General features: G+C 40.3%; 5 protein-coding genes across 12 annotated transcripts in view; all 5 read left to right on the forward strand.

Moving 5' to 3' along the window:
• The first annotated feature begins 629 nt into the window (after window positions 1-629).
• On the forward strand, window positions 630-2,951 carry atp5mc3a (ATP synthase membrane subunit c locus 3a). 2 transcript variants are annotated; one of them, XM_071531923.1, is made up of 5 exons: window positions 630-677; window positions 878-973; window positions 1,793-1,864; window positions 2,004-2,194; window positions 2,371-2,951. In XM_071531923.1, the coding sequence occupies exons 2-5, from the start codon at window positions 935-937 to the stop codon at window positions 2,483-2,485; spliced, it is 417 nt and encodes a 138-aa protein (XP_071388024.1). In that variant the 5' UTR covers window positions 630-677; window positions 878-934; the 3' UTR covers window positions 2,486-2,951. The 2 variants fall into 2 exon arrangements, with proteins under 2 accessions (XP_071388024.1, XP_071388023.1); XM_071531922.1 differs by lacking the exons at window positions 630-677; window positions 878-973 and having other exon boundaries at window positions 1,661-1,864.
• A 702-nt stretch (window positions 2,952-3,653) lies between these two features.
• Window positions 3,654-18,728, forward strand: atf2 (activating transcription factor 2). 2 transcript variants are annotated; one of them, XM_071531942.1, is made up of 13 exons: window positions 3,654-3,686; window positions 4,441-4,513; window positions 4,602-4,698; window positions 4,788-4,906; window positions 5,016-5,141; window positions 5,701-5,876; window positions 6,379-6,493; window positions 7,726-7,812; window positions 9,830-9,884; window positions 10,005-10,099; window positions 10,993-11,199; window positions 14,137-14,242; window positions 16,708-18,728. In XM_071531942.1, the coding sequence occupies exons 2-13, from the start codon at window positions 4,466-4,468 to the stop codon at window positions 16,926-16,928; spliced, it is 1,452 nt and encodes a 483-aa protein (XP_071388043.1). In that variant the 5' UTR covers window positions 3,654-3,686; window positions 4,441-4,465; the 3' UTR covers window positions 16,929-18,728. The 2 variants fall into 2 exon arrangements, with proteins under 2 accessions (XP_071388043.1, XP_071388044.1); XM_071531943.1 differs by lacking the exons at window positions 3,654-3,686; window positions 4,602-4,698 and having other exon boundaries at window positions 4,489-4,513.
• Window positions 18,729-32,497: 13,769 nt separating this feature from the next.
• On the forward strand, window positions 32,498-49,744 carry chn1 (chimerin 1). 6 transcript variants are annotated; one of them, XM_071531946.1, is made up of 8 exons: window positions 32,498-32,534; window positions 40,993-41,207; window positions 42,831-42,915; window positions 46,234-46,407; window positions 47,620-47,697; window positions 48,458-48,595; window positions 49,227-49,332; window positions 49,419-49,744. In XM_071531946.1, exons 1-8 carry the CDS (start codon window positions 32,498-32,500, stop codon window positions 49,588-49,590), a joined length of 1,005 nt encoding a protein of 334 aa, XP_071388047.1. In that variant the 3' UTR covers window positions 49,591-49,744. The 6 variants fall into 6 exon arrangements, with proteins under 6 accessions (XP_071388047.1, XP_071388048.1, XP_071388049.1 ...); XM_071531947.1 differs by lacking the exon at window positions 48,458-48,595; XM_071531948.1 differs by lacking the exon at window positions 46,234-46,407.
• A 3,666-nt stretch (window positions 49,745-53,410) lies between these two features.
• Window positions 53,411-60,067, forward strand: LOC139654759 (acetylcholine receptor subunit alpha-like). The gene is made up of 9 exons (XM_071531915.1): window positions 53,411-53,453; window positions 54,522-54,664; window positions 54,752-54,796; window positions 56,091-56,200; window positions 56,624-56,819; window positions 57,392-57,629; window positions 59,125-59,348; window positions 59,604-59,843; window positions 59,939-60,067. Exons 1-9 carry the CDS (start codon window positions 53,411-53,413, stop codon window positions 60,065-60,067), a joined length of 1,368 nt encoding a protein of 455 aa, XP_071388016.1.
• A 2,244-nt stretch (window positions 60,068-62,311) lies between these two features.
• gpr155a (G protein-coupled receptor 155a) overlaps window positions 62,312-69,648 on the forward strand; it is an 8,998-nt gene continuing 1,661 nt past the window's right edge. Inside the window, exons 1-13 of the mRNA XM_071531932.1 lie at window positions 62,312-62,491; window positions 62,771-63,263; window positions 63,468-63,867; window positions 64,312-64,480; window positions 64,585-64,740; window positions 65,459-65,542; window positions 65,667-65,787; window positions 65,917-66,001; window positions 66,631-66,721; window positions 66,857-67,064; window positions 68,639-68,728; window positions 68,971-69,101; window positions 69,504-69,599. Of these exons, the coding sequence (XP_071388033.1) occupies window positions 62,837-63,263; window positions 63,468-63,867; window positions 64,312-64,480; window positions 64,585-64,740; window positions 65,459-65,542; window positions 65,667-65,787; window positions 65,917-66,001; window positions 66,631-66,721; window positions 66,857-67,064; window positions 68,639-68,728; window positions 68,971-69,101; window positions 69,504-69,599 (2,058 nt within the window). The 5' untranslated portion in view covers window positions 62,312-62,491; window positions 62,771-62,836. The remainder of the gene's footprint in view (window positions 62,492-62,770; window positions 63,264-63,467; window positions 63,868-64,311; window positions 64,481-64,584; window positions 64,741-65,458; window positions 65,543-65,666; window positions 65,788-65,916; window positions 66,002-66,630; window positions 66,722-66,856; window positions 67,065-68,638; window positions 68,729-68,970; window positions 69,102-69,503; window positions 69,600-69,648) is intronic.

The following is a 69,648-nucleotide window of genomic DNA, read 5'->3' on the forward strand; positions in this document are numbered from 1 at the left end:
CTGCACCTACTGCTCAAATCTAAAACTGCCTCATTAATGGTAAGATATTTTTCTCTTTAGACTAGGAGTATAATTAGTTTGCATCTCATTTTGCTGAAACATTTCCAGGTCAACATATGGTAGAGACAGCCTAGTAACCGAGTTTTATCTAATTTACTGAGCAATTTACAAACAACAAGGCATATTTGTGTTCGTCCAGTTCAAAACACCAAGCACACAATAAAAACTGATATGGGTTAAATTAAAGTGAGAAAGAGAGAGAGGGGGAAAATGATGCCTACATGGTATTATAATTAGGGGTCTTAAAAAAATGCTATATTCCATAGGCAGTTGTGTGGTTAAAAAGTTTGGATGACATAGCCAGTAAGGAATGCCAATTTCCACCTCTCTGTTAATTCATAGCCCATACAAATTGATGAAAATAAATGTTATATTCCTTTTCAGTAATCGTATTTAGACAAGAAAAGTACATTTTTCTTTAGACACAAAATGAAAGTATCCTAAAACATGACTAGCGGTTGTGAACATGGAGGTTTTATGTTGTGAATGAATATTGCCCCTGTGATCCTGTTTAATAAAGTTATTGTGAAATGACCTTCCATTGTCATCATCCGGGCGTCTATATACATCACGTCGCGCATGCGTACTCGTTCACTGTGGTTCGACCTCTGCAGTCGGTAAGTGTGCAATGGCAGTTTCTATGAGAAGCCGATCTTTGTAAATCCTTATTCATCCTCCTGCTTAACTTCATGTTGCACTGCACAAGTGAGGACAGCATGCAGAATGGATGTGAATGTGTATTCGAGTGTATTTATTTTCTCAGTGGAGCATTTTTACACCCATTTGACCTTACTTCTGTCTGGTCTTCTATTCGCAGAGAGACCCGGGCTTCAATCAGATTTGACCAAACCGGTTAAACTACCTAAATAACAAAATGTACGCCTGTGCAAAGTTCGTCTCTATGCCGGCTCTGGTAAGTGTATTTCTTCGGTTTGTTTCAGCCGCTGTGCATTTGATCCTGCTGTCTAATATCACGAGTAAATCCGTGAGGGCCTTCGGTTGAACTTGAGTGTAGCTGACTGGCAAGGGTATCTGCAGACTAGGCCAGCAGGCTAGCTTCCCTGCTAGCCAGCTAATGCTATGGCACAGGATGACATGCCCTGTGTGCGTGGCATTGTAGCAACAATAAGGTTGATGCATGCAATGCACATGTCAGATATTTGCAAGAATCCGTGAAAATGCTTAGCTTAAGCTCGTAGGTAACAAGTTAAGTGATTGTCGTCAGCTAAGGTCATCCACAAGTCCCTGTTAGCTACTAGTGCAAAGTTCATTTGTCAAACATACACTTAAGCCTACAGCTAACACACCAACTATCACTTATTTCATCAGGGAACTGTTGGTCTCCCTAAAGGTTTAATTTGGGCTGTGAGTCATCTTCCAAGGTCATGTTTCTGTTTCCAGCAGGTTAAGCTAGCTAACACATATTGTTTAAAATACAATAGAACTATGGTAAAGCTTACTATTAAAGTACACTGCACTTTTCAAGCATCGTGGCTCAAAAACGTGTACAGTACTTACAGCATTAACAGATCATTAATGTCACAGGGTGAACATGCACAACAGTGAATGACAGTTTCAACTGTCAAGTGACATTCAAGGTGCCTTCCACCTGCTCATGTGTTTGCTGTCGCTGACAAAGGAGAGCCAGCCAGTCTTTTTTTTTAGTCATAGTGGACTTGCATGTGCTATATGGCTAAATATCTGTGTTTTTGTATCTGTGCCCTTGTTGCAGGTCCGCGCTGGTCCCCGGGCTCTTTACAGACCCCTCTCTGCCTCTGTGCTGTCCAGGCCTGATGTAACAGAGGTAAGAAACGCTGCTACTACTACGTCTTTCTACTTAAGCTATATTCATCTTCATATCTGTGTATTTAACCAATATGATCGATGGGTATGTTTTAAGGCTGAAAGTTTACAGTCATGTCTGGTCTCTTTCCACCCCTCAGAGCAACGTCGCCCTGATGCCACAGAGCCCCCTCACTCAGGTCGCACTGAGAGGCTTCCAGACCAGCGCTGTGAGCAGGGACATCGACACCGCCGCCAAGTTCATTGGTGCCGGAGCTGCCACAGTCGGAGTAGCTGGATCTGGTGCTGGAATTGGGACAGTGTTCGGCAGTCTCATCATCGGCTATGCTAGGTTTGTTTCAGTCCTGCCACAAGACCTCAAAATTGCTTAGAAGCCAGATCCTTTCAGTCTCATGATTGGGAGTCATAATAATAATTCATAATTCACTAGGACTTCGATATGTTTCTGGTGTGTGTTTTGTTGTATTTCTGTCAGAGATGCCCTGACAATATCTTCTTCTTTTGCAGGAACCCATCTCTGAAGCAGCAGCTGTTCTCCTATGCCATCCTGGGATTTGCCCTGTCCGAAGCCATGGGTCTATTCTGTTTGATGGTTGCTTTCCTTATCCTGTTTGCTATGTAAAACTCTGCTGTCATAGAACACTTTAATTACAGATGTGACTACATATTTTATTGTGGCTACCAAAATTGTTCCGTGTTGGTGTCATGGAAATGTACATTTTCAAGTCTGTCAGATGCTGTCAAGATAAGCAAGACATGTATTGTAAAAATGTAAGAAATTACACAATTAAAATGCATGTATTTGACTATTTAACAATGGCAGTAAATTTTATGTCTGGAATATCATGCCAACGCAACTGAGAACAATCTGCTATCATGAATGTCACCTTATTCTGCGAAGCAGCTGTGTAGACTTGCTATGAATCAGCCTGGTGCATTTAATATTTTCTCAATGCATCACATACAAGCTTTTTGGGGTCCACATTAATGCATTCTTTGGTTCATCTGCAGGTCAATAGCAGTACTGTAAGTAGGTAGCAAGTAAGTGCTTGCTTTTGTAAATGGCATTAAATAAACCTAGACAACAATTTGATGGTGCTAAATAATGGTTTTGCGTTTTTTGGATGTGATGAATGAATGTTACCAGTACCTGCAGGGTTGTCTTTAAAACTAAATTATTGGAGTCCTCCGCTTATGTTTGGGTCATACACTGTGCACCGGTCCTATAACCTACTTGGATAACAGATTTACATTACTAATCAAACTAAATTGCATAATTTGGGGAAGAAAACTGAATGATAGCTGTGTCTGATAATTTTGTATAATTGAGACAACTTTGGGTTCCACATGAAGGGGAGGGCCTCATGGAGCCAAATGTTCCAAGTTGTCAACCCTGTGGTTAGTATCAAATATACGTTTGCCCTGCTATTATTTATTTTTCATATTTCCTTGTGGCCTTCTGAAAACAAAAACAACAATTTCATGTTTTCATGGCCCAGACCTGTAATTCTAATTTAAAAAAAAAAAAAAGTTTAATTACATGGTAGTGTATTAGCAGGGTAAAAAGGTTTGAATGGGATTCCAAAAAATAAGACGTCGGTCCTATAACTAGTAGTTACTAATAAATATACTGCCATGTAATTATTATTTTTTAAAATGTATCATTTAATTTCGTTAAGTACTACAACGAAAATAATAGTAAGGATACCAGAGTCTAACCTTGTATGACTGAATGTGACGTTTACGGAAGATCCCATGCTGTGCACTGCTCGCGAGATATTGGCACAAACGTGGGATTTCGAATCAAGGGTTGTGCCTGTGGGGTAAGTGTCCACATAAACTGATAGCGATTGAGTACAAAGCTGTTGTAAAATGTATCATTTCTTGGACTGCGAGGGACTTATGCATCAGTGCGCTGAAGTGGCCTTGAAATAAATGTTCACATTCCCTTTGTTTACAGTGATATTTAGATCTAATATGGCGACGGTGTTATCTTACCAGAGCTAGGGCTCTGACTATTCCCTGGAACCGACTGGAACAGATGGTCGCTCCTTCTTTACAAATAACTAGATGTGTTTTGCATGATGTCTTGCATGATCAGCTGTCATATTTACAACACACACAGCGATAAAGTGTTAGCGAAGTTATGCTCAGGATGTCATCCTCAATTGTTTATTTTGGCAAAAACTGTACAAAACGAATAGACCGAGAATTTAGCGTTGGGTAGACTGAGGTGTAAACAACCAAATCAAAGCAACCGCCCATCGCTATGCTTTGTCCTGTTCAAATTTCTAGCTGTACATTGATCCTGACCAGGAACCTCACACTTTCAATGCTATCATTCATCATCCTATCAGTTAGTCAAATTTCCTATCCTATCAGCTCTGTCTATTTACTGGTATTATTGTTATGACGGTACCATTGCTACATTTTTTAACTGTGATTCAAGAGCTGCTTTGTAAACACTTAACTCTTGACACACACACACACACGCGCGCGCGCATATAGGCACATAGTGAGGTCTTTGCGGTCTGACACTAAACTTCTGCATGAACTTTTCCCCGTTTTATTCCATAGGGTGACATAACAGGAATTCCTTAATATGAGTGATGATAAACCTTTCCTATGTACTGCTCCTGGGTGTGGTCAGGTAAGCAACTTCTCTGCCTTTATGAATGTTGTGATGTCCCGTTATTACAAGACAGGCTGTGTTAAGGACTTGCTCTGCCCCCATATAGCGATTTACAAATGAAGATCACTTGGCTGTCCACAAGCACAAACATGAGATGACACTGAAGTTTGGTCCAGCAAGGAACGACAGCGTCATTGTTGCTGGTGAGTGTTCTTGAAGTTTAGGGATTTTGCTTTATTAAATGCGTTTTAACCAATCTCCTTTTTAAGCTTGAGGTTTTCCTCCATTGCAGACCAAACGCCTACACCTACACGCTTTTTGAAGAACTGTGAGGAAGTTGGACTCTTCAATGAACTTGCAAGTCCATTTGATCATGACTTCAAAAAAGCTACTGAAGATGACATTAAAAAGGTTGTTGTCACTGCTACACTTTGCCAGCTGATCACTTAACATTTGTTTGTTCCATAATTAGCATCTCTGATCTGTTGTACTGAGATGATTTATTTTCTCTCTTGTGTAGTTACCGTTGGATTTGTCACCTCTTGCAACACCCATCATAAGGAACAAAATTGAGGAACACTCAGCTATGGAGGCGCATCGAGACAGCCCACTGCCTCATCCTGAATCTACTACAAATGACGACAAGGTAAAGGCTGTAAATGGGCTACTTCTGGTGGCAGATAGGTGAATGAAGAGTGGCCCACTGCTTCTGTGATTGGTAATTTACTGATTTTCCACATCCATTGGAATAATGGTATGCTTTTTCAGTTGATTTCACTTCAAAAGAATCTGTATTGTGCTTGACAATTTGACTGGGATTGTGAAGGAACTAATCCCTCTTGTATACCGTAATGATAAGACTTAGATCACATTCTGTGGTGGAAACACTGTGACTTTTATGTTTTAGCTTAATCATTCTCTGCCTGCCTTTAAATGGGAAAAAACACAATACTAACAGTACTGCACAAAATGATAATTCAAAAAAAGAAATCAGGTAGATCCATTTTTTTTTCTCCATTGGATATATTAAATGAATTTGAATTAATATGAATTTCTTTTCATGTGTTTTTCACTTTTTCACCTATTATTGGGGGAACAAAATAGGTGAAATATGGGCATCTTTTTATCACATGAAGTAATTTAAGTTAAGATTATGGTTTTCATTAAACACTTAATGCAGCTAAGGTCTTGTATGATGTTTTCAGGACTTATCTTTGCAGCCAACCTCACTGCCAACATCCACTATAGTCCGTCCTGCATCCCTCCAAGTTCCCAATGTACTTCTAGCAACCTCAGAGGCTAATGTAATACAGCAAGCTCTCCCATCGCCAACATCTAGCTCTGTTATTACCCAAGTCCCATCCACTAATAGGCCTATATTGTAAGTAACTCAAAGTGTTACTTTTTAAAAATCGTAGAACATTATCAACTCATCTTTTTTTTTGGTTTCTTTTTTACAATTATTTTTGTGCGGTTTTGTTTTGGTAAGTTCATATTTCATGAGGCATGTCCGTGTGTTGTTGATTTATTTGCACTCAGCAGCCATTTTTATTTATGTATTCATTACTTGGTTATTGTGACAGTGAAACAATTGTTCTTGTAGCAATATTGCATGAACATTTTGTGACAACACACAGTCTTTGTTTGTATTTACTTTGTCACTGAGTGAATGTGAATGTTGTTAAGTCTTATTCGATTGTTGGATTCTGCTTTAGTTCCAATTTAATTCTCCATCAGTTGTAGCTTTGTTATGCCATATTGTAGGGCTTTTATTAACCACCCTTGTCATCAGTCAATTTGCCATTGTTTTTGTTTTTTGTCTTTATCACAAAGTGGTTTGATTGGTATTTTTCTCACTGCTGATACTTTCTTTCCTCCTTCAGGCCAGTGTCTGGCACTTTCCCTGTGCTCTTACAGCTCCCTAACGGCCAGACCATGCCGGTTGCTATCCCAGCATCTATTACAAGCTCAACTGTACATATTCCAACTACAATCCCTGTGAGTGTTATGCAGTTAATATTCACTGTGCACTTCAGTGTATGTAAAATTTTAATGCAGTATATGCCCTGTGTGAAATTTATTTAAATTTATGTGAAGTTTATAAAATTGTTGTGTGATATTTTAGTGGTTATTTGATTAAAATCATCAGAGAAATCATCAAGACCGAGTAAGAAAGGCATGCAACCTTTAGTCTATGAAGTTATCCACTCAGTAAAACTGAAGTCACTCTCCAGTGTAATTCAGTCCCATTTACACTATTCTCACGTTCTAGTGATATATTAATGCCACTTATCTGTCTTGCTCTACTTGGACAGACTGAATATTTACAACTTTGGCACCACAGATTTTGGCATTCTATTCAAAGCAGGAGAGGCTGAGTGAACTAATGGACTTTCGAGTGCAGCTGTGTGTCACTGTGGCAAAGAGACAGGAGTTGGCTGAGGCATGGCAGGCTCCAGTCCAGGATACTTGACAGCTATTTGTCCTTGTACAATTTGAATCAACTCTCTTGATTTCTGGCAGAGCGGATAGATGATACGACTAATGTGTTTTGCAATCCAATTATAACTGCTGCCCCTGACAGTGTTTCATATAGGAAATATGCTGTAAATGAGGGTCTTCTCGATTGTTTTGTTTTTTTTTCTTCGCCCCCTATGTGGGAGCTTGTCTTGTTCACTATAGTCCTGATTGTCTGTGTGGAACACTGAGCAGCAGATGATTATCTCCTGATAGTGGCACAGCAGGGAAAAAACCTCTATCTTCCTAGTCTGTGGGGATTGGGAAAGCCGCTGACAAGTAAAGGAGGGCGAAAGGAGATGGAGAACATAAACCACCGCTGGGCCTCCCTTTCACTCGATCATCCCCCCCCCCCCCCCTCTCTGTCTCTCCCACCCCTCCCCACCTCCCTCTGTCTCATTGTCGGGCTGTGAGAGGAGGCCTGGCTCCGGCCTTCCGACTTGTGTCTCTCCATCCTCTCCGCAGCTTCTCTGTCCATATGCTCTCGCACAGGCAGGCAGAGGTTCATTAGCGTGCACACTGCATCTCCATGTGGCGCTGCCTCCACAAAATAACAGGCCATCCAACCTAATGAGGCTGAGATATGAGGAAACTCCGAGAGCCTGTGGTGTGTGTGTGTGTGTGTGTGTGTGTGTTGGGGGAGCGCTGCCTGCCTTTTACCGGGGAAGACTAATTTTCTGTGTGCTGGTCTGTCCCTGTGTCTCTGCTGTCAGCTTGTCAGACCTGTCACCGTAGTGCCTAACGTCCCCGGGATCCCAGGACCTCCCTCGCCACAGCCTGTCCAATCAGAAGCCAAGCTGGTAATATTTTCGTTTTTTTTCCTGTGAATTAAAATTTTTATTCCAAGCTCAGTATTTCATTTACCATCTAAGAGCGGTATTACGACAACCAAAATAATGAGAAAGCAAGACAAGAAGTAAGCTGTTGCTTGCTTTGACCAGATGAGGGAGCTAGTAACTTTCCTGCACATCTGGAATTTTTCATCTGGACTTTGTTTTTGAAATGGTTTTCAGTTTACTGATTCAGATGAATCCAGCTAGTAGAAGGCAGTATTTGATACCAGTGTGGTCAAAACATTTAAGAAATATTCCGAATATTCCTCAGTGGGGGCAGTGCAGTCAGGGGAGTCTCGTACCGAAGCCCTTCAGTATGAGAAGTGATAGTTGAAGGGCAGGGATATGAAGCGTTGTTAGGGAGATCAGTGGCAATGTGATGAAGCACGGATCACAGAACCTGTAAGTGTTCACAGCACGCTATGCCTGTGGAAATTAACAGATAAAACGTAGAGAGGAGGGGTCTGTGTCTGTGTGTGTGTGTGGGGGGGGGGCAGTGATTCTGATGGGAGGAGGGAAGGGGGAGGAGGGGGTTGTTGGGATCGCGGGGTACGGAGATGACAAACGCGGAGACAGCGTTGCGCTCAGCACGCTGTCACCGGGGCCAACCAGAGGGGGGCTTCCACCGAAAGCCAGCTGGGGGCATCCTGGCACCCGCTCGGCGAGGCACATTAAGTCAGCCTCACCCTGCATGGAACCTTTTGTTCAGCAGAATCCTGCCTGACCTGTACACACACACACACACACACACCACCCCACCCCCCTCCTTACTCCTGGTGCCTCCCACCACACTCAGCTCATCAGCAAACACCTAATGAGCCCACGTCAAGAAAACAGACCCCCGCTCAACCTGCCCGCTCCCCACCCCCACCCAGCTCTCAGGGGGCGCAGAGACGGCACTTTACAAGGACTGATGATGCTGCAAAGACCACAATAATGATAATTAACTTGCTGAATTTAGAAGATTATGCTGTTAATTAGTTGCAAAATAAAGATAAGTAATATAGTAGCAGATGGTTGAATAACACCCATGAGATGGAGGGTTATTACACTGATGAGGTTTCCATGGCAGAGATGAAATATGAATCTGACTGGCTTTTCCCTCCTTCTATGGGCCATTCCAGGAGAATAATATCTTGTTTCTGCCAGAAGAGCTTCTGGAAGGGTATTACACGATAAACTAATTTGGTAGATAGATTGGTCTGGCAAAGGTAGTTGTTAGAATAATGTGGTCCTCTGTTTTCCCATGTAAATGTATTCTACTCTCACTTTGTTATTGGTTGGAAAGGCTCATTCACTTTCACCTTGTTTACTCAATATTTGATGCTAGAGAATTTGGCCTGTGAATCATGGACAACAATCTGCAGAAATATAGTTTCTGTGAATGTGTTGTGTTAGTGTGTGTTGTATGTAATTAAAGTACTATTTAGCCTACAAGTCAAGTTTTTTTTTGCATTGGGGTTGTTTGGATTAGGATTCTCCAATGCATACTGTATGCTGTGAAAATATTAAAGTTCTATACCTCTGTTAGCTAGATAAGATGACAACGTAAACATAAACAAAATGGGTCTGTTAAGGAGCGTGTCTTGTGCATGCATGGGAAAGGGCCTTGTTTTGCCTTGTTTCTTTGTTGGGTAACTTCATGACTTTTCTGACACAAAAAGTAGGGGATTGCTAATCTTGCCCTGACAAGAAGGTAATCACAATTGGAAATCACAGTCATGCAAAGTAATGCACAAGCTCTGACAGCCAGTGGAAGTGAATTTGAAACCCTCGTTTAAAAGCCTAGCTTTTAAAGTCCCATTTTCAATTTCGCTGAACGACACAAGATAGAATAGCGTGGTAGTCTACTGTCAGTGTGACCTCTTCTTTATTTTCAACAATATTTCATTGCTTTATTGAATATAGTTTTGATCTTGTGTCAACCAGTAATTGTTGCATCAACATTCATGATTGTTTTTGCTGTGCTGAATTTTCTCCCCAGAAGCTGAAAGCAACGTTAAGCCAGCAGCTTCCTCAGGTAACCAATGGAGATGCTGGTGATGTCCAGAGCAGCGCTGTGACCCACACTGCTGCTCCAACTTCTCCTCCGGCCCCGACTCCAACCCCAACCCCGACCCCAACTCCAGTCCCTGTCCCAGTCCCAGTCCCAGTCCCAGTCCCAGCCCCAGCCCCGACTCCTCACCTGGCCACACCTGAGGAACCTTGTCCCCAGTCCCTTCAACAGCCAGCCACCTCCACCACAGAGACACCTGTGAGTATTAACACCTGCATTAAAGGCACAAGCTTCCACTCACTATGCGTACGAGTATTGCACCAGTGTTACATAGAAGAGACATTTATTAATTTGTTTAATAATCTAATCGAATAATAATCTAATCTTAGCCTGATTTGGGCAATCCTCCGACTATGTCATGTAAATGCCTTACTCTGTCATATAATAAGGTCATAATCGTTACAAGGATAACCTGGTTAGCGTACCTAGATTTCTGCACAATCTTTTGATTTACTTGGCCATGTAAACACCTTAGCCTGTTCATTCAGTTTTTTAAATGTGTGTCAAAAGACACAGACGAGAAGTTGACCCAGATGCTGATGCAATGTGTTTGTTTACATAAATGACAACATGAAGAAGAAACACGTGTTGCGGACTGCATGAGTACATAGCGGTGTCTTCTGTTTTCAGCTAACACTGAGAATGCGTCCTGCGTGCATTAAGGGTTTCTGGAAGCGCGTCAACACAATCTGACAATGTTCCGGTATTTTTCACATATCAAGATAGCGACAGACTGGATCTCATTGCATCGTGTCCTTCTCTGTGTAAACTAACCTGACTTAAATAATAATGTAAACCCGGATTATTTGGAGGAAAACATTTTACTGCGCGCCATGTAAACCATTTAATTGAACTCTCTCTATAGTGTTATTATTCACAGTAACTGTGTAGTTTTGAGTATTGTGTGCATGTAGCCATACACATTTAGTTATTCAGTGTTGAAATTACACTAACTGATACTGTTTGATTAGGTCACCATCAGAATACTGCTCAGCCACTTTCCTATGCGGCGTACTGCGTCGGTGTGACAGCAGTACATTTCAGATTGTGCTGGTTTAGTTCTGCTAGTTATTATCCTGTATCATGTACAGGCCTCCCCAGTGCCCCCTGCCCAACACACCCCAAGCACAGGAGGTCGGCGGCGCAGAGCCACAAGTGAAGACCCCGACGAGAAGCGGCGCAAGTTCTTGGAGCGCAACCGGGCCGCAGCTTCCCGCTGTAGGCAGAAGAGGAAGGTGTGGGTCCAGTCGCTGGAGAAGAAGGCCGAGGACCTCAACTCCATGAACGGACAACTGCAGGTACCCTTCACCTCTTCACTCAGCCCCGGGCAGGATAATAGCCACTACATCGCTCTTTGTTTTTGTGTTCATATGCGTGAATGTATCAGTTTGTGTGTGCATGCACGTGTGTTTATGTCTATTTATCATTGTGTGTGTGCATGTGCGTGCGTACACATGCTTTTCCCTTCTGTGGTGATGAAGTCATTAAAGCCGATTAAGAAGAGCTGCCGTGTGACAGCGGCAGTGTGTGAGCCCTTTACATCGATATGTCCCTGTCAATAAAGATGTATCCTCCAGATGTCAGCCGCACACAAGCGTGTCTTCGCTTCTGTCTCAGCAGTTTACTGAATGGCCTCAAAAATCTCCTAGGGAAAGGTGTCTTTTTGAACCTTCATTTCGCTGGAAGCAATTAGGATCTGATGCTGACAAGTTCGAAACAGTTCATGTAACTGCTGTCTCTGTTGATAAGTGTGAGCCGGGGGTGCGGCACATCGGTGTTCCAGACAATTAAATGAGATGTGGTGTTTATTTGCTCGCTGTCTTATTTGTCTGTGAAAGCAGAGAAAGGTGTGTGTGTGTGTGTGTGTGTGTGTGTGTGTGTGTGTGTGTGTGTGTGTGTGTGTGTGTGTGTGTGTGTGTGTGTGTGTGTGTGTGTGTGTGTGTGTGTGTGTGTGTGTGTGTGTGTGTGTGTGTGTGTGTGTGGTGGGGGGGTGGGGGATAGACAGCAGTGGAAGGGAATGGGTTCATGTCATTAATATCTGGTTCAAAAACAAGTTATCACCACTTGTCATGGGTGCACTAGCTAACACTTAAATAAATGTAGGTAGATGAAAGGGGTAGGAGTGATAGGTGAGTGAATAGGGTTACAAACAGAGAGCATTGCTGTTAACTACAAAGAAGGGAACAACATGTGGCAAAAAACTGAATGTCAGAGAATGAAAGTCTTCTCTATATGAAGGCATTAATCAGCGGCACAGTTTTTGTAAAAAAAAACTCATGCTGACATAGCCCAGCTGATCAGCGGAACTGCCTCTAATGATGCACAATTACTTTAACATCATCCTTAACTGGCTTTTTAATGAGGTGTCAGACCAGGCAGCTCACAGGGCTCCCAGCGTCACCCAAGGCCCATTTGCTCAATTTCTGTTAATTCATAAACTTAGAAACAAGTTTTAACTCCCAAAAGTCCAGATTTTCCGTGAATAAAATCATAAGCAGTTTTATGCTACTGTGGACAGGACATTGATGGTAGTGCCACTCCCATGGATTTGGCTTCTGATGGCAAATTTGTTATGTTATACATTTTTCTGTAGCATGTAACCGATTCGATAGCCTTTTGTAAAGGATGTTGGAAACTTGAGTGTGCATCTGTAGAGTACAGTTGACGTGGAGTAGAGGGAGAGTTTAAAGGAAAGCCTGTGTTTATATTGGCTGTACACCGCAGCAGTGGTAGCAATCATGGTGGAAGTGCAGTGAACATGGCGTTGAATACATGTGATACATACAGTCCTTCCAGCTGTGTTTAAATCTGTCTTACAACAGCTTGGCCCTGCCATCGCCAGCAAGGCTAAACAGATGGAATCAAATAAATTGGCTGCTTTTAGACTAATAGATTAAGCCACCCATAGTCCTTTTAAAGGAGAAGCGAAGGAGCTTAAATCTGCCATGGGGTGTTCCATGGGCCCCTGGTTGCTCTAAATCCAGTTAAAGTCACCTTCAGCGTAATGTGGCCCTCTTTTACGACATGCAGAAATCCCTGGCTCCCCCGGGAGCTGTAACGACACAAGAGTGTAAATCTCTGCAGCATCCACAAAGTTGTACTGACAATCGGAACAGCTCACCTCTGACAAATGTGCTGGTCGGTAGCCAGTGAAGGCCCATAATTATTGCGCAGGAACAACATAATTGAAAAAGTGCATCATACTTTATTCTGCATTCATTCATTATGTTGTTACCTTTCCCTGTGTCTGCTGTTTCTCATGGGAGAAAATATGAGTTTATCTGCAGTAATGTAGTGGTCATATGGGCTTCTTGTACAAAGGAGGTCTAGAGAATTTAACCCTCTGACCCCATTTATAACTGTCATTAAAGTCCCAGCGTAAATAAAAGATGCAGCTATGTGTCTAGGAAGGGTACAAAGCCACATTCAAGCGCAAGTGTGGGTATATGTAATAGCATTGTATTTCCACTTGTGTTCACATGTTGCTTGGGGTCCTGTTAAAACAACCTGAAATCAGACCTGAAATTGTGAGAGCTGATTACTATGGGGGAATTTAATTCAATTTTAAAGGATTGAGAAAATAGTACTCTTGGTCAATGTGATTGCTCCTAAAATTTTACTGAAATCGTTTTAGAAAATTGTACCTGTTTATGCATCATAACTGGATTTTTTTCCTTGACCTTGTATTGCATATTAACTGGATACTGTGTTCTCTCGTTTGCAGTGTGACAGTTGTATTTGTCGGTCTGTATTATTTGTGTCTCTTGTAACAATGTTTATGCTGCCCTCTTGGCCAGGTCACTCTTGAAAAAGAGATTTTAATCTCAATGAGACTTTTACCTGGTTAAATAAAGGATATATACTGTATATAACAAAGTTTAGATGCATCATCTATCTACATTGGAATTTTAATGCCAGGTTTACAAGTGATAGGCTTTTTACCACGTCATGGCAATAATCTTGGGTTCAAACGTGAAGCACCTTGTAATTAAAATCCCAATCCATTTAGAAGGTAGGTATGTTCTGAATGAAGATAGGCTTTCAACCACATTTAAATGCACGCAAGAGGGGTTGAAATCTCATTTTTCCATACTATTGTTCTTTTGGGAAAATCATATTTTGGCATATTTGCGCTGTATGCACATGTTCTCTGTGTGTATTTGCGTTATAATCAGACATGTATTCCAAAGTGACCATTTTATTGAGTGCTGTTGTCTGTTTCCTCTCTCTCAAAGAATGAAGTCACCCTGCTGAGAAACGAAGTGGCTCAGCTGAAGCAGCTTCTTCTGGCTCATAAAGATTGCCCTGTAACCGCCATGCAGAAGAAATCTGGCTATCACAGTGAGTAATGCTCCATTATTCTCAGCCCGGGGCTGCCAGTGAAATACTTCTAAAATGAGCCCCAGCTAACCACTAGAAGGACATGTCTTACTTATGGCCAACCTGAAAGAGCTATGGACATATTAGGCCCCTTTTTTTGAAAAACTTTGCTGAAGTTTAGATATTTATAGGCAGCATTGTTGGAGACAAACTCTCACTCTTGTGGCTTCAATGTCTCAGTCTTTTCAAGAGGCCACAGGTGGTATCCACAGCCAAGTTATTGTTTTCTCCTGATTTTACCCTAAATAAGCATCAGATAGGTAAAGGTAAATGTCTACTGTATGCTCCAAGAAGACCAATTAGAAAAGTTTGGGTTGTCCACAAATAGATTAAGAAGCACGATGTCCTATTGCTGTTGTTTTTTTGACACCTACATATGGTATCTGCACTTGACGTTTCATGCCTTTAGCTTATAATCATATCTTTAGAATGGTTTGAATGTATGAGGAGAATCTGCCATATGCACCCTCTTAATTTAAATTTCCTGTTGTCAAACTGTATAGTGTAGTCTCCCTGCCAGGGCTTGTTCCTCACATGTTCTCATTTTAGAAATATGTCCTACCACCTATCTTTCTCTGTTCCCAAGACTGGGTTCTGTCAGCTCAGTTTTGTGGTCATAACTCACCATCCCTCTCGGATGAGCCAGTATGCAGAACAAGTACGCTCCAAGCCACATCTCTGCTGTGCTCTAAACGCCACCGCTCACTTGTATTGACAATGATTGCCTCCGAAATGAGTCCATTAAAGCAGCAAGCTTGACAAGACTGCAGAGCATCCTCATTGTGGGGTGGCCACCAAGCTAGGCTGTTCATTATGCATCCCCTATTGCTAACCATCCCACTGACACACGTCATGTGCATTATGGGACTGATGGCTTCCAGGCTAGAGTGGGCTGTCATAGCCAGGCCTCATTTGGTGTTGTCTGGATTGTTTTTAGCAGGATCCACAGATGAATTGGGTCATCCTTCTCATGCATTTGCTGAGGATGTCTATCCTCCCTTTCTAGACCTTTGTGAAGGATGACATTTGGAGCTCTTTTTACCCTGGTGGGAAAATATAACCTCATCCAGATACCCTAGTACATCAGTTTGGCATACTGTTGACAAGTGAGGTAAAATTTAGATGAGCCTAGATGGAAAGCCACATTACTGATAATGTGTGAGAGGAGAGAACAGGCATGACGGAGTGTTACATTTATTTGTAAGGTAGATTATGTTATTCTGACTGCTCCATGGCCTTTACTCATGTAAAGGCCTCATCAAGCCCTTTATTTTCTTAATGTTACACATCCCTGAGGCCCCAGTGCCCTCCAGACCTGTCTGGTAATACCCTTCATCGTCCTGCCCAGGCGCAGCGATGGCAGGTGGGAGGAAATTACCCAGCCTGCCCCACAAACAAGCCAGAACATGCTTTCACTTGGCAGACCAAGCTGTCCATCTGCTTACGGTGAAAACCACATCAGAAATCAAGAGAGCAGAAAGAAGCTTTGGCTGCTGAGGGAACCAGAAATGTTTGGTATTATGATATATCAGCCAGCCACCCCTTAATGTCATTAGGAGTAATAATACGCACATGAACATGGAACAAAACCCCAAGCTGATTTACTCTGAGGCTGACCTTCTGCTGGGAGAAATGGCAAGGCAGTTTATAGTGCTTTGACATTCACTTGCACTAAATCACATGGTCAAAGTCCAGTCCACAAGAAGGCAGACGATGCCTCCATGTGTGAAGACATTTTAAATGCAGTTTTATCATAGCCCTTGCTATCAAATCTGTATTTCACATTCTCAAATACCAAACCCAGTCATTAATTACAAAGTGCCATTTCAAGTGACTTCATATCATTAGCAATATTAATTATCATAGTGCTCCTTATTCCTTTATGAAACAGAGCATGAGAGTAGAGTCTCTTTTTTTTTTCATCGGGATCCAATTAATTCAATGCAACTGCCTAACAGCTGGTGGCATTTCGACTCCAAGTCTTCCCTACTCTCCAGTGTGAGCATCATTAAAATCAGGTGCTGTAATCATCTGTCGCTGCAGTAGTTGGCAAGCTAACAAAAAAACAAATGAGAATGCAGTTAGGGATGGGAAACACTGCCACATGCCCCAGAATGTAATGTACCCTTATGATGTGGGTTTAAATTGACATTGGAACTTTAATTAAAGGAAGGGGTGCAGGAATTGCATTATGGGGATTAATGAAATGGTTTGCATACACCACATGCAAATAGCTGTTTTACATCCTATTAGGCCTACATGAGAGTACTTCCCTAACCCTTCCTGGAATGTATCGGGTAAATACAGTTTACTAAAATGGCCCATACACCATTGTAGTACAGCAGTATAAAGCAACCAAAACTTTATAGTGATATGAATTGCTCTAGTTCTAAACGCGCGCCTGTGTGTAATCTTTGCAAATGCAGTCACTGAGAAAGAAGAGAGCTGTGAGGAGATGTCGGTCCCCAGCAGCCCCCAGAACGAGGCCATCCAGCACAGCTCCGTCAGCACCTCAAACGGGGTCAGCTCCTCCTCCATGACCCCTGCCGTCTCCGCCCCGGCCAGCTCCATGGCCACATCGAACCAGAGCACAGAGGAGAGCCAGCCACAGAGGGGCGCCACCCAGTCTCAGCCTTCGGGGAGCTGATCATCCCCACCGTGCCCCGGTGTTACGCTGGAACGCTGTTGCCTCTTCAAGCTCTCTGACAAGAGGGGAAAGGAATTCTCTCTCAGCTTCAGTTTGGACTATACCGTTCTTTTTTGGTTTGTTTATTTGTTTGTTTGTTTGATTGCTTGGTTTATGTCTGGTCCATTTTGTGTGCTTGAAAGGCAATGTTCTTGAAAATGCAATGTTCTCTCTGGAATCGATGAAGATGAAAGAAAAGGCACTTTAAGTGTAACGGTGAAGATGTAAATACAAGGTTCTAAAAATGTTTTTGTCTTTGTGTGACTTATTTATTAATCTTATATATTTTTTTATTTGCCTTGTATGAACAGCATAAAGGTTAATCAGTGAATTGTTAATGAGACCTTACCAAAGTGTGTTGTGGCTCATTTGGAATTTGTTTGCTTGTTATTTTCATGACCTTTATAAGCACTATCTTTATGATGGAATTACATAAAGAGCGGTCACTTTTATAATTTGCTTTTTCCATTTTGCACATTTTGAGAGATGACGGGTTTACCTTTTTTAGAGTTTGACTGTTCACATGTTAAGTACTGGCAGCTTTTTAGAAGTAGATTTGAATACTGTCACGTTACACAAATGTAAATCGGATCAGATTTTAAATTGACAACTTTTTCTGTGAGTGAGTAGTTTGGCTACATCAGCTGTAGTTGCATTGTGCGGTTTGAATGTTCAAGGTTACCTCTGCTTGTAAAATAGTCTTAAGGAGGTAGCTTGGGTAGAATTGTGTATTTCATTAACATTCCATCTGTAGTCTGATTGTTCCTGAAGCAGTGATTGTAGGATTGCAGTACATTTTCCATTACTCAATCATGTTGATGTTGACTTAACTCTGTGCCATTAATGTTTTGTATGAATTGCTTACATTTTCAATGCAATTTAGATTGAGTTGATCGCTATTCTCTCAAATTAAGGGTCTCGTACATAAGTGCTTGATAGAGGAAATATCTTGCTTTTGTATACTGTCTCTGCTTATTAAGTGACTATTAAGTGACTGTTTATTGCTTTAGTGTCTGACCCAGAACACTTAAGGACATATTGCTGTTTTTCCTTGATTGCAATTCTATATGACATTTTTAGAAAGCATTGTAAATAACATCATTAATGATACATTGTATGTGATCTTTCTAGGTGTTATGTACATTGTTTTTTATAGAATAGTCTGGATTGTGTAGCTGAGCCCTATTGATCAGATTTATTCTGTTAGCAATTAAAGATTGACCTTAAGAATCATTCAATCATTAAGATGGGCCTCTCCCAGACTCAATACATTGTCATGTAAAATCTGTAAAAGCATTCAAATGTGAACTGGAATCACATGCTGCTCCGCCATTCAACAAGTAACCTAAAGAGGATGTATATTAAAGTAACACTACTGCTTGTAAGAATTGTGAACATTTGATCATTGAAATAATTGTAGGATGCAAATCACACCATGGAATCAATTTGCCTTTTCTCTTAGACTGTACTGGCTTACTACTGTGTAGTTTTATGAGAAGCTAACACATTGTTTTCTTAAAATATGATTAGTTGTTTGTTTTGTTTTTTACTTCTATCACTGTTATGTGCTATCTGCATGGGATAATAATTCTCTGCGAGAATTTAACTGTTTATCCAATAATGTCTCAGTCAGATAAATATCATTGAACAAGTTGTTTGAACTTGAGTTGTGGCTCTTAAGTTTATGAAAGCTTTTGTTATTTGTTTTACCTCAGCTTAACTGCTTAAAAGGGGTGTGATACTGTGTTGGAAGTGAACTTGTAACTTGTGAAAGTTCTGTATAAAATGCAATGAATTGATAAGATGTTGTAATAAACCTTTTAATATCTCTTTAAATCCATTATTGCTTCCTTTTGATTCTCCATCAGTTTGATTCCATCAGAATATGAAATTAAACTATGAATTCTTACTATAAACTATAAACCACTGCAACATTTTATACATTATAAACATGATTAATAGGTCAAGTTGAATACTCACCACATGCTGTACCAGCTACTACAGTAGAACAGAAAGTAACTGACTAGCATCTGACATCAAAACGTGTACTGATTTGCTGAAGTGCCTTTATATTGTAACTCAGTGACTAACACTGTTGCCGGTGAGCATGAACATTTCTTGTGGTGTATTCTGCCACCTTGTGGAACATCTGGAGTTGACTATATTTTCGATGGAGTGAAACATCAGTCTATCCCAATAAGCGAGCAGAGAACATGAATGATTGTGCATAAATCAAAATAATTCAGTAAACACAATGCTTTCCCCATTTCATTTTCTATAAGAGTCATCCAAGTGCAATGTGCATTTCAGTTTGCTGACAGTAGATATGAAGCATCCGTATTATTTGGAGTGCCAGTTGCAATCAGACATCCCACGTGTACAGAAGATACTATATCCTAGTTAGTATAGTACACTGTATTATTACTATGGTATACACTATATTATTCTAATGAAAGCTGAGTATCCAAAAAGCAATAATTGTTTACATTAGGTGAGTAGTGAGGCTCAGAGCCAGCTGCTTGTTCAGCCTTTTCAATTATACTGCAGCAGGACCGAGGATGCAAGACTTCATATAGCAAACTTGAATCATTTGTCTACCTTTCATTCTTTACTTTTATTTCTATTCAGGGTCATGGGGGGCTGGAGCCTATCCCAGCATGCATTGGACAGATCATCAGTCCAGCACAGAGCTCACACACATAGACAGACAAACACACTCACACCTATGGGCAGTAGAGTCTCCCACTCAATTGATTTGCATGTCTTTGGACTGTGGGAGGAAACCCATGTAAACAAGAGCAGAACGTACAAACTCCACACAGAAAGGAATCAAACGCAGCACCTCCTTGCTGTGAGGCGACAATGCTAACCTTTGAACCACTATTTGTCTTCCGATGTACACAAGATATTGTTGAGGGCCAGTTTGATAAACCGAGATGTGGTGCTGGTGAAGTAGCCCACTGTGACCCTAAATCACACATCAGCTCTTTCATAACTGCAGTACTAAACAGGGAGATGCTGATAATAGCTTCTTGGCTGTAGGTGTATATATTGTTAACTGGGATCTAACAGGGAGACCATGGGCTGATTTTGAGGGTTCGGCATACTGTTATGACCCTAAAATGTCACACTTGTGTGCATTTATGATTATCTCAGATGTAGTTGTATTCATAGTTAATTTGTATGTCTTCATTGTTGCCAATGGTTGGCTTTTACAGCCATGTTCTGTCGGTCGTAGCAACTGCTCTTGAATTGACTTGTGGGAGTGAATCGCTGTTTATTGCACCCAAGTGTCGCCCTCTACGGTTTTCAGAACACCTCACAAACATGTTGGGATACCTATTAGTGTCCCAACAGAGCAGTCCTTTTGTGCAAATTATTCTCCAGTGGTCATCCTATGGTTCCTCATTCAAACTGAATGAGTTAAATGACAGAGGAGAGCTGCTTTCAAATTCCCTTTGACAGTAGGTGTACGAAACCCACAAAAGTGAAATCCTCAATTGCTGAGGTTAAATTGTCGATAAGACAATTAGAGACCTGATGAGAGTATAGTAACAGGATGGAAGCTTCATAATCTCCAACATATGATTTCCATTTTTGTTTTATATTTTTAGTAACTCTTTGAAAATATGTGGGTCAATCTTAATAAAACATGTTATCAACACAGTTAATTCAACCTTGGATTTTAGTTTGATTATTATCAAGCAATATATATATGTGTATATATAAATATACATACATATATTTATATACACACACACACACACACACACACACACACACACACATATATATATATATATATATATATATATATACACACAGTATTTGAATTCTGCAAGAATTAAAAAAAAAAATCCCAAAAAATACATTTTATATGTAAATGTATTCCAGGACTCTAAACTAATCTCATAATTTTCTAGACATAAGGACTGAGATGTACTATACACTGTATGTATGTAATTGTATGACAGATTTTTTTTGTAACATTTATTTATTTATTCTTTTTTTTTTACTGTTTTATATTGTGATGTATTCTCTGGAACTAATTTACAGTACACAGTGGGCCTGCTAATTAATAATAATTAAAAAAAAAACTCTTCAGAATGTTTCTTAATAATTATTTCTGTGGTGAGAATATACTGCTCCAAACTCTGTCTATAACAAAGTCAGTGCAGTTACAAGTTGGAAAACTGTTTGAGCCATAAGGCAGAAGATAAGCTATTACATCAGGTTGGCATTTTGTGCTTACATTTGCACATCCAATAATACTAATATTCTGTGGTCCCCACGTTTGTAGAAAATAATGTTTTGTATGTGATCTCAACTAATTTTGTTGACAATACTCACAACTGAACATTTTTCTGATCAAATCACCAGCACCAGCGCTGAATGTCCAGCAGGAGGTGCCACATCCATACCTAAGCCTGAAATGGAAGCGGCCGTTTCATTCCTTGTACTCATGATAACATTATTCAAAATATTGTTATGGGGAATCACAATGCCATACCACTTCAGGTCTATTTATGAAGAGGAAAATGTTTTTTAAATTGAAGATTAATTGTGCAACACATCATAGAGTATTTAAATCTTTACTAGCTCAACCTGTGTAATTTCAACCTGAGAGTAAAACAACTGGAAGCCGTGAGTGTGGTGGTATCATAATGTATCGTAGAAAATAATATTCTTTCTGCAGTTCAGATATGTGTTGTTTCTTACCCGTTGCGGAAACTGAATTTTCCCCACAAACTGCACACTGGCGCTCCCTCACAGAGCCTATCTAGGGCAGCCTTGATTAGCTGCTGATCACAGAGGGTAGAATTGTAAATGTTAATATGTAGGTCACACATCACTTGTGAATAAGAACTCTTTCCACCCTGATGCTACTTATTTATAAAGCTGGAACTGAATGCTACAGTATCTCCCTGCATCTTTGAAGTTATAATAAATCAAAGGAAAAAAACAAAACAAAAAGGAGTGAAGCATCACTCTGACTTATTCCACTCTTCTTCACCACCTCCTGCAGACTATTAATTTTGATCGTTTGATTAATTAAACTCCCAAAGGTAATGGCTGTGCATTATTCATTATCCATCCCATAATGATTTTAATCTTAATTTGATGAGGTTTCTGTTAATGTTCACAGAGAAGCAGACATCTATGCCCAGGTTTTATTTGTATAGCTGTCTGGCTAGTGGTGAGTGCTGTGGCAGAAAGAAGAGCCACCCTTGGAGTCAGCAGTGTCCTCTGTGGTAGACAAGGAGAGGTTGGGGGAAAACATTAGATCCACACGTTCTGTTTCTGAGACGAAAACCATAGCAGTGAACTTGCATCGCTTGCCAATTCCAGCACCAAGCAGCAGAATGCATATTTCAAAAAATTAAGAACTGCATATGGATGTTGAACCATCACATACGGCAAAGCCTAATTGGGAAAGAATGGTAACAGAAATAAAGATGGCCAATATATTAGTGGGGTGTCTTCTTTTCTTTGCCCTCTCCATAAATGAGTGGGATAATAGTGTAGGGCTGATCTGCTGACAGGAGGCTGCTCCTGCTGTTCCCATAATTCGACAGGTATTACGCCTTGGCCCTTAGCAGTCTGCCTCAGCAGATTGGCACTTAATTAGGCAAGGATTAAGGCCAAACAGCCTCGTTTACGTGAATTGTATCATAAATACAAACTGGCTACCCTCTTGCTGGAGGGGGCGTCAGGAGTAAATTTAAAAAATGTCTGGGTTGCTAAAAAAAAAAGATGCTCCAGGCCTTAAGCTTGAGGTTTTTATACAATGAAGGCTTATTCCCCCTGGAGAGGTGTGCTGTTTTTGAGCACAGGCTTTAACCCCTTAAATCCAGAGAGACAGAGATGAAACAGCTTGATTTACATTTAATTCAGATTATGTAAATATGCCGGTTGTGTCCCAAACCAAACGTACGACACAATACACCCTGCCTGCAGCACCCAGCAATGATAGCTTCTATTGTTATTCAAATTTGAAGGAATAAAGTACTTCTTTCATACGTGGTCCAGGCTTTAATGGAACTCCTGATGAGATATACGTTCTGTCCATGTTACACATAGTGATAACCTCTTATTATTTCCAGTTGGCAACCAGCACATACTATCATACAGGGTCTGTTTGCTTTTACTCTTGATTGGAGGGTGACTGGGCATGGCATCTGGCTCTGTCACCAGGGATGTGCATCTATTTAATAGCATTAGCTAGGGTGTATCAGCTCAGCCATCGCCAAGCACACCAGTGGAGGCAAATCCCCAGTGGGCATGTGCACGTGCATGGACTGAGCACAACCCTGCCAATCCCTTCCCTGGGCACCGTCTCTCCCCGATGTGCCTGGAGACACCAGGATGTCTCCTCTGTTAGGCTCTGCTAGCATTAGCATGCATGAGGTTCTGTTCACAGCAGTAGGCCTGCTACTGTATGTATGAATTGTAATCTATATTTTGTTTATTCTGTTAATTTGTTTATGTTCCATTGTGTTATTATTTAATCTTTGTTTGTCCACTCTTTATGCTGACGATACATGGCTGTATTTGTTGGTAAATCCTAACAACACCAGTAGCCTTGACGCTCTTAAAGATCATCAAGCAGACATTTATTGTTGGATGTCTCAAAATGTTCTGCAACTTAACAATGACAAATCTGCTGTTATTTTTGGCCCTTCAAATGCATCTTCTATAATTCAAGACAATTTTGGAAGCCTAGCAACTAACATCAAACCGGCTGCTAGAAATCTGGGTGTCATATTTGATTCTGCTCTGAATTTTGAGCAGCAAATCCTGAACAGTTGTTCAGTCTTGCTTCTATCAATTAAGAAACATCTCTAAAATTAGATCATTTCTTTCCATTGTTGACCTGGAGAAAGTCACACATGCCTTCATCTCATCAACATTGATTACTGTAATTCCCTGTTCTTGGCCTCAAGCGGAAAGACAGGCTTTTAACTAGAACTAAGAAGAGATCGTATTAGTCCCACCTCACACTGGCTTCTAGTTAATTTTTAGATTGATTTTAAAGAAATAAATGGCCTGGCTCCATCTTATATTTCTAGCTATTTCTATTTCAAGCTTATTATTATTATTATTTTATTATTATATTTCAGAGCTTTATTTCCTCATGTGCAGAAGCATAGTCTTAGATCAGCAGACAAAATTCTTTTGACTACTCCAAAGGCCAGATTAAAGGATAAGGCTGGTGTTTTTTAATGCATTGCTTACCGTCAACAAATCCTATGAAAATAACAAAATCAACAATGCGTTTGCTCTACTCCTGTTACTTTCTGACTTCCCAAGTACCGTTTTTAGCCGTCAACCCGGAAGTCTCCAATTGTAAGCTAAAAACCTTGAAATACAGCTCACAAAGATATAGTTTCAATTTTAAAAATCGCTAAATGTTACCACGAAAAGTCAGGCTGTTGTAGTTATTACCAAATCAAATTCAAACGGGAACAAATTCTTCATTACGCCAGGGACTATTTTTGGTGCTACGGAACTACTTTCCTGAGATCACAACCGTGTTTACAGCTGGCTTATTAAGTTGTTTGAGGAAACATCGTTTTTCATATATTGTGTTAAACCGTGGGAGTATGAAGCCCTTGGAGACTGTAACTGTGATTAAGGGCTATACAAATAAACTTGACTTAAAACCAGTCACTATAGACAGTTGTTCAGGTGTGCTTGACTTTCTAGTGCTGCCTCCAAATTTAGAATGAAGACCAGAGACAGAAGCTGCTGTCTTCTCTGTTGGCTTTTTACTTTCTTTGTTCATGCTTTGGAAGATAGGTGGATGTTTTAGGGGCCAAACTCTCTTTGATGTTTGTTTCTATTTCATTATGCATGAACAACCAACAGATATTGAATTATCTTCTGATCTCAGCATGAAGACTATTTATTTTTAAATGATTTCAGAATTTGCAGTTGAGGTGCCTGTCTCCTAAGTGAAGTGTTGATTGACCTTGCTTTAACATGCTTACACGGGGGAATCTTCACTAAATGCTGATCAGTGCAAAGCCATATTGATTTTCAGACACTTCAGCAGGGATCTAAGCATTGATTTTATTTAGAGTGGTGTCAATTAGAATTAATATTAAGCAAAAATAATTACCACATTTTTATGCGTTGGGTCTGAAGTTTTTTATTGCATAATTTTATGATCATTTCTATGAAATGCTCTTCATTTCGTATTCTACATATAAAATGAGGCTTTGACTGTGCTCTGCAAGAAGCCATAAAACATCATCAATGTGCTCTTGACATTGACTTGCATTACTGTGTCGACCCTCATGTCTTCCCCCCCACCCCCCCGAACCCCCCCAAACCTCCATCCCCCCCTTTGTTCCCTGTGCTCTGACCATTGTTACTGATTGCTCCTATATCATTGTAGGCACAGTTGTGTTGATTTATTGGCTCTGCAGCAATCTTGATTCCCCTCATTAGCTTCTTCATTACCCCGTCGATCATTTCATGGTGTGCCATATTGTACATCGAGTTTTATTGAGCCGGCTCTGGGAACATTTTTGAGGCCAGTTACGATCATGATAGATTCCTTATTTTCTCTCATTTGATCTACAGTTTTTATTCACTTTGATGTCAAAGCTAAGCATTTCAAATACAATTCAAATATCAATAGTTTTCTATTTTACAGTATAGGCCATTTTGTTATATTTAATGAGAGGGCTGAATGCAAACAATTTTGAATAATCTGAATCTTCTGAATATGAGGCTGTTTTAATAAAGGTTTTACTCTCCCATCCATTTCACCATAAATTGTAAAACAAATCCCACTCAATATTCATTCAGCTAATCGTTTACAGTTGGCCATAGTATGGATGGGGGAAGGGTTTTTACTTCTAATGTGATGCGATGTGCAAAGTAAGCAGCTTTCAAAACATCCGCTAATGACCCAGTGCCTGCTCTCTATTAATTTGTTCACTCATTATCAGTAACAACACACTGTGCTCCAAATTCAAGGTTAAATGCAAGGTCCCACATCCTTTGATAGCATCAGGGCAGACAAACAAACTGTTGTCTTCTCTGTTTAGCCTGTTTCAGTGTTTGGATTTATTGTAAATATTTGCACTACCCCACTGACCCCATTTCTGAGTGATGCTTGGCTCCACTGCCTCAAAATTTATGTGGCAATTGAGTGACTGGTGCTTAGACAGACCGTCATTTAACCTGAAGGTCTCAGGTTCAACTCACTGTCATGCTTGAAGTGTCCAGCTATGTTTAAGTGACCTTGGAGGAATGCATATACACAGGAGAGTTTCATGTCTGTGATTCAAAGAAATGTGCAAACCAATTTATAGTGTCACACTTCAAATTGCTGAAAATGTGATTATTCCAAAAGGTGTGGCATATCAAATCAATCATAACACTCTGTGCTGTTTTATTTTCCGACTGAAAAGATATTTTGAGAAGTTAATAAATATATTTTTTCTTTAAATTAATAGCCATAATGAGTCATATGAGTGGGCCACTATGTGAAAGTATCTACAATCTCACTTCACACTCTATTATTGTGCTACTGTATTATAATATTTATCATGAGCCAAGGGAAATGGGCAAGTTCATTTTGTCACAACAGCTGTATCTTTCAATTTCTACACCACTAACTCAAGTCAGTTACCCTTTAATGGGATTTCCATAAATCTACTAAATGGATTTAAAGACAGCATTGCCCTGATGTGGATTTCAGAAATCCTGATGTGGATTTTGAAAATTTGTTCAAGATGCACACAATTTGACAGAATTTGTTACATCTCAGTGAGCTCCTGGTCCCACACTCATTTTCTCTAACAATTAAGTAGGGGTTGATCTTGGTGAAGTTAATGGGATTACAGAAAAGGCTGCTAACCCAGGATTTAACTATCAAATGTTTAAGAGCAACACTGAGTTAATGAGGGCTCCTCTCATCACACATGAAGGAGAGCGTGACTTCTATGTTTTATCTGATGACACCAGGGACTGTGAGGTCACTGGTTTTATTGCCTGTATTAAAGTCTGTCTTATGCTTCTCATGCTCATAAACTGTATTATCGAGGTCAAATGGGGATCCATTAAGTCTGTCTGACAGGCCTACATCGAGGACACAGAAACTCCTCAGCTCTGCTGTACCAGTTGTTGACATGGGTGTGAATCCCCAGACTGAGCTGTGCAAGAGGTCGTCATGACTTCAGGAGACGCATTGTTCCATAGCTTGGCTGCACTGCTACATCTGTCCCAGTTCTAAAAACAAGTGCAATGACATAGGGTAATAGGGTGACCTAATTAATTATCTATTTATTTGAATGTGAACTCAGCTCTCTGGCTCCCTAGTTGATCAACTGCCTTCATGTCTTTCATGGAGAATACAGTAATGTTAGGCTACTTTGCTTAAAAAGTAAATACATCAGGAGATGCTGCTTCTTCAGTCACCTGTTTGGTGACTGTAGCTGTGGCCAGGAGGTGATGTCGTCAGACGTTCATCGGGTTATCCCGCCTTGTGATGTCATCAAAACTCATTTGCATGTGAAGAGGATTATAGGAGATTGCAATAACCGCTAAAATGTGAAGATTTTGGGCCCTATTTTACACCCGGTGCAAAGTTACTGCTAGTTTCCGACCGACGCAGTTGTCATTTTCACGCTCCGCGCCCACGTTGTTTAAATAGCAAATGTACTTGCGCCCATGGCCGTGTTGGTCTTAAAATGAGGTGTGGTCAGGCGCATTGTTGGCGCATTGCTATCTTGAGGCAGCGGAAAGCGATTGCGCCATTGACCAACAAAAACCTGGTCTAAAGTCTGGCGCAGTATTTTCCTGCTATTTAAAGGGCACATTATTCAGATAGTAAGATGCCTCATTTAACTAGCAATTTGGATTTGGACACGCCCTAAACGCACTTGCGCCATGCGCTTTAGACCATGCGCCATGGATCGTTTAAATAGGGCCCTTAAAGTTGAAGTAATTACAAACTGCTCAATAAATGACTGTAACCGCACCATGGTTATGTTTTATAGCACCCATTCAAAACTGTGGTGACTGCACCTGGGAAATAACATGTATGAAATCAGAACAGCCTTTTGCTATCAATTCAAGACTAATATATTCCTAGACATCCAGAATTGCAGAAAGATGTCCCAGTTGTGGTTGTGCCACTACTGGCCTTGTCTTTGTTTTGATTGATTGGATTTTAAGGCATCTGGAGCTATGATACAAGGACTGAAAGTATGCAACATCTACAAAAGGTTTACATTTGGTTCAGTGCTGTCAATGGTTTGTTTTTGCTTGTATTGTTTGTAAATATTGGAGCAGTGCTGCAGTGAAGCTCTAGCCTTCATAAATCTGTGCATACTTACTGTATATTCCTATAATTGATACAACCTAATGCCAAAGATGTTTGGATTGGGTCTTTGATAAGGGGATTGGGGATTTTGGTAATCATGCAGCCCAGCATTTAAGTGAACCAGTCCCCACTTGCTTGAAGTGTTTGGGTTGCACTGCCTTGTTAGATTCATGCGCTAATTCTAATCAGTTTGAAATAATATTTTGCAAGCAAACTAACCTTTAAGAAGCCACTCAAAAAATTGTGTGCAATAAATAATACGCTAAAATTACATTTAACCTTTTCAGAGCCTTACGTACAAGTTTAGTATGATGGCAACCTGACTGTTGGATGTGAAACCCTAGGCTGTTTCCGCCTCTGATGAACCTGTGAATTGAGAGGGCCTTTTGTTTTAAATGACGCAAAACAGATGGCATCTCTTCACACCATCATAAAGAAACCTACAGTTTAAACCTTTCAGTGATTCAAATGATGCCATTCAGGGAGTGCATGGACAGTTGGTTTCTAGGGAAAACATCCAGAAACCATAGCACTAGCAAAGCAAATCAGTTTATAGGACACAGCATAAGTCATCTTATTTGTCTCTTATTTCCCCCTCCCTCCCTTCCACATGTTCTTTATTCTTTCACTTTTTTTCATTAAAAAGTCACGTGTTGAATTGGATATGTGATTTGTGGCTGTGTGATACAGTATCCAGTCTGGAGGTGTTTCTAAAAAAAAAATTCATTGTATCTAAAAACACGAGAATCCCTGGCACGTAGCCCAAATTTAGACAAGAGATTATAATCATATGCTTTAAGGAGAAGATCACCATTATTTGCATACAGAAAAACATTGAATCAGAGGTTTTCCTTTTTAGGTGGCACTTAAATTCCATGACTGGTCAGGTTTCAAGACATGTTCTTGTCCCATCTTGTCCTGAAATAATGACCAGTAGTTTTGAACACTACAATATCTTTTCCCTCACAACAGACAGTGGTGAAGATTACAGTGTTGTGTTGATTGTTGCCACTGATTAGCAGACATGCAGCTGCCTGCTTTCATGCCAGCGAATGAATTAATCAAGACAACAAAGACAAGCTAATCACTGTTTTAACATTCCCCCATTAAATGAAGTGATGGCTAATTACTGTTTGTGCTTTGAGACCATTTTTCAGGCTTTCAGGAATTTTTAAATTGCTTTGATGTCATATATCTTGTTTGATTGATTTCTCTAAGAGAGAACCACAAACTAATCTTAAAATCCATTTTTTTCTTTTAAGTTTGTATGTTTGTGCACAGAGATGTAGGGGAAATATTTAAGAGTTTTCTCATACCATCTATTTCACCTATGTAAGTTTGAATGTGTATGTGTATAATTTATATGGATAGTAGGTCAGATATGGTTATCATTTGTTCAGTGATAATATAAACATGCAAATTCTTCCATAAATACTTATTCTATTACATTTGGCTTAACTCATTATGGGTACAATGTCACAAATGGCGAAGAGTTTTACATGGTTAAACAATAAACATTACTATTGGAAATGTAACTATTTAGAATATATATATTTAATAGTTAGAAGTAACTGTTTTTGCTATCATTCTTTTCTTTCTTTGTCAATAAATCGTCTAATAAATAGTCTTCATTTAAGCTCCCACTAGTAACCATTCCAATCTCATTCATCATCGGGGACTATGGATTGTCCACAGGGAAAGATGAAGCTCTCAGCATTTGGTACATCTAAGCCATGACCCATATTGATCGGTCCAGACCCATGGTGATATTGTCACTCTTTTATTACATTTATGTCTCTGTGCAAACAAAACTAATGCCTCTCTATAGTGGGTAAAATAAAAAATTGCAATTCTCCACTATTCCCTGGTCAGAGAAGCAATAATGGAGAATTAGGATTGAAGGATAGGATAGAATTAGGGTGACTTTATCCACACTCATTCCAAAGTGGGCAAAAAACCAGCCCTTTATGTCTGGCTAGTCAATGAAGCATACAGTGTGCACAGCGCTGCCACAGTACTTCGTACCATTACATTACATGGTGAGGCATGGCCTGCATAGTACATGCAGCAGTGGAGAGGGACCGCTTTTTATGCCCAAGAAAGAAAGCAGATAATGTATATCTGGTATTTGGTTAGCATAGCAAGTTTAATCTACTGCATTCACGTATTTCTCATTTGATCCACCTGTAATCCACCCAAAGCTTGGCTTCATTACTGGTTGGTTGGTAAATCATCTGAATGCAGTCAGTGGCAGTCGGTGTCCATTCTGCTCATCAGGAGGAGTGGCTTGGCTGAACAATATCATTAAGAGGGGGCCCAAATCAAAATGAAAAATGGTTTCCTCATTATTGGTTCCAAGTTGGTAGCTTACCATTAGGGCTAAGGTAGCCATTTGTATGTGAGTTCACATAATTCATAAAGGTACAAAATTATACTCTCTTGTGGTTTCCTGTTTGGTTGCACATCACATTCACACAAAGAAATGTCATCAATTATGGTCTCTCTCTTCACCTGTGAAGTGGAACTGCGCTACAGGAAATTAAAGAGGATGGACAGCAGTGATTTCTTAGCTAGTACAGAAGTGCCATTGAAGGATTTAGCCTAAATCTAAGTTGTTTTTGGGGTATTATGTAAAAATGACAGAGTATTCATTGTTCCACTTGAAAGAGTTATACAATACTGATGTTATACAATGTGTTGGGGGGGGGGGGTTATTTGGCAGAAAGTTATATTATATTATAACAGATCTTTATTTGTTTGTGTTTGAACAGTTACATTTATCCACAGTTTTAGAATAGCTAGTCCATGCAAGTTATGTATTAACACCACTGAATAATGCTTTGAGGCAAATCACAAGATTCCCAGACCAAGTATGAAAGCAAGTTGTTTACTCGTCGATGGACACAAAGGCTAAATGAGCACTGACTCTAAAAGAGACAGGCTATTGCAGGAAAATGCAACCCTCTGAAAATGGACTACCAGCCAGAGGCGAGAGGTGCAGCAGATCCCACAATGAGAGAGATTGTCCTTGCTCAACAGCGCAGGAAGAGATTACGTAGAAACTGACAATTACAAATTGCTTTGAAAGATATGCAGAGAAGGGTTGGATCAGGACAATACTTACAGCTGAATTACTTCTACAGCAAACTTTCCTCTCTTCCCCAGTGTGTGTTATGTAGTCTCACAGTGCAGAGAACTCATAAACAAGGTTGGATAATAGTGGTTGGGAGGGGGGAGTTCAACCTCAGCCGTTAAAAACAAAGAGCAACTCTGTTTGAAAAACCAGGCAGATTAAATTCAATAGCCCATTGCTTGTGAAATGTCTTATTCTGAATATTCTATAAAGTGTGGATCCTTGGGGGTTTCATATGGAGCAAAATAGTGAGAAAGCAAGCATAATCATATCATCCCAATTTATTTTAAATTCTTGCGTTTCTGTTTTTCGATTTGTCCTTCTAGATTTACTGGTATTTTTCTCATTTCTCTTTCTGTCTGAGAAATGCATTTCTGTCTTTGATATGCTAACAAGCAGGGAACATGGGGAGAACATCAGACATTGGTTGACCAGATGTCCACCAGCCACTTTGCTATTTCTAAATCTGAATGATTTGATATTCATGGACTGCTGATTGGAGCACTGCCTCAAGCCAAATAACCCAAACAGCTGTCTCGGATTGGACAGATATATATACATACATATGCATTCCTAACTGCAGTAAGACCAGACACTATGGCAGCAACAGAAGATCCACTTGTGTGTTATTTATACAGTAATGAATGTCAATCATTTCTGCCATTGCCGGCTGCCACATTACCACAATACTGCAGTAAAAGGAGATGTACATTTTGTCAACAAAAATGGGGGGGTTGTTACCACCATAAGCAATATATTTTTTAAAGCATGATCTTTGACTTGATTTTTGTAAAAAGTTGAATTTGACTAAACTTAGATCCAATAAACCAACAGGTTAGTTCTTAGATGCACAATATAATTGTTCCATTTTGGGAAATTAAATAAATTCAGTGCACCAATGTGCTGGAATCAAGCTCAGCAACTAAAATGGTCTTTATGGGAAAATCCATTTGCAGGTTTTGTAGGGATTTGTTTTGAAATCCTTTAGTTTAATGATTTTCATTACTTTTCCAGTGATTGTAGATATCCACAGGGTGTGAAAACCAGCAAACATGCATGTTCACTACGGCCCTGGCAATTGACAACGATGCAAGTATCACACATATAGGCTAAAATCTGCAGCTGATTTTGGGTAAGGATCCACCAGAGGTGATTTTTGTATCTGACCTATGTTATGTGTAAACATAACACATGCTGCTTTCTGCATTTCAGGATGCTCTGTAAAACAATTTTGATCTAAGTTTTTGCCCTAATGAAATAATGAGCTCAGCATTTCTAGTAAATTGCACATATAAATGCATTTTTCAAATACCAATCTAGCTACCATTGAGAAAGGTTTTCCATCTGTTTTGAGACATTTGTTTGTTTTTGTTTTATGACAACAAATATATCCAAATATAACTGGGTCTTAAAGGTGTAGGGGCCACTGATTTTTGTATTATGAGTTTGGAAAATTATATCAGATTTTGAGTGGATCCTGGAAACATGATGTTTTAATAGCATAGCTTCCTAAAACAATCATTTCATGTATGGACTGTTAGTGAGTTGTAATTTCCATTAAATTAGTCTAATTTGAAATGAGATTTAGGATGCACTTGGATCAGTCAATGTTGGTTTTAGAAGGCATAATGAAAACTTGTTTTGGTTCATTTGTTTGGAATCATGGATTACTATATAGGCAGAGCTATATAGCTATATCATTTTTAGCCAATAAAAGTAATTTTGTAAACTATTCCACTTTTTTTCTATGTTGTGGTGTTGAAATCACATTATCCTCTAATTTTCACAACAGAGTGTTAGTTAGTGTTCCCTTTATGGCTAATTATGATATATTGGTATTCTTCACTCCAGCACAGCATACTAGTGTTCTAGTACTACTAGTTTTCTAGTGAAAACTAAACTAGCCGAGTCTGACAGTAATGATGAACTTACAGTTCCTCAGAAAATGAGAAAGGGAATCACAGAATTTGCAATGAGCAGCAAAATAAACCTCAGCATCAGGCTTTCTAAAAATATCCTAGCATGGCAGAAATTGAAAATAGTCATGAAATGGTTACAGCTACAGCCCGCAACATGAACCAATTCTTAATCTTGACCAGATAAGTTAGACTAGTTGAAGGGGAATACCACACAAATTATGGATTCACATGTTGTTCCTCTAATGCCATCAAACTGTAAAATCTGGATTTGCTCCTTTGACATCAAATCAGGGGCAGCATGGTGGTTCAGTGGTTGGCACTGTCGTCTCTCAGCAAGACGGACCTGGGTTTGACCTCTGGCCCTGTATGTGTGGAGTTCACATCTATTATCTGTGTTCACGTGGGTTTACTCCCATATTCTAATGACATGCAAGTCAGGTGGATTGTAGATGCTAAAGTGTGAGTGTCTAGCCCAGCAAGGGACTGGTGACCTTTCCAGTGTGTTTCCCTGCTTTCTACCCAAAGTATGCTGGGATAGGCTGGGATAACAATTAATGGGAGATTGCCTTTAAGTACTAATTGAGTTTTTAGACCGCCACGCGTGATATCTCAGACAGCGCTGATAAGATTTTGACGAAACTTAGCGGAAAGATACATCTCACCGCTGCACTCAAGTGGTTTCAAAATTACACTGATTCGCCCAAAAAAGGTGCTACAATTACACTTCAAAACAAGGGGCACACAGTGTTTATAACAGATCAAGGTTTCTGAGAAACACTGCTTTCTGAAGGCTGTAGTGTAAATAATGTAAACTCAACTGTCCTAGGTTAAAACATATATGGAGGCTAAGAATATTTTCAGTAATATTATGGCTGCAGGCTACCATCTTACTTTTTTTCCAGTTTTGGAGAACCCTGCACCATTACAGCCCTTGCAATATTACAGTTAGGTCTCTTAATGACTTTTATTCCCTCCTCCCCAGCATTATCTGGCATGCTTTACAAACGTGAGGCAAATTTTCTTTTGTTCTAAAGCACTCAAGTGAAACTTGCTCAGAAGGCAATATCTGTTCAGTGTAGCCTCCTATAATGCACACTGATCAAAGTATTTATACAGCAGCACCTCTAAAACGTCTATTAACATTGCCTCCTCACGGGACTAGTCAGTGTATTTCAGCAAGTAAGATAACCACCAGCGTATAAAGGACGTACACCAGCTCAGAAACATCAGCTCTGGGAACTCTCATGGGAACCTGGCACTCTAAACAGATGCTGTTACTGTACACCCAGTGAAACATGATAAAATACAATATGGTCAATACTCCACAGGTTTGAATCCTCTTCAGCAAGAGCAGACAGAGAGCATCTTGCACTGATCAGGGCCACTGCTAGAGAGTCAAGGCCCCCCGCCAAAATGTGACTCAGATTTATTTTCTTTACATTCTTCAATAAATATGGACTGTGTTGAAATCTTTTCACAGAGGTCTAGTGACTTCTGTGTTCATCCCACAATGTTGCAAGTAAAGTGAAACAAAGTCTGCAATATTTTTATAATACTATCCTGAACATTGGACATTTTTAATGGTCCTAAAATTATAGTTAAAATTGCTTTTGGGACTTCTTTCAGCTTGGGGTCCATTCGTAATTGCACACCCAACTAAGGGCAACACTGCTGATCAGGGAAGGCATTCAAAGTGTCTAAATGTTCCTTTGTGCTTCAAATGTAATTTGTCTTTCGTCCACGTCTTATGATGTATGTGTGATGAGAATAAATAAGACCTCTGACCTAATGTCAGCTGTTGATGAGGCCAAGGTTGATTGAATCTGGATAGGGAAAAATGTGATCATCTATCAGTTATGAAACCTCTCTGTGTTGGAGGGAGCTTCAGGGACTTCTAGCCTTAGTGTCTCTTGGGATGCGGGGGAGTCTCATAAGGTACACTTACATAACAGTCCTTTGAAATAAATGATGGACAGAGCGGCCATCGCCAGCATCAGTGTTATTACAAGAACAGCATGCAATGTTCTGCACTGAGCTATTTGACACTCACACAGAGAGCTTTTATGGAACTTTAGCACACTTTCATAGGCTTAGTTGCAAATAGCTTAGTTGATATAAGAGGCAGAAAACATGTAAACCTGTTATGTTGTTTTGCAAAGATATTTCTTGGAGTATTTTTGCCTTTATTTGACAGAGACAAGGGGGCTGACATGCGAAAACGATCCCAGGCCAGAATCGAACCCATCATGTTCCCTCCATCTTAATTCTGAAAAAACTGAAACTCTTGTTATTGGTCCTGACAGTACAGTATGACATCTGAGGTTCAGCAGTGTATTGGCCCTTTGTCCCCTAATGTGAAATCTAGTTGTAAAATCTTGGGTGTTATTTTTGACTGGTTTATGAATTCTGATCAGCATGTTAAGATGTTGACTAGATCTTGTTTCTACCAGCTAAATTGAGGCCTGTTGTGTCTCAGCCGCAACCTGAAATTATTATCCATGCATTTGTTTCATCTCGCCTTGATTATCGTAATGCCCTTTTTTACATGCCTTAACAAGTCTTCTCTTGACTGACTTCAATCAATCCAGAATGCTGCTGCTTGACTTCTTAGCAGATTCAGTCAGAGTGCTCATATTACACCCATATTGGCCTCCCTTCACTGGTTACCTATTAAATTAAGGATTGATTTCAAAATCACATACAAGGCGTTACACACTCAGGTTTGAGTCTATATTCGTAAAGTTTTGTCCCCACACCTACCTGTTAGGTCTCTATGGTCCTCGGACGAGAGTTTTAAGCAGCGTCTCAAGACCCATTTTTACAGACACGCCTTTACTAATGGGTGTTGTTAATTGTTTTGTCATTGTATTTTTTGTTTTAACTTGTGAAGCACTCTTGTATTGAAAGGTGCTATACAAATAAAGTTTTACTTACTTACATGGTATGTGCCTTGGCCAACTGAGCCACCAGATTGCCCTAAAACCTGTTATGTTAACATGTAAAATAGTTTGTTGCTGGAAAAGAAAACAATCCCCAACTATTGATTTACTACAGATTTTTTGCCTCTCACTGCCACACTGTTAAATACATGGTTATCTCAAAGATTGACTTCATGTTTCGAGGAAAAACTAAATCATCCCACTCTATCCCATGATTATCACCCTATGGCCACTATGTTTAAGGCATAATGAGTCATTCATCATGGTCTAAAACAATGTTATTCAGAGGTTTGTTGGGGGGGAAATAGCCCTTTACAGAACCATACCCAGATAAAGAACCACTCAAGCCTTTTAATGGTTCTTCACAACCATTTGTCAGCTACATAATACCTTGTGGCTCTCTATAGAACAGTAGATGGCATTCTGGTAACCAAATTGTTCTTTAAGACACCATTAATGACAGTATTTGTGCTAGATTTAATTGTTTTGTTGTGGGGCATGCATTTGTTCCCAATATCAGTATAAAACTGGCTCATATTTAGGCCGTCTTGGACCATATTGGCCCTATGTTTGTGTGTTTTAGGTAAGCAGTATGTCCATATGATGAATGTAATTGTCTTATTTTTTCTAACAATAGTAACAATTTTCCAACAGCTAAGCAAATATAGAGGATACACATCTTCATGGCACTGAAATGATTTCATACAGATCCAGTGATTGCTCCTCTAGATTCTATTGTGGTCCTGTGTTCATTATGAATGTGAAGCATGATGGCAGTAGGGTGAATGCTGTGGGCTGCTTTGCTTACCCATCACCAGAGCACTGAGTGAATCATTGAGCCATTGTTATGCTCTATATTGTACCTCTTACATTTTCAGGAGGGGTAGTAGCATACTATTGTTACTCTATTCTCTATCTGTTAGGATTTGCTGAATGAGCAAATATTCTTGATTTGAAATGGATAAAAACAGCCAGGGGGGTACAGTTTTTGTCACTGTATTGCATTTATGTTGATTTTTGTTTTTGTTTTTGCCAGAATAAAACCACAAAGTGGAACAAATCCACATACTGGTTTAAGATGCAGCTGAGGCCACACCAATCACACCAAATATTGTGCCTATGCATTATAAACGAGTGTGTCCTGCATTGTGACCTTGCTGTTTGGATAGCAAAGCGTGATAGCAGCCTACCATACATCACTGTCAAAGCACAGATTGTTGTAGCCACATCCAGGTAATCTATTTGTCCTGGTAAAATATGGTGCAATTTTTCCGGCTTTCTTGCAAGGCTAGCAAAAAAGCAGCGCTCTTAGCTGCATTTGTATGCTTATGTGGTATTTCATGGCAATGATGGCTTAACCATATATGGGCTATAGGCTTACTGTACCTATGATTCAAGTTGAGCTCATCCCTCCTTCCTAATCAAATGATGAATGATCAACTATATATTATTTGTTTTATTTCAAACAATTATTCAATTATTTTATTTTATTTATTTTGTGTATACTGAATGACTACCCAATGTAAAACTAAGGCCACTCCAGTCACAGTGTTGTTAAGACCTACCATGCATGACAAGATGCAAACTTCTTGTGGTTACTTCACACATTACAACACTATGTAACTGAATTCATTGATGTTGGCAACGGGCAGCATCCTAGTTCTGAGATCAATGTTCTGTATTCTCTGACTTCATTATAACGCCCTAGCTCTCGCTCTTTTCATCGCGCCATGGTTATGTATCCCATCTTATGTAACATTATGTAACATTCTGATCTGTGGTTTTGCTCAAGGATGAGGTTAGTGGATCAGTGCACTTTCAGCTTCATATATGCCTTTTACTGTTCTTCTCTCACACTGGCAGAGAAATCACTAGAACTCCATCTCCTTTTTTACTGAGAAGCATTGAAACTCTCAGGAAGTGCCCCCATACATTAACCTGTTAAAACATCTGGCTTGCTGTTTTGACAATAATTAGTGAATGCTATATTTTGGATTATGATTATCACAAATAGTACTTGCTGACCTAAAAAAAAAAAGGGTTTTCTGTTAGAGATTGAGACAGAGATTCTAGCACTCAGAGTTTACAATCAGATCATGAGAGTGCCGCTGTCCACTTAATGGGTCTTTACATTGATGCTAGGTCAGAAATGCATTAAAAGAACATTTCCTTATGTAACAACCTCTCTACCCTGCAGACAAAGTCATCATTTCTACAACAGCTTAATGGCTTAACCTCTTTCTGAGGGTGGATAATGGAACACAACAGAAACATTAAGTATCAAGTGAGAATTGAAAATGTTTTGATGTTTTTTCTGAATCAAGATTAAAACTAAGCTTGAAAGTGTTATAACTGTTTATTATCTAGATTTAATTCTTATTCAAACCCCAAAAGAGGCAGGTTCCAAACATTTAATTAGCTCAGATGTCCAGGCTGGTCACAGATGGACATTTTCAGACAGAGAAGTAAAAGGTACTATATTAGCAGACCTGCACACATCCTTTCTCAAGAGTCCCATCTTTGGACATGTTTGAGAAACAAGCAAATCAATCAGTGTCAATTAGAGCTGCGTTCAAAGTAAGCCACATCCTGGGAGTCAGATACTCTTTCCGCACTTAACAGCGGGCAATGCAATTACGCTGTAAAGCCCTCTAAAGTACTCAGGGTGGAGGGGATGAACTGGTGCATATAAAAGGACCTTACCGCCTTTTATCTACTACTCACAGGTACCCTTCTCAGCAGAGACTTTCACTGAGCATGGGAGAGGAGAGTTGCATTGGAAGCCCCCCGTTTCACGTCTTTCATGTTGAGCTCAAGTCTCTGTCAGTTACAGACGCCACAGTTAGGGATGCCGTTCTACGTACGTACATTGATCTTCAAAGCCATTTTTTGTTCCCCTCTACTGTTCATACTCTCATTTTGCTACCTCTCTGCTGGGGGGATGGGGAGAGGGGGTAGCAACTGTCAATAAGACAACAGTCCTCATTGATTTCTGTAGGAGAGTCTACAGTCTGTACAGTCACTCCTCCTCCACTGTTCCACCAACTATCCTCCCTAAAAGATGAGAAGATAGCAGCTGAGTCTGAATTAGGCTCTGAGATGTGGGAGTATAATCACATTTGACTTGCATTGCGAATTACAGAAGCAGGTTGCAGATCCTTTCTCCCACAGTGCTATCACAATGCTATATTTGATACTTAATTTGCATACTCACAACGCTTGCATCAGTACCGGCCTTAAGGAAAGGAACATTCAAACAAAGACTCTAAGAGCAAAGAATAAAGAGGTTTCCATCTTGCCATCTTCCACATTATGTCTATCTGGTACAGATATATAATGTGTAATTCTTCATCATATCATGAAAATGAGTGAGTTGAAATGAATTACTTGGTAACAACAAATATTGATTTATAATACAAATTATTTCTTTATCTCTTTGATATTTTATAAAATATAAATTGTATTTCATGATTTATTAAGGATAATGTTTAATAACCACATTGTTTATTGGTAGAATTAGGTCAGCTTTGTACCTCAGAGCATTGGCATGTGATTTTAATCTGTTTATGCATTTCAAAGCACAGATTTTTATAAGGTGCTTTTAACTGTAGTTAATGAGAACATCTAAGCTGTTTCATCACTGTGTGGATGGGTCGCTTAAATACAATGTACTCTTGTATGTAGTAGAAAATGTATAGAAACAGAACACTACTATTTTTCATGAGTCCAATTTCTGATTTATTTTTTTGTTTTTGTTTTTAGAACTGAAAACAGCAGTTGCACTATCTTTTTTTTTCATTTGTTTTAAAGCTAGAGCCACTTTGTTAAAGCAATGATCTCATCTTTTATGTGTGGTGCTTTTGGGACAGGTCTTTGTAGTTCCTTGCATAACCAGTTTCTGTGGCAACATGATTTTGAAAATAGCCCCTCTCCAACGGCCCACTGCTGTCGCAGGCTCTGCAGACAGCAGCCCACTCTTGATGCATGACTCATTCATTGCTCATTATCAACCCACTCTCATTTCGTCCTACCAAGGCTCCCCTGCTTGGATATCTGATTGAGGTGGTTGTGTGGGGGCGGGGTAGTGGCAACTATAAAGCGTGTGTAGCAGTGCTGTGATTGGCCAGTGTGATCCATTTAATCCGCTGTGACTACTACAGAGGCCGCCCCCGTACTCCTCCCCCTCACTCTGCCAGTGCTGGCAGCATCCATACAGTGTGCTGTCTCTGTTCCAGAGAGAATATCAGCTCTGCACAGGGAGGAGAGGATTAGCGCAACCACTCAGCTCATCTGCATACACATTCCCAGGAAACCACATGAGCACCCAGGGCTGTACCTCTTTTGTATCATAAGACTTGACACTCCTATCACAGAGGCACCATTTAATCTACTGTCACTGCTGTGAGAGGATTTAACAGGGGACACAATTTTTTTCTTTTGGACTCTTTTTGGTGGTTTTCAGACTCTTTTCATAGTTTTTATTTGCTTTTTGTTGTCTTAGATGTTTTCATTTGATTGGAACAATGCAAGTAATATTGCTTGATCTTGACTTGCTCTGAGCATCAAGGAGTTTTCCTTTCACAGCGGGGACCTACATTTTTGGACTGTTCCACAGGGTTTGTTTCCTCTTCTGGTGTGGTAGACTACAGCACCAGAATGCCATCTAGGGAGTCCTACGAGGTTCACAAGGGAGAGAAGTCCCTGGTGCAAAAGGCCAAGCGGGAGGCCAACCAGGAGGATATTCTGGCAGCAGCACTGGGAATGAGGATGGGGCCACAGAAACCTCCAGCCACTATCTGGCAGCCACTCAAACTATTTGCCTATTCACAGCTCACCTCACTGGTCCGCAGAGCCACACTGAAGGAGAGCGACCGAGCACCCAAGTACGAGAAAGTCCACAACTTCAAGGTGAGACTCGAGTGAACTTAAAAAGATAACATTCTGTCAGCCATAGTCAGCTGTTGCATGTCCAAAATGTTGCCTTAATTTCATCATGCTGTGACCAGAAGACTGCTTTTCCGGTGGTGATGGGAGGGGGGAGTGTTACTGAGTGGGAGAGAGGATGAAAAACAGAGCTGTTTTGGTCTGTCCAGTGAGCCTTTATCAAAAGCAAATCTGTTGGGTGGTCTGTGGACCACTGCTGTTGGTTTGAGCACCAGATGGGGAGATTAGGCCGATGGAAGGGGGGAAAAGTGGAGGAGTGTATCCCCATTTGGCTCTTGTCAGCAGACTTAGCCCCGGTCTCCTATTTTGGTTAGTTAATGGGATGGAGAGCAGGGAGAGAAACATTCCCTTAAAGGCTTTCAAACTGCTGATGTTCACCAGTCTTTTCCTGCTTCCCTGTTCTGCCATATTGCTGAATGTAGCATTTCAACGTTTAAGAGTATGTTACGCATTTAGCTCCTGTGTTTAAAGCTTCCTCAACCAACACAAGGTAAAATTTGTGCGAATTCAGTCAATAGCCACATCGATGAAATCTGTTTATTTCTCTCTTTCCTGTAAAGCCACTCGCATTCTGTCAAAAAGGGGGTAACAGCTTCTTCTGCTAATGTTTTTTTTCTATTATTATGGAATCTGATGAATTGTGGACTGATCTCATCTTCCACATTGGGAGCCATAATGGTTTCTTTTGCATCTAATTCTCATTCCAGCACAATCTCCAAGCTACTCTAAAATAAACAACTCCTAGAATGTGTATTCACCACTAGCATGCAGCCATTTTTTCTGAAAATAATATATTCTCAGTCATTGCACAATCGATTGGATATGCGTTACAAGTATAATCCTGAGACAAACATAAAAAGACACCAAAATAAAACAAATGATATCACTCTGGATAATTGGGACCACCAATAATGAAAGGTAACTATCCAAGAACTCATAACATAACATGCTATTTGGTGGACCATCAGTGCATACATTTTTACATAATCACTTGCTCTTCACTTGCATACCAAAAACTCTAAATTCTATACTAAAGTGAAATATTGCGTCTGGGGCCTGCCTTACTCAAACCATTTAAAGAGCTTGCTTACTGTAGCCACTATTGACATGATGCAGGAAAACAAGGAGAGATGTGGCTCACTCGGGTTCCCAGATGACTAGTGTGGGCCTTCCTGATTGGCTGGGCTGTTGTTACCTGGTGGAGAGTGGGGCTCCCTTTCCTACATGAGCAAGGCAGCCTCCTTCTGTTTCCATAGCAAATTTCCATGACAACTTGCACCCTCATATGGTTTGGTGTCAAATCCTACTGTACCATTACTGCCTAAGCTTCCCCTGCTCTGAGTCAACGCTGCCCCCAGCCTAATCATTATCAGTTTGAGTGGCTGTTTAAACAGCAATCCTCCTCAACGCAGACGTAATCCCCCTAGTCAGCCTCATTAAAGATGGCAGCATCTAGCAGTCTCCTGGCTGACCTAAAGAAGGTGGGATGTCCATGGAGTAAATGTCTTCAACTCCCCACTGTCCTCCCTCTGTTTTTTCCTTTCACTTTATCATTATTATCTATCACTATCTCTCGTCCCACTCTAGGTCCACACCTTTCGGGGACCTCACTGGTGTGAACACTGTGCCAGCTTCATGTGGGGACTGATGGCTCAGGGTGTCAAATGCGCAGGTACATTTTGTTCTCAAACATTAATTAGCTAGATTAAAACAGTCCTGTATGAAACCGTATGAAATCACTGGGTCACTTGACAACATCCTGTTCTTTGTTTACATAGTGATGGAGTTCAAAGGGATCATGTCTGTATATGGGTTATCCGGTTTTCAGTGCAACTAGAGCTGTAATATTGAGAATTAATCTAAAATCCCACCAGTGGTTTGTACACTGGATTAGGGGTTGTATAACTGTGAAATGAGGACTCGATTTCTGTGAGATTTGCTATGATGTAATAGATACTTTACACTAGCCTTAGTTTTGACCAGATTGTTTTTCATTGGATTAGTGAATAGGAGATCCAGTGAAAACAAGTGTGAGAATGAGTTTACTGCGCTCTCAGTGCTGGTGAACTGATATAATTCAAAATGGGGATTTTTCTCTCAAATAATGACTTTTTTTTTAGATAGTGGTCAGGATATGAATGCTTCCCATCCTGTCATGCTGTCGTTATTACCATAGGGTAGGCTATTCTAGAGTAGTATTTCTGTGCTCCCACTTCCGTGATTTTAGGTGGGGGTTGACCTAAACATCAGCTCCATTATAACCGAGTGGGTTGACTACCAAGCCACAGTAGCCATCATACCATGCAATTGACATTTAAACTAAAGTGTGGGGTATGGGGCTCAATTCTTTGTCTCTCTCTGTATTTGTGTTTAGGTATTAAGCCCACAGCAGTTACCATATTTTAAAACACTTTCACCGATTTTCCTTAATAAGATCCACTCCTGCAGTTTAACAGTCCTTTGTCTTTATTCCTATTTATTAGCAATTTAAGGAAAATACCATCATGAAAATTCCTTTACCTACTCTTTTATTTGATTGATTTAATAACTAGAACTGTATTATTGAACTGAAAATTGGTTCTTTATATTTTTTGCCTCTTCGCATGTCAATTACTCTCCATTCCACTTCACTGTAGATGTTGCTAGATTTGGTTTCCCATCCCCAAATAGTCCAATAATGTGGTCCAATGTGTGTATTTGATGTTTTATTGATGAAACAAAGTGTGCCACACATATCTCTGGGAGCTCTGGCATTAAATATTGATGTTTTGGGTTAGAAAGCAGACAACAATCTGAAGAAAGGCACATAGTTTGGAGTCTATCTTTGTAGACTTTTGTTTTGCCATTCCTTCAGACTCAGCCATGGCTACCAGAATCTAGGGCAGTGAAGTCTCATATGATGCTCAAATTTGCATTCCAAAAAAAATGTTCTCCCGCCCCCTTTTCTTTTTGTATGTGTGAACTGTTTTTGGCCGAGTGCCAGAAAGCCAGCCTCTGCCGGTGCTTGTTGTGCCACATTTCCTCATCAGAGTACGCCCCCCAGCCTCATCCCATCATGCCCATGAAGGAAAACAAAGCTGGCATGTCTCTTTAATGAGGAGCACGGCTCGGAGCGTGGGGAAGGAGCTCTGTTTCCACACACATTAAAATTCAGCAGCTTCAACCAGAGCTGGGTCACACAGATCAACCTCTATTCAACTTCAATGCATGGTGGAAAAACAAAACCATCCAAAAAAGCAATAGGACCAACGCTTTTTGTTTTTGACAATGTTTGACAAGAGGGAGAGGTTTGGATTGGTAAACAACGGGCAGTGCATGTCCTAAGCACCGTAGAGGTTAGACGTGGTGATAATGCGCTGATTAGCCACTAGCAACCAGTCACCCTTAAATTTCTCATCAGTGTGTCAGAACCTTTTAGCCAAAACCGAGCTGAGGCGATCCTCGGCGCAGCCTCCTTGCCATAGCAACAGAGACCTAGCTGACAGTGCAGGAAAGCAGCATCCTCTGTCTCCAGGCTCCTGGTGTCCCTGGGGCCATGCTCTGCCTCTCCCTCTCCCTCACCCGCCCCACCTGGGACCCAAGGCCATCAGTTTGCACACATGGACAACAGTAGCACAGCAGACTTGTGTCTGATGACAGCCCCTCCTCTATTATACTGCCTGTCTCATATCCTTAAGAGAATCATCTCTTAAGGTAATTACATTTCTGCACCAATGCATATAAATGCAGGCTGCATAAATTTCTCTTGGGACCCATATTAATCAAAATATGGTCTATGGCCCTCCAGAAGCATACAATCTATGCTTTTGGAAGTTGTAGCTTAGAAATGGTTGAAAATTAAAAAGTAGCAATTCTAGCTGGGGATCAAAATGTCATATTTCAAGTTTTTAGAATCAAAAGCACAAAACATTTAGTAAAAAAAAATCCCATTTATTATTTGGAGAAGGCTCAAAAGAAGAGAAGAAGAGCTTGAAGAGCTGCCCCATTTTAGTCTTGGAAACTAGGTCTAGTGTAGCCCGCAGCGCCTGAATTGCTGCCTCCACAGCCATTGTGTGTGAGCCTGGATTTGGAAAAGAATGGAGCATGCAGCAGCGCTGACTGTCCCTCCTCCAGGCCACAGTGTTTTCAGTGTGCCTCTAATTCCCTCTAAGAGCCTCTGTTACAAAGCAGGGCTGGAGTCTTTTCTACATCTGCTCTCTGCGGGCTGCTCTGCTCCCTACAAGGTGAAACCTGCCCTGTAACAGCTGTGCCTCAGGCCCCATCCACTAGGACTGAAGACAAAAAGCATTGTGGGATACTTATATTGACATCATGACTAATATGCTATTTGAACACCCAGTGAGGTGCATCCCAGGCCACAAAATATCATATAGTGAAATTAACACAACAATAAGGGAATTTCATTACATAGTTATATAATATTTATCAAATGCTATTTGCCCATCCTTCGAATGATCAAGACCTTTATTGCACGTATTGGAAAAAGGTCATCTACACACTAGATGCTCACTAGAACCAATCCTAGGTTAATGTCCTGTCTTGTTGCTCGTTCTTGTTTTATTCAGCTATTTTTGATGAATAAATAGCCCTCTAGAGGTGACTGTATGTCTGCTCCAGTGCTCAAGGTGACTCCAATACCACGCCTGGCAGAGTGATGTCATCAGCTTTTTGAGAGGAGCTCTCCAGCGGTCCGGTGACATTCTGAGGGCAAATATTGATCAAGGAGATTTAGACTTTTGCAAGCCAAAACACAAATTAAACCAGCCAACCAAAGGAAAATTCAAACAGTAGTTGAATGTTAATAGCCCTCAGTTCAGAGCTAAAATTATTTACCTACAAGAAATCATTTTGTTGACCTTTCATTATCTCTAGATTATTTTGGTTGACAGATTTTCACAACACTATACCACCTATCCATGACGACTTTTAATTTTATGATATGCTTCTCACCTTAATTGTCTCTGAACTTGCTCTACCTCTCTCTCTCCAGACTGTGGTTTGAATGTCCACAAACAATGCTCCACTATGGTGCCCAGCGACTGCAAGCCAGACCTGAAACACGTCCGTAAAGTCTACAGCTGTGACCTCACAACCCTGGTGAAAGCACACAACACAGCGCGACCCATGGTGGTGGACATGTGCATACGAGAGATTGAGTCAAGAGGTTGGTGTAGGACGGGAGGGGGTGGGGCTACGGGTTTTAATAGCTTATTGTACTGGAGGAGTGTTTCCTTCCGTCTAAATGGTCCCATATTATTCAGTATTCATGACATTGTTTTCTAATATACAATGGCTCAGCATAAAAGCAATGTTCTTCATGGTGTAAATATAAATGCAGTTTAGTTAAAAGGGTATTTATTGAATGAATTTCAGGCAGAACAGCACTGGACTCTGATTGGCCAACAACACCAGCTCCTCTAATTCAAATGAGGCAAATCTGAGTGCAGGCTTTCCAGGTCAAATGCTACAAACACAGCCTGGTTGAACAGATTTTAATGATTGTTTAGCAAGGAGAGCCAATAAAGAACAAGTCCAGTCGAGATGCGTTGACTGAAGTTAGTCTGAAACTGCCTCTAAAAAAGGACAGATTTTTTTTTAAATGCAATAACTTTAAAGTTAACCACTCAAACAAAAATAAATTTTGACAATGTCCTAATGAAATATCTTTGGCCATATATATACACACAGGAAAATTTTAATTTTTATAACACAGCCTTTTTAAAAATGCGATTTGAAATTAAGTGTAGGGCCTATTTATCATCGTATTTATCATGCTTGTGGTAATAAAGCTGTCCTTTCACTGTCAAAAAGAAAAACTTAATCAACAATAACAAATACAGTTTTTTTTGTCAAACACCACAGTATGCTAATCTATACACCTACTTTGGTTGAGATGGTGGAAGTCTGATTATATTAATGACTGAGTTATTGGTCTTTTGTGGTAATATGACTGAGAGGACTGATGAGAGTACTGGTAATTGTACATGTGTAATGAGGAATAGATTACTCTGTTTCCTGCTGCCTCAGTTGATTGCATTTCAGTTAAATCATTCAACTATGTAGGAAACTCATCGCTCCCTCATTGTCTGCCCTCTAATATATGTCTGCAACTAAGTTTGATTTATGTCTTTATTATTTTGCCCAGTGATGCAGAAAACTATTTGCATCTGCCCATGTTATTCCCTTGCGTGGTATTGTGGACATTTTATCCTTAATTTCTTATGCATATTTAAGAGTGTTTAATGGCATTTCCTATATTACCCAAGGCAACATATGGAGGTGAATTTTTCTACATTATTTGGCCACTCATACGTTCATGTGACATCCCTGATGATGTTTGAAATGCCGTATTTGTCATGTTTGTTTCTGCCTCAAGGTCTGAAGTCTGAAGGGCTCTACAGAATATCTGGATTCAGCGATTCGGTTGAAGACGTCAAGATGGCATTTGACAGAGGTAGGCCTGTGTCTTCTTTTGGCTCTATTGGCGCCTGTGGCTTCTCGTAGACAGTACGCTTATCGTCTTATAGAGTTCCATCAGCACTCACCATGACGGGCGACTTTACATGCTTACATCGTGATGTTTACGTAAGGCACACAGGACATTTCAGATTAAGACACATTTGCAAGGGATTAGTGTCCATCTGGGAGAGCAGACCCCATTCTGACACAGCACACTCATGATGGCTTTTACAGTGCGGACAGGGGTGACCTCAGGGCATCGGGAATCATGGGTCTACTCCAGCTACTCTCCCTGCCTCAAACATAGCTAAAACGGCACTGCAGAAAACTCTTCCACTGTGTTGAGATTCAGTGGTAGACTTAGTGAGAATGAGCCTGTCTTGGCCCAGTGCAGTATGAATTTTAACTGCAGGAAAACCCTGGAGCTATGGGCTAAAGCTGTGTGTGGGAGATCACCCATGACAGAGTGTCATTCCAGCTCACAGCACTGTGATGTTCAGTCCGCCAGCACAAGTAGGCCATAGCCTGCTCTGGATACCATGCATAACTGAGGGAAAGTCAGAATAAAACAGGCCAGGCGAGTGATAGCAGCCACTTTGCAAAATACAGAGCGAGGCTAGATTTTTCCCCCCGAGGTAACACAATCTCTTTATTCCTCAATTCACACTGTGATGTGAAACTGCTGATGTGGACCATTTTTTCTGTGTAAAGCTCAATTTTTTTGTTCTCTTTCATTCCATCACATATCCTCACAGATGGCGAGAAGACAGACATCTCAGTGAATGCCTATGAAGACATCAATATCATCACGGGTGCACTGAAACTGTACCTCAGGGACTTGCCTGTTCCTGTTATCTCATATGATGCTTATCCCAGGTTCATCGAGGCTGCAAGTAAGTCCAAAGTAGACAGTCTAACTTTGCTATTAGAATACATTTATTTCCATTTTTTGGAATTTGTTATCTGAAGTTGGCATATAGTGACTGGTGGCCAAGCTAAGTGCTCTTTACTTCATCTGATCCCTAAATATGAGTCACAGAAAAACTTAACTGCATTATAACACTGAGCAGCACCATAGGAAAATGGCTTTTCTCAAGTACATTTTGATGGTAATTACTGAGGCAGGGGAAAGTGTTTGTTATTCACTTCCCTCACTAAGATTTCAGCTGGAGCAGAAATTTGAATCTGTGACCTTATAGTCACAAGCCTGCTTCTCTAAATTGTAGGCTAATGACTTTCAAAGCTCAGTGCTGGCCTTAAGTCCTGAATAAATATTCAGCTCCAATTCTCCAGCTAATTTGCAAAAAACAACCATACAGTCAAGGAGACAGTCACAGAGTTCATTTGCATTAACATAACTCAAGCATACACTCAGATTTCCTCCAAGAGAAAAACGACTTTTACTACATGATGGTGAATAGTTTCATTGATTCCTGATGATTTCTTCTGAGGTCAGAGAGAGTGTTTTGCAGTGTCTCCTGACAAAGCAGCTACTCTAATAGCATGCTCCTTCCCGTTTCCCAGAGCTCACAGACCCAGAGAAGAAACTTGAAGCCTTTCGCGAGACTCTAGCACTGCTACCCCAATCACACAGTGAAACTCTGAAGTACCTCATGGCCCACTTAAAAAGGTGAGAGATCCAATCGAAACCAGCAACACCTAAAACTCATGTTTCCAGGATAAGCATAATGTTTTTAACTTCTATATATTTTTCAGGGTGACACTGAATGAGAAAGATAACCTGATGAACGCAGAGAACCTTGCCATTGTTTTTGGGCCGACCCTCATGCGTGCCCCAAACCTGGACGCCATAACAGCACTGAATGACATCCGCTACCAGAGACAAGTAGTGGAGGCGCTCATTAAAAATGAAGATGTGCTCTTCTGAAAACAGATCAGGAGGATGTACAGCATTTTTATAGAACAGCTATCTAATCATTCTTTGGTGTAAAGACTTGAATGACTCTTTGTATTACATTATTTAATACATTTTTCTATGCCCTATGTATGGACCAGTGCTGAACCTAACATCTTTCCTCCCCTGTACTGGGCGTGGATGATGTACCTTACACTTGTATGTATGTCTCCCCATTTTTGTCGGGGGATTTTCAGAAACTGACAGACCAGCATGCATGGTGCGGAGTCTTTGTTTTCTATCGCTTTGTAGTCGTAACCCAGCATGTGTTAAAGATCGTGGAGCGTTGTGACTTTGCTTTTGTCTGTCCTGTAGTAGTTATAGTCCAGATTCCTAGCTGCCTACTGTGCAGTTATTTCTGTGAAACATTGTATAGCTGGATATGAAATAAGCTGCTGGTTTTTGGGGGTAATTTTTATGATCCTGTATTTTTTTACCTCCTCGACTCTTTTTATGTAACCTACAGTTCTTCGTTAAATGACCTTTTAAGACTTTCCTGTCCGAATCTGAAAAAGAGAACTCAGTTTGTGCTTTGGTCCTTTTGCCTTTTTGGTCCAATTTTGATTGTGTTTAAAAACAGCATTTCTTGTGCAGTTAATGTTTTTTACTGTAATGTTTTTGTACATAATTTGTGCATGAACACTTTAATTTATTAAACCTTGCTCTGAGAAATGCACTGCTGTATGAGTCATCTGAACTGCCATAATTAAAATCAACTACATTAAATTTGTGTTCAATTAAGCTTTTGCGTGTCAGTATTTTTTACGGTGAATTTCAGTTGAAGAAAATGGTTAATAGTGGCAAACAGCAGTCATGGACATACATGCTCTGCTGCCTCTGGAATTAAATGTTACCCCCACCGGCCTCGGATTGTGTTTCCCCTACACTTCACTTCCCTCTCTATCTTACTTTTCATTACTTTCAATGAAGAATAAAAAAAATACTCAAGTAAAATGGACTGCCCATTCTCCTTTTTTTAAAAAAAAAAAAAAGGACATGCATGCCATGTTTGTTTGTTTGCACCCGCAAACAAACATGGATGCATATTCAGAGTGACAGGCCGTGCCTAGATGGCACACGTGATTGTACATAAACCCCTCTAACAACACATCAGTCACACTGATTCACTGTGAGATTAAAACAAAATCCACAATACCTAAGGCACCACCTCTCCATGCATTAAGGAGATTTTTAATTACTGGATATATATGCAAACAATGTCACTTGGAATTTATGCATTTTAGGTTCAATTACCCACAAGCAATGTCTTTCCATGCAATTTCCAGGAACCAGGCATGCCCTAGCACACATATTGGTGGCTCATTATATGATCAAACTGTTACTCCCTGTTTTGGCTGAGAGAACAAAGGCTGTTTATATATAGGTTGTTTGGATGGTACTGCATATATATAATAACAATATAATATAGAGTAAATATAATAAGGACACCTCTCCTTATTTGATGTGAAATCATATTATGTAATTTTTCTCAGTTGTGACTGTGGACATATGAGCTTTTAGGTTGGATTATTATTGAAAGCTATAAAATTTGTTTTTGGCACCTCATGTTGTCAAAAGCTTCATGTTCAGCCATTGTTGCTCTCTGCTTTTGTTGCACTTTCCTTTTGGCTTTTGGCCCTGCATTAAAATTCAAAAGCAGTCATCGCTTGACATTTAATCACTTGGTCTTTGTGACCACATCACATTGAATTAATGTAAGCTGTAACCTGTCTTTGGTGATTGTGTAGCAAAATTGGAATTTTGTCTAGCCATTTAGCTTTCCCAAACCATAATCAACCATTTCAGATATATAATACCTTCCTCTATTGGACTGGCTGTGAAAGGAAGTAGACCACGCCAAGACGCCTATCTACCGCTCAGTCAGCTGCTGCAATAATGCCATGACAGAAGTCTCCTCATGCACATCAAATAATGTTTGCCAAATGTATTGTGTGGTGGATGTGGCTTTTTCACAGTAATGAGTCTAAATTTAAAAGTGTCTGTGATCCATGAGATAGCTGACCTTTCTCTGTTGATTGGATGGTACTGATTTCCTCCTGCAGAAGGCTGACCTAAATTTCTAAATGTTAAAATGTAATGAAATATTCAGATCACCATGTGAAGTGGAAATGTTGTTCATTCTATAGCTCTGCCTATTGTGTGCCATGATTTGATGATATTAGTTCTTTTCATATTTCACACAGAAGATGAACCAGTGTGATGGTAAAAATGTGGGAATTTTGTCAACTTTCCATAAATACTACTGTAGGATTTTGTGAAATATTTAATTTTAGTATTTTATGGTTTAATCACTGCTTCTGTCCTTACCTTTTACTTACAGGGTAACATTACATGGTTACTTACAGGGTAACTGTGTTTTAATTTTATCTGTTGTACTACTAAAACCCAACAAAATTCTTAACCACACGTCACACTATACAAATGAAGAGGCTAAAACTAAAATACAGGAGACTAAAACGAAAATATAGGATTTTCTCTTCCAAGGAATATTAACAGTACTGCCCAATGATAGATGTTGCTATTTTTGAGATGGAACATTATGTCAAATATATCACACAACAGGCACAACAGCCTATGCTGTTCCATGAAAACCCTAATCCTCATAATCTTCATAGAAGCATAAAGATCCAGCATGACCATTTTAATCACATATACCACAGAGCTAAAAATACAGGTCATACATAGAATGGAAAGTGTTGTAACCAACATTGGACAGAGCACCAGAAGTGTCCATCTGAGACTGGTTTGACTGAGCAGATTCAATGATGTCCTGTGTTACGTGACAGAGTTGGAGGAAGGCAAAGCGGTGCTTACATGGTGTAAATTCAGAAGGCCTGAGTGACTGGAGAGGGAGGGGTTGGGTGGAGTGGCTTCGGAGGGGGTTGAGACAAATCTCTCTTAATTCAGACATTGCCAAAATGGTCATTTGTCCCTAAGTGAGATGAATGAGGCTAGTGGTTGAGTGACTGGCTGATTGAACGGATTGGGGATGTGAGGAAATTGAGTTGCCTGACCCATCACAGGCTCGACAGGGTAGGGAAGGGGCAGAGTAAAGAGGGGGTACAGGGGTGTAACGCCTGGCCTTCTGGAAACACAAGGCTGTTTGAAAATCTTGAAAATCCGGGGTATATCACAGATTATTTGTTTAGGGTGTGCAACTGGACATGAGAAGCGTTGTGACAATAATTTCTAAATAAAAAAAAGTTTCCTGATTAGCTTTCCGAATTCTCTTCAATCTTAAAAGGGGCACAGCGATAGAACTGCAGAACTAAATAATAAAGATAAATAAATTCTAAATACTCATTCTCAATTGAGCTACATTAAGTATGCCTTCATATGTTTTCTAGAATTAATTGTTTATCATTGATACAACATCAATGACAATAATGATCATCTACTCAACAAATGCAACTCCTTTAAAAGCAGCCGGTAGTGCCGTCACTGCAGTCACGTTGTCACTGTAGTAGTGTGTGTGGCCTATTTCACGATGGGATATTTCAGTGCTAGATTACTCTGGCATGTTGATCTTATAACACATGACAAAGAATGTGGCCCTCTCAAATGACAAGCATTAGCAGTCACTCACATACGCTGCCAGATAATAACAATGCTGCTGCCACTGAAGAGCTTGGAAGCTATAAGTCATTTGTCAATAGTGTAAGAATGTTTTAAGTGGGTTGAACGGCATTAATTCACAAGCGGCCAACAGGCAACGTCTTGAAGTTGGATCTCGATTTTGGATGCCTGGTTTTACGAGATAATATTGGCAAGAATGGATCCTTCATTTTTCATTTTCCATCTTATAATTCTCGCAGGTAAGGAATGATGTAAACTGAAGTGGGTGTGTGTGTGCTGGTTAACTGTATAGCAATAAATGTCCTTTTTACTTAACTAAGTTGTACCATTTCCAGCATATTAATCTTAATTTAGAGTAAACTAACAATTATTAAACCTTTTTCTCATAATTATGTACAATGTAACTGATGTAAGGTCATAGTAAGCTGATCCAATTCAAACAATAAAAATCATAATGAGTAATTTCTCATGTCTAGGAAACTGGCTCTTTGATTGACAAGGGCATGTGTACTGTTTTGTTTTTGTTTTTCAACCTCTGGTTGTCTGTGACCACAGACGTTTGTTGTTTTTTTTTCTTTATGAAATCACCTGCATAATTATGTATGGGCAATTCCTGAGTATACTGAGTTGAATGTCTCGAGAATCATTCAACCATTCAGAAAATATGTTGCTGTAAAATGACCTTCGTTTCAAGGTCAGGTGGAAAATGAAAGGGGATACAGCTCTGGCTTGTGACAAGTATGTAGCGGAAATAGCATAAGCAGAGATGAAACTCTATCTCTAATAATGACCCTTACACATCTCTCACCTCTAGCATCTGACACTGTAGATCCTTTCACTCGAATTGTTACTTTACTGGTTTTCCACAGGATTTAAATAAAACAAAGTTGAAGACTATCTGGACATATTAGTGATTTTATGTGTCATTGGAAAAGTCTATTTTCTACTCATTAAATCTACTGCTATCAGGTGTCAGATGCTCTTAAAGCCATATTCTACTTTGGCACAACACTGTTATTTTCCAATCCACTCACCTCAGCATGTCCATGAACAGTCAGCAACCAACATGAGCTAACCTTGGCATGAGCGGTCGGCACTGGTGAGAAAAAAAAAATAAAAATAAAGAAAACTCAGATGCTGCTCTCTTTAATTAATATACTGTCTGTGTTAAATTTAGGCCATCATTTTCAGACTACAGATGCTAAACTGAATGCAAATGAGGGACACCACTTCTTAAAGAGCCAAAAGTCACATGTACATTCATTGCCACCAATATTGGTAACTCATTTGCGTCCTGTTTGTTTTAGGTGCTGCCTGGGCCTCCACTGATGAAACACGCCTGGTTAAAACCCTCTTCACTGGCTACAACAAGGTTGTCCGTCCTGTCAATCACTTCAAGGACCCAGTGGTGGTTACTGTTGGCCTTCAGCTCATCCAGCTCATCAGTGTGGTGAGGTGTCATGTCACCCTATATCACATCATGTGTGTTAAGGTTCACTGTCAACAAGAATCTTAACAAATTTGTCTCAATCCACAGGATGAGGTCAACCAGATTGTCAGCAGCAACGTGCGATTGAAACAGGTTTGCTCTAACAGATTCTATCATTTTTTAATATTGTCATGAAAGACAGACCCTGGCTACACTGTAGTATTGTAGAAAGCCCTAGCAAACACAGTTGAAATTAGTATTTTATATATTATATTTATATTATCATAGCTGATGGCAATGAGATGCACTCCCTCTGGTGTAGCTTCTCTGGAAGTGTGTTGGGTTGCACTGGACTGACCTGAGATGCTGCCACTCCTCTAGGCTGAACTCTATAAGACTCAAATGAAATATGTTCTAAACAGTGTGTTGGTTGATATCAATGATAATCTGGATTTATTTTTATAAAAACACTACGTTCATAGCCCAAATGAAGCATAAATAAAAGTTTATGACATATTGTGAGATAGATAGATTTCTCACCATGGTTTAAGGAACAAGTTGACTATTTCTGGGGAAATAAAGATTACCTTCCAAAAAATCATGAGAAACCTCCTCTTCTCCTCTCTTTCCATCCATTTCTGGTGTTTTCAGGTCAATATTCCACCAGCAACAGTGTTTTCCATCATGAGAGACATCATGTTTAGCCTTTCAAATTCAGCTATGGTAGTTAGCTAGCTAGCTAGACGTAGCAGACGTAAGCCAGGGTAGCTAGCTAGCTACTGCTCGAAGTAAAAAATGTAAATCATTGAAGACAGAAAAAAGTGGAAATTTTGAATACTTTTCTTAAGTATGTAAGTTACTTGTTGACAATTACTTACTACATTATTCACGCACGTGAAATGGGAAGTTCCACTCTCCGTTCAGAGTGCAGTGCCGTGCAGAGTTGGTTGTCTGTCAAGTCTGTATGCGCGCGTTTGTTCATCACGTTACCGACGTCGCGGGGATTTATGCTGCATTCGGTGAAACTGGGAAATGTGATACACTTACTGAGATTTATACAGGAGGCTGTATTCTCTAGGAAATTTTAGTTTTATTCGATAACGCGTCGTGGGACGACCCCAAGTTCAGATTTTTCTTTCTTATCGGGTGTCCCTTGTCTCTTATGGGGGTCCCGGCCCCTCCAGCACCCCCTCAAATCAAACCCTAGTGTCCTGTGCCATCTCCTCAAGAGGCCTACCGAACTGACTTACACGCTTGTACTGGATTCTGTGATCTTGTTCTAGCTGATACTCAAAAGTATCATACAAATTCCATGATGATTTTGACCATATTTGCTAAATATAAACTATAAATATTTAAAAGTAATTATATCTATTTCAAGTATGTGTTGTGGAATCACTGTCCATTGAGCTGATGTGTCCCTTCTTTTCTCTGTTTGTTTTTCCAGCAATGGAAAGATGTGAACTTGCAGTGGAACCCGGAGGATTATGGTGGAATCAAAAAGATCAGAGTTCCATCCACTGACATTTGGCGGCCTGATCTGGTTCTCTACAACAAGTAAATTATCAGGCTATATTCAATCCATATATCTTTTTCTAAAATCCTTTTTTTATTATGATCCATTTCACCTTACCTAATGCATGCAACCACCAGGCAGACTGAAAAATCCTATCAGTGATGTTTTGGATCACACTTTCCTTTTCTCCTCTGTGCAGAGTGTGAAAGCTCAGATTTCATCAGGCTAAATCTGGCCTCTGTATCGCAGGTTCCCCCCACACCATATGCTGTGTCTGACACACTGCTGTTTTTCCCTGACAACCAGCTCCGCTGCCACAACAACCTGTGCCAGTCTGTCCTCTGGTTGGTTGGACTGTGCGACAGCAGCGACGGCCGGGCCGTGCCCAGCCCCGGGCACTGATGTCCCCCTGTGTTAACATTATCTCCCATGTTGATGCTGCCGGTGTTTATCTGTGCCCACAGTGCTGACGGTGACTTTGCTATCGTTCATGAGACCAAAGTGCTGCTGGAACACACTGGCATGATCACATGGAACCCACCTGCCATCTTCAAGAGCTACTGTGAAATTATCGTGCTGCACTTCCCCTTCGACCTCCAGAACTGCAGTATGAAGCTGGGCACCTGGACTTACGATGGCAACTTGGTCGTAGTCAATCCAGTAATACCAATCAGACATTTTCTTTAACCGAACCCCTCGGGCATTGACTGTTCATACAAATAGACCAAATTCACATTTCTGATAGCATAAATGGCTAGGGATGGGACAATTCAATATATCGCAATAGGCTACAAAAATGTGACAATACGTATCGTGAGGCAGAAAAATTAATCGCGATATTAGCTACAGTGTATTCTGCTGTAGCCTAGTAATCGCAAATGAGACGGCTAAGCTCTCCATCCACATTATATTATTTGCACTTTGTAATGACATTTTTACATTGTTGTTTACCTTATAGCAAGCCAGTGCCATTGCTAGAAAGATTAGTGGCTGAGAAATAAACATAATTCTGCAGAGTGATTGAACTTTTATTTATTACATCATGACATTGTTGTATCAAATCGTGAACCCCATATCGTGTATCGAATCGTATCGTGAGATAAGCAGATCGTCCCATTCTTATAAATGGATTTACATAACACTTGACTATCAAATTGTATCCAAACAAACAGCGCATCCCCTTTTGGCCCGTGTTACACCTCTAACACCTCCGTCATGCTCCTCTTCACCAGGACAGTGACCGCCCTGACCTGAGTAACTTCATGGAGAGTGGAGAGTGGGTGATGAAGGATTACCGCGGCTGGAAGCACTGGGTGTACTACGCCTGCTGCCCGGACACGCCCTACCTGGACGTCACCTACCACTTCCTCATGCTGCGCCTGCCCCTCTACTTCATCGTCAATGTTATCATCCCCTGCATGCTCTTCTCCTTCCTGACTGGCCTGGTCTTCTATCTTCCTACAGACTCTGGTATGTCAACACTTTTTTCACTTTGTTTCATTTTTCAGGGATATGTGAGTAAGTAAGTTATCATAAGGTATCATAGTAAAAAATATGCAGCAGCATTGCAGCATTAGCTTGGGCTAGAGGTGGAGAGGCTGGCTAGAAACTAGAGAGTTGTTGGTTTCAATCCCTGGTATAAATGAGAGGGTGTATGAGGAGTGTGACTAGTATTACATTGATGCCCACAATCACTGCCAGTGTCCTTGAGCAAGGCACTGCACCCTAAAACTAGTCCAGGGGTGATGTACTGTGACACTCTAACCTGAGAAGCACATAGAAGGACACTATGTACTAGAAGGGAATTACAGAAAGAAAGTGAAGTTGTGCAAATTGTCCAATTAAATTCCTTTCTATAGTTGCTACATTGATACTTAATTCACCGTTTTCATGTGAATCATCTGTATCAGCCGACACCTCTGTTGGCCAAGGGCTCATCCTCAATTCTGACTGTCAGTCTGAGGTGTTCCTACACCTCTGACTGTCAGTCTGAGGTGTTCCTACATCGGCTGGGACAGAAACTACTGTGCTTCTGTGCACATCTGGCCATGTTCCCAGTGTGTAGGTCTGCCTCATTACCCAGGGTCCCTCTGTGCTGTCATAGTCTGGAAGCAGGCCTTTGCTTTAATGTATAATACATCACTTGATCCCTGTTTCTGATATGGCTGCTGACACGATGCTGTGGAGGAGAGGCTCGTGCCAAAGCAGGTTCTCTCTGGATTAATTGGTTTCACCGAACAACAAAAACAACATGCTTTGCGTTCTATATGTGAGAAACGGTATCAGAACATGTTTCCTTGTTGTATTGTATGGTTTTGGAAAAATGTTACGTGTCATTCCTTTAAAATTGTTTGTTTGGATTACTAAATAGTGCAATTACTGCTCTAATACGCAATCACATGGACTCAGTTGTGTGTCATCAACGCTAGATGTGGACTCCTGATTGCATGGCTTAGAGAAGGCTCAAATATTGGGCCAGGCTCACAGAAACAGCTCTCCCTTGTGGCTGCAAGAAGATTGCATATTGAGGGTATCATGAGCTGACAGCTCCAGCCTGGTTCCACAAACACCTTAGCATACACTCCAAAATAGATGTTTTTAAAGGTTAAAGGTGTTTTGATGTGAAGACATGATTTGTTCTCTTTAAACACATCTGTATGTGTTCAATGAAAAACAGCAGATCCTGTGTTATTTAAGCACATCTTTTCAGAGTGTGAAGCAAAGGTTTGAGTCTAAATGTTTCCGTGATTGATCATAAATCTTGTTTATAGCAATTGCAAATTATATGACATTCCGGTGATTTTTAGACTATTTAAATGTGTGGAATCAGTATGAACCGATAAAGCCACCTTGATTTAATTGATTCATTTGACATTAACTGATCCTGACCATTAACAATTTCCACATACTTTCTGAACCATACGGTATGGAGACAACAGCAAAGATGTTTTGTTGTGCCCCCCAGGTGAGAAGATGACTCTCAGCATCTCTGTCTTGCTGTCTCTGACTGTGTTCCTACTGGTCATTGTGGAGCTGATCCCCTCCACCTCCAGCGCTGTACCGCTCATTGGGAAGTACATGCTCTTCACCATGGTCTTCGTCATTGCCTCCATCATCATTACTGTCATTGTCATCAACACCCACCACCGCTCCCCAAGCACTCACACCATGCCTGACTGGGTCCGCAAGGTGGGCAGGCGAGCAGAAAGGAAGAAAATGAAGAGTTTTATCATTGTAATTGTAGAGTCGACTGGCTAGAATTGAGTCAATCTGTCCCAGAGCTTGGCAAACCTTTGGAGAACATGGTGTAATCCATATCAATTCTTTGCACTATATTGCCATCTAGTGGTAGTAAGCTGAATGTTTTTTTTATTCTAATTCCTCAACTTCTGCTGTGTGTACTTTTTTTTTGACATTGTGCATTTCTGTTCTCATTCATGGCAGATTTTTATTGAAACCATTCCCAACATCATGTTCTTCTCAACAATGAAGCGCCCAAGCAAGGAGAAGCGGGATAAAAGTATCTACGGTGCTGAGTTTGACATCTCAGACATTTCTGGCAACCCCACGCCTGCTGCCATCCCCTACCAGTCACCCATCACCAAGAATCCTGACGTGCGCAGTGCCATTGAGGGAGTCAAGTACATCGCCGAAACCATGAAATCAGATGAGGAATCCAACAATGTAAGGTTTCTCATAACAAAGATGGGAAGTGAGAATGTGGTTCTTCGTTGTGTCATGTCTTTGCGAGTGACATATTGTCCCTCCTCTTTTTGCAGGCTGCTGAGGAGTGGAAGTTTGTGGCCATGGTGCTGGATCACATTCTGCTGTGTGTGTTCATGGCAGTGTGTCTCATTGGCACATTAGGCGTGTTTGCAGGCCGTCTAATTGAGCTAAGCATGCTCTAGAGGTTTGCATAATCTAGGTTACGGTTATGGGTTAGGGTCATCTTTTCATGGTGTGACTTCTCAAATCACCAGTTTTTTGCTCAGTATGAAGCATTTTATCTTTGTAGTGTTCACTGCTGTATGCTTTCCTGCAGCAGTAGAGGTTCCTTTTTTGGTTGATTTTGGATATTTGAAGAAAAGCACTATTTCCTCATGTACTTTTACAGTGTGTTGTGTATCTTCTACTCTATTTTCATATTTTCTGACAGAACAAAATGTTATGTTTTCTAAAAATAATTTGTGTGCTGGTTTGTGCTTGAAAGGTTGAAATATTAAATTGATTGGAAAGACAATAAACATTTTATAATATGATACAGTTATACTTGACATGTTTATAGAGAACCATTGAATAAAAGTTTGGCTATGCCAGTTTTCAGGGGGAATGACATAAGCACTGCAGTCTTGCTCAATGTATGTTGCTGGATCCCTTATTTTTCTCTTTTTTCTCTTTTACAATGTTGGGAAACTCACCAGTTATGGAGGACATTGTTAAATATTATTTCTAAAGAAGGGCTAACAAATGGCAGTCTTAGTGCAACCCCTAAACAGCCTCTATGAACGGCTCTAGGTGACTATTGCTTATGACAAGCGCAATAATGTGTGGAAAATACCTCTTTAAGCAAATTAACACTCCAAAAGGCCACAAATTAAAACATAAATTTGAATATAGGCATTTGTAATCACATTTCCTGCAATTCTATTCAATATTCTTTGACTATAGTGCTCTTGAACACACACTTTTAACTGAGGCCCTGTACAGGAACACATATCCAGAGTATCTCCAGTACATCTACCTGGTAGCACCTGTGTCCCTGATGAATCAGGGAAACCAGCAGCAGAGTAAGCTAATGATTGTGGGACTCGTAGTTTTACAGGTCCTGAAGAACCCTATAGTGTTCATGGTCGTCATCGGCATCATCGCCCACTTCCTCCTGGACCAGAGGATACCAGCCTTCATGGCTGAATTTGTGGACGGCCTGGCCAACTCTTTTGGGGGAGCAGCTCTGTTCTACTTGGGTCTGTCCATGGTGGGCCAGCTGGGGAAATTAACCAGATCCACAGTCGTGACACTGATATTGCTTATTACAGCAAAAACTGTGAGTGGAAAAGCCTCCTCCGCGCTTGATATTAATTTAATAAAAGCGGTGATTTTCTTTATCATGTTTTGTGATATGATCTCATGTATCTATAATGAGATGTTCCGTGGGAGTGCGGCAGAAGTCAGCAGATCAGCTTGGCCTTGGGGAGTAGACTGCTACCAACAAGCTATTTTGTTTTTTGAAGGTTTGGGTGACTCAGACCTTTCTTAGACCACAAACATTTTACAAAACGGGTGACATGTCAAGAAGCCTCATGGGTGTCATATAATAATAGTTACTGTATGTAATTATTTAATTCAAGCCTACGAGCACTAGAGTAGGTTAAAACCAACCAACCAACATTTTGTCTGCAGTGTAGAAGCTTCTGTTTTATCTCAGGCTTGGTTCAGTACTTTTGTTGGCATCTGAGCTATTTGGTGAGCTATTTATGTTTTAGTTAAATCTGTGTTTAATGTGAAACTGATTGGTTTCATGCTGAGTAGTTTAGCTGAAACTAGTTTAGGTGAAACTATTTAAAGAATGGCATGAGCTCCACTCCTGGATAGTAATTGTGTGCTGATGAGGCCAATGAGGCCTCCTCTACTCTTCTCTCCTCTCGCTCCTCCTATAATCAATCTGAATCAAGTGCTTAAGGTATATTCCATAGAACTATTTTACATTTTAAAATTAAATTAAGGTTGAGAAATTATTACACTTACATTGTTTATTTTTGACCACAAGGACACACAAAGGAGAAACTGCAAGAGATTCAATCACAAAATAAATGGATGGAACTGACTCTGCTATTAGCCACCTAGACATGCTTTGAAACTGTATAAACTAGACTGGCAAACAATCTTGTAACACATTTCATGCTCCTGCTGCTACACCCATGGAAGTAGGCTAGCTATTATATTATCAGTTACACTCATGGTTACACTTCCTTTGGCAATCCCTCAATTTTGCAACGTCACACCGTGCGCCTGCGCATTTGAAGAAAATCAAAGCTCCGCCCTCGCCCCGTCCTCAAAATCTGATTGGTCAGATCAGGGATTATGAAAATTGTTGGGTGAGCATGATTGAAGCCGTCTTGTGTAATGAACCGGGACACAAAACAAATACAGTAAGCAAGCACGTGCATATCTTTTTAACCGCGGACTCGCATCACGTGGAAATTTCTTAATGTAACAAGCTTCATGTTTCATTCTCGACGAAAAACTGAGTCCTGTTTCACGAGTTTATAGATAGCCTAGCTAGTCCTAATGGAGTTTGACAGGAACACCAGAAGCCACAAGCACAACCAGAGGTGACTGTAATAACCCGTTATTAAATTATGTCATTGAAGTTACACGGAAATAACTTACCAAGCTCTAAAACCGCGTAACGTTAATTTCAATCGTGGTAGTGAACTGCATCTATTGCTCATTTGATTTACACGATAATTGAGGCTAACAACAGCCGTTGTTTTGATTAGTTCTGTAAGGGCGTCCAGTATGTTAACTAGCATGCTAAGTAGCTACCTTTGCACCCGCCTCTTTAAACGTTACAAAAACTGACTCACCCTGTGACTCTTGATATCTGGCAGTGACGAGCAGACAACCATAACATTATCAAACCAGGCATGAAGGCAGAGACTTGAAGACTCGGCGCAATGGAGGCAGCTGACGGCAGTAGCAGCTTGCCATATGGGGAAGAAGACCCGGGCTCCCCCGCTGGTTCCTCGACCATGTCCATCGACAAGCTCTTCCCAGCTCTCTTGGAGAGTTTTGGGATAATACTGTGTGGATACATCGCAGGGAGGGCAAACATCATCACGTCCACTCAAGCCAAAGGATTAGGGAATTTTGTGTCTAAATTTGCCCTTCCAGCGCTGCTGTTCAAGAACATGGTGCTTCTGGACTTTGGTAATGTCATCTGGCCGTTTCTGTGGAGCATCCTCATCGCCAAAGTGTCTGTGTTCCTCATTGTCTGCGTCCTTACATTAATAGTTGCCAGTCCGGACAGTCGCTTTAGTAAAGCCGGGCTCTTCTCAATATTTGCCACTCAAAGCAATGATTTTGCTTTGGGATATCCTATTGGTGAGTAAAATGTCTACCGCCCAAAAGTATGTCATTCACTACTACAACTGTAATCAAGCTGTGTTTCAGTGTGATTGTCTGTTATCCGTTTGTTTTCCATCATAAACCTCACCCTTAGTAAGCAAAACTGAACATCAATATCAAGTTGGATTTGCAGTGTTCTGCTGTCATTCCTGCATCTATTTCTCTCTGTCTTTCCCACAGCTGAGGCCCTGTACAGGAACACATATCCAGAGTATCTCCAGTACATCTACCTGGTAGCACCTGTGTCCCTGATGCTTCTGAATCCCATTGGCTTTGCCTTCTGTGAGATCCAGAAGTGGAAAAATCAGGGAAACCAGCAGCAGAGTAAGCTAATGATCGTGGGACTTGTAGTATTACAGGTCCTGAAGAACCCTATAGTGTTCATGGTCGTCATCGGCATCGTCGCCCACTTCCTCCTGGACCAGAGGATACCAGCCTTCATGGCTGAATTTGTGGACGGCCTGGCCAACTCTTTTGGGGGAGCAGCTCTGTTCTACTTGGGTCTGTCCATGGTGGGCCAGCTGGGGAAATTAACCAGATCCACAGTCGTGACACTGATATTGCTTATTACAGCAAAACTGTGAGTGGAAAAGCCTCTGCTGCACTTGATACTAATTTTATAAAAGCAGTGATTTTCTTTATCATGTTTTGTGATATGATCTCATGTATCTATAGTGAGATGTTATGTCATGTCAAATGATCTAATGTATTGATAATGCAATGTTCCATGGGAGTGTAGCAGAAGTCAGCAGGTCAGCTTGGCCTTGGGGAGTAGACTGGTACTAACATATTGTTGGCTTTGGATGACTCAGACCTTTCTTAGACCACATGCATTTTACAAAACGGGTGACATGTCAAGAAGCCTCATGGGTGTGTCAGATAATAATAGTTACTGTATGTAATTATTTAATTCAAGCCTACTAGCACTGTATTTCACAGAGTAGGTTAACTAACCATTAAAATAATGTCCACGACATCAATCTTGTCATTGGAATTTCACACATTTTCTGCCTTTCCGCTTTAGGCTGCTGATGCCCCTGATTTGTAAGGACATGGTGGATCTGTTGGACAACAGCAACACCAGCTCTCTGAACCACTCAAGCCTCTCCAACTATGCCTTTCTATATGGAGTCTTCCCCACAGCACCAAGTGTGGCTATCTATGCTGCCCATTATAACGCAGAGCTAGAAGTTGTGAGTTACCTTCTATCTGACATTCAGATACAGAATGCAGATCACGTACCTTTGTGTTTTGGGCAATATACTGTATGTAATTCTTGTGCTTTACTTCCCAACAGGTTACCTCTGGGATGGTAATAAGCACATTTCTCTCAGCTCCGATCATGTATGTTTCTGCCTGGTTACTTACAATCCCTTGGATGGATCGTGACCTTTTGATGAATTCACTGCAAAATGTTAGCTTTAACGTCAGCATCGTGAGCTTAGTTGCCCTGGTGAGTGATAACCATCCACTTCAGTGTGAAATACGGACTATCATTAGCTTCTCTTTCATAACTGGCTTTGTCTGGGCTATTCCTTTTGTTTAATTTGTTTAATACTAGTATGCTGAATGTACAGGGCACAATTTACTAATGATATTGCACAACTCCTGTTCATCTAATATTATTAATATTGTAGTATTTTGGACAAGTACAAGGGAAATTTAACTATGTAGAGACCACACAGACATTTTACATCAACTGAATTGCATTTGGAAGCAACAATACAGAGATAAGGCTTAGTGTCAGAAGCCAAAAAAACAGTAGCAGTGTGACATATTTATAGATGCTATGCTACATCAGATATGTTCTGATCTCATCAGGAGGATGTGGGTGAACAGATGCCTCAGACTTACTTCCTCTTTCATTCTCACTTTCATCCCATCGTTTACGGAACCAGATACACATCTAGGGAAAAAAAAAAGATCTATGCGGTGATGAAACACATGTTTTCATTTAAGTGTGTTTGTTCTGGGGTTTTTTCCTTCATTGTTCTTAAACATATTGTATGTCATTCTCCTAAATAATTTGATCGCTCTTTGCTTTGAAGGGGTATTACCAACCAACAAAGCGTTTTATTTAATATTAGCTGCACATAACTACTGTGCTAAGCTCTGATTCATCGCTCTTTGTGATAATTTGTAATGGAGAAACCTCTGTGTTTGTGTGGCAGGTATGGACAATAGCGGTCATGTTTTTAAGTAAGAAATTCAAGAGACTACCTCACATGTTTACTGTCAACCTTTTCTTGGCACAGGTGAGCACACTTACACCACAGACTCTTCAAATTGATTACATCATGCATTAATCAATTAATTCTAACTGCTATGTCCATTTTCACACTGGTCACCGCCTTTTTACTGTCATCTTAATGCCTCCAGTCCCTGACTTGTATTGGAATGATCGTGTGGAACTTTGTGGTGCGGGTCGACAGCTTCATCGGGCAGGTTCTGACATTCACACTATTATATACCTCACTCTGCAGCACTTATGTGTGGCCAGGTATGCTCTCTTATGCACATAACCCTCTACCCACCAACCTCACATAAAATATATTACATTATCCTAATGGCCTCTAAGAGGTGAAGTAGAGCGATAGCTAACTTTATAATACATATTTTGTTGTTTTAGGTTTAATCGCACTCTCTCTTGTGCTGATGAGAAGGAATGAGGACCTGAAAGTTTCACAAGGCATCTTAGTGATTGCAGGCTGGGGGTGAGTCAGAAATCAGAAATGAGACTAAGCTGGTTTGCCTGGTCCATGAATGGAGTGTGCCTTGAAGAGAGGATCTACCCTACTGCAGCATTTCTGTTATTACAGTTATTTTGGACAGGTTAGTCTAGATTTCTGAATCTGAACAAGCGTCTCCCAGCGTCAAATCAAGAGATCAAACTATGTCATGGAGCCGCTTCATTATCTGTGAATGAGTGATCAGTTCACTTGTATATAGCGACAATACAGAAGGTGATTTTACACAGATATTAAAACATTTTCTTCATAACCACTAGCGCTGCAATGAAGTAAACCTTACTTGGATATAAAGCAGTCAGACATTTTAGAAGTCCACACATTTCATTTCCAATTCGGTGTTGTCATTGAGCAGCTTCAGATTTTACGTCTTAATGACATCAGAGCCATGGTTCTCTGGTTTATAGCTTTGGAGTTATTTGTGTTTCCAAATATTGATTGAGCTGCTGAAGATAATATGAATAGCATTAATTCTGAGTTTTGTTTTGACTGTTAATTCTAAATATTTCCATATTACATTTATTTTCAGATGCTTTTTCGATGGATAGGTCAGCACTTCTGTTGTAAATGGTCTTACTTATTCTCTTTATCAACAGGGTTCCAGCCTTAGTAACTGCAGTATTGCTCATTTCTGGGGGGAAAATGCCTGACATGATTGACTCAGCTTTCTTTTACGGCAGACCGCAGGTAACAACATAAGCAGAACTCATTTTTCTGTCCCCTGCTGATATTATTCTGGTGTGTTTTTAGTAGCCGTTACGGAACTGTTATTGAACAAACAGTGAATTGCCTAAAAGCCTATATATGTGTGTTCTTTGTCAGATCATCTGCACCACAGTTGTACTTGCCCTCAGCATACTGCTGGGAGGAGGCTCTCTCGTGTGCCTCAGTAGAGGGAGCTGGGACCAAAATTACCAAGTCCTGGAGAGAGACTCCTCATTTGGCACTGCAGAAGATCTGAGGCCTGAAGGTGAACCAGAATGCCAGACTCTGTTTGAGCCAGCCACAACATCCAGAAGCATCAACAGAGGTACTTGTTGTTCTCTTATTGAGAACTAATCTAAATTAATCACTCAACATTTGTGTGAAGCTGTCATTTTCATTTTCAGTTTATGCTTTTATTATAGCGCAAACAGACTCACTGCAATGTTACGGGCCACTTCATCAGAAGCTAGGATAGACAGAAGCAATGGTATCATCTTAAATGACTTGCTTCAAACAAGTCAAAAGTTAGAGATGAAAGGGGAAGTGCAGAGTAGATGTAGGCCTGTATAGATACAAATACAAAGTAAACTGGAGATTCAAAAGTATGAAAACCTTGTGATACGTCATTATCTGGAGGAAACATGATAAGTTTAGTTCCTTATTTACACAAGATAACAAACATGTTGTTCCTGTGGGCTACTAAATAACAAATAGGTCACCTTGTTTTGACCTGTAATTGTAGCGCCCCTATTATCTGAACAGCAACACACAGATGTAAAAATCCCCTAGTAATAAAATCCTATCATATTTGATTATAGTCTGAGATAGCAGTTCAGAGAATTCCGACATGAAGTTCTTATTTGGTTTGGGAGGGGGATGAATCAGCATACATACAATGGGTTGCATCATGTTAAAAGACAAAAAGCGAGATATAAGAGAAACCAGACGGGTTGGTCTCATTTAGTGGGAGAAGTTCACAGTCGTCATAAAACCATTAGCCACGATCAAGTCACCGATAATGTGTGATTTGATACTCAAACGTAACCAATATCCAGGTTAGTAGGGTGCCACTCTGGGGTGCGCAGACTGGTGGCGGTTGGAACTGGAATTTACTGTATGTGCAAGATGTGCATCATCAAAGGCTAAAGACCCAGCTCTTTAGCGAATACCTCCTTTCAATTAAAAAAAAAAAAAAAAAAAAAAAATTTGATGCACTCTATGCATTACCTCATAGCACTGCCTTGTAGCACTCCCTCGTAGCACCTATGTCCTGTTGGACCAGAACTTAGCTTGTTGCACTGTCTCGTAGCACCTTTGTCCTGTTGGACCAGAACTTAGCTCTATAGCACTTACTCTCGTTGTTCTCTCCTATCTAGAAACTTGCTTGTGTTGTATGCAAATCTCATGTGTAAGTCGCTTTGGATAAAAGCGTCTGCCAAATGTGAAATTGTAATTGTAATCATTTATGTGCATTTGCTCTCAGTCACACCTTATTTGGATAGTCTAATGTTGATCCTCTTCCTACATCCTATGACTAATGTGTCAATAAAAAGTCTACTATGTTTTAAGTATACTCATAATTGTGTGAAAAATTGTCTATAGATAATTCAGTGTGTAGGCTACGGTTAATGTTCGGGTTGAGATTAATGTTAGATATAAATTTAGGTTAAGGTCAGGGTTACATAGTCTGTGGAGATGCATCAAATAGGCAAGTAACACTTTGTTGAACATCTACTTTTTGTCACCTGATAGTTGAGTATCAACATTGGACAATCCACATAAAGTGCTACCTTGCTCTGGGTACCTTGCTTGATATTTGCTCAGAATGTAGTAATATATGTATATATATGTATATATATATATGAGTATGACTTTGTGTCACTTTTGTCACTTTATCAGAGTGCCTCATATGTGACTGTGCACCACCCCAGCCCATGCCTGATATGATTATCAGCACAAATATGAACAATGGACCAACCATGCCCACAGGTACTGTACTGATAAGCAACTGACCCTCATTTCTGTTCAACACACAGTGACAGATATCTTTTGAATTGGCTGATGCTGTAAACTGTTATATACCTTACATATTTTACTGTTGACCCTAATGAAAGAAATCATAACAGCACAGAATAACCATAACCATGACCTCCAAACTTGACCTCTCCTTTCTGTTGCAACCCGCATAAGCTGTGGTGTATTTAAGCTCTGTGTTGTGCTGCCCTCCGCAGGTCAGTGTGGGAATAGGTGTGAGTCACCAGACTGCATACTGGTCCAAGTGGAGCAGCTCCAGCAGGTTGCAGACAGGCAACTGGCCCGTCATGTGCTCTTATGTCTGCTTCTGACTGTCAGCTTGATTGCTGTGAGTAAAACACCAGCATTCACTTCTTCATGTTAAATTAGCCAAAGTCCCTTTATCAATATGTGCAATGTATTGAAACAAATACTGGGGGTAGAGCGTTACTAAGAAACACAGCAAAATATTCGGATTACTTTTTGTGTAACTTAAGTCATCATCGGTTTTGCTATTCAGATCTTAGAGGAAAAGACCAAATAGTAAATGCAAATAATTATTGATCTTTGGTTTCCTTGTTTAGACAATAACCAGAAAGAATTTGAAAGGCAATTCAATATACTTTTCTGTGACTGACACTAAATTAAATCCACTCACCTGGTTCTACAAGTTGGCACTATCAGCATTATTTGCTAATACTACCCAGGTCAAATATGAAATCCCTGTTTGTTTCTGTTACCATTTCACTAGAATTTGTCCAGCTGCCTGTGGTTGCTCTTTAACCGTGTTCCCGGAAGACTTTACTTAGAGCTGCAGTTCTTCTGTGCTGTGGCCAACTATGGACAGGTAGGTGTTCTCAAAAGTACCAAGACTGGTAGTTATTTTCACTCAGTAT

The sequence above is a fragment of the Centroberyx affinis genome, unplaced genomic scaffold, assembly GCF_046629955.1.
Source record: "Centroberyx affinis isolate AG114_WGS23_722 - 3 ecotype Tasmania unplaced genomic scaffold, CSIRO-AGI_Caff_v1 ptg002149l_1, whole genome shotgun sequence".
Classification (NCBI taxonomy): Eukaryota; Metazoa; Chordata; class Actinopteri; order Beryciformes; family Berycidae; genus Centroberyx; species Centroberyx affinis.

Excerpts from the sequence above, each read along its gene's own strand:
- atp5mc3a (XM_071531922.1), top strand. The coding sequence starts at position 1,676 with ATGTGTTTGCTGTCGCTGACAAAGGAGAGCCAGCCAGTCTTTTTTTTT. Across the intron at positions 1,865-2,003 it reads CCAGGCCTGATGTAACAGAG|AGCAACGTCGCCCTGATGCC; the intron begins GTAAGAAACGCT and ends TCCACCCCTCAG. Across the intron at positions 2,195-2,370 it reads CTCATCATCGGCTATGCTAG|GAACCCATCTCTGAAGCAGC; the intron begins GTTTGTTTCAGT and ends CTTCTTTTGCAG.
- atf2 (XM_071531942.1), top strand. The coding sequence starts at position 4,466 with ATGAGTGATGATAAACCTTTCCTATGTACTGCTCCTGGGTGTGGTCAG. Across the intron at positions 5,142-5,700 it reads CTACTACAAATGACGACAAG|GACTTATCTTTGCAGCCAAC; the intron begins GTAAAGGCTGTA and ends TGATGTTTTCAG. Across the intron at positions 14,243-16,707 it reads GAAGAAATCTGGCTATCACA|TCACTGAGAAAGAAGAGAGC; the intron begins GTGAGTAATGCT and ends TTGCAAATGCAG.
- chn1 (XM_071531946.1), top strand. The coding sequence starts at position 32,498 with ATGTTCACTACGGCCCTGGCAATTGACAACGATGCAA. Across the intron at positions 41,208-42,830 it reads AGAAAGTCCACAACTTCAAG|GTCCACACCTTTCGGGGACC; the intron begins GTGAGACTCGAG and ends GTCCCACTCTAG. Across the intron at positions 49,333-49,418 it reads CTCATGGCCCACTTAAAAAG|GGTGACACTGAATGAGAAAG; the intron begins GTGAGAGATCCA and ends TATATTTTTCAG.
- LOC139654759 (XM_071531915.1), top strand. The coding sequence starts at position 53,411 with ATGGATCCTTCATTTTTCATTTTCCATCTTATAATTCTCGCAG. Across the intron at positions 54,797-56,090 it reads GCAACGTGCGATTGAAACAG|CAATGGAAAGATGTGAACTT; the intron begins GTTTGCTCTAAC and ends TTGTTTTTCCAG. Across the intron at positions 56,820-57,391 it reads ACTTGGTCGTAGTCAATCCA|GACAGTGACCGCCCTGACCT; the intron begins GTAATACCAATC and ends CCTCTTCACCAG.